Source organism: Nicotiana sylvestris, chromosome 12, assembly GCF_000393655.2.
Source record: "Nicotiana sylvestris chromosome 12, ASM39365v2, whole genome shotgun sequence".
Taxonomy (NCBI): domain Eukaryota; kingdom Viridiplantae; phylum Streptophyta; class Magnoliopsida; order Solanales; family Solanaceae; genus Nicotiana; species Nicotiana sylvestris.
In genome coordinates this window covers 39,491,562-39,563,650 of record NC_091068.1, presented here as the reverse complement: position 1 = coordinate 39,563,650, position 72,089 = coordinate 39,491,562, and the positions used below count along the sequence as shown (strand labels likewise).

At 38.9% G+C, this 72,089-nt stretch overlaps 3 protein-coding genes across 3 annotated transcripts; all 3 read right to left on the bottom strand.

Moving 5' to 3' along the window:
• Positions 1-25,765: 25,765 nt before the first annotated feature.
• Positions 25,766-26,455, bottom strand: LOC138884286 (uncharacterized; the record flags this gene model as incomplete). Its single annotated transcript, XM_070165384.1, has 1 exon — positions 25,766-26,455. A coding segment is annotated over exon 1 (690 nt), but the record flags the coding sequence as incomplete, so codon positions are not given.
• Positions 26,456-50,779: 24,324 nt separating this feature from the next.
• On the bottom strand, positions 50,780-51,439 carry LOC138882933 (uncharacterized). The gene has a single exon (XM_070163579.1). The coding sequence runs from the start codon at positions 51,437-51,439 to the stop codon at positions 50,780-50,782; it is 660 nt and encodes a 219-aa protein (XP_070019680.1).
• A 7,544-nt stretch (positions 51,440-58,983) lies between these two features.
• Positions 58,984-66,013, bottom strand: LOC104213330 (uncharacterized). Its single transcript, XM_070163578.1, has 6 exons — positions 65,451-66,013; positions 63,548-63,881; positions 63,357-63,437; positions 63,088-63,180; positions 62,899-62,985; positions 58,984-62,819 (listed from the first exon to the last, which is right to left on the bottom strand). Exons 1-6 carry the CDS (start codon positions 66,011-66,013, stop codon positions 62,802-62,804), a joined length of 1,176 nt encoding a protein of 391 aa, XP_070019679.1. The 3' UTR covers positions 58,984-62,801.
• Positions 66,014-72,089: the final 6,076 nt, after the last annotated feature.

The window sequence follows — 72,089 nt, the reverse complement described above, 5'->3', positions numbered from 1 at the left end:
AAGGATAACCCGCTCTGATACCAAGTGATGCTTTAAGCATAAATACAACACAAGAGGAGGGTGAGTTGTGTGGTACCCAATTTTCGCTTAACTTAACTATGGAAGGACCTGGTCCTTCTAGGTGTTCCAACTACTACTGTTTGCGAAATAATAAATACAGAAAATAAAGAACACAGATAATTTTACGTGGAAAACACCTGGCTCAAAAGGTGAAAAAACCACGACCTACTACTCAGTAGGATTTTCCCAAACTTCCACTAAAATCACCGAGCCAAAATAGCATTTACAAAAACTCTTTGTAAACCTAAGGATTAACTCTAATCCCGTTGTGGCACACAGCTTCAACTATTGCGACAACTTCAAGTTAACTCTAACTTGAACACTCTAGCTACCTAATACAATTGCTTCTATGAAAGTTGAAAGGTACAATGTAAAATCACCTACTACAATTGAACTAGAATAAAAGATAGACACATGGAACTGGTTCTTCTATCTCGTTCAAGTAGGTTCAGGATTGCACACTCAAATCACACATAAATTGCTTGCAAAATCGCCTTGCTCTTTTGCTCTCAATTTAAGTTTAACTTCTGCTTATGTGCATTGCCTGTAAAAGAGAACAACACTAATATTTAATAGGTTAGTAATCAGAGTTTGAGTGGGATTCAATTGCTACTCTTCTATCGTAGAAGAGTTCATGATGATCTCAAACTCTAACACTATCTTCATCCTAAACTGTGTTCTCTTCATCTAACGAGTCTTTCTCTCCTTATCCAATATCCAACCTTTTCGATCAAATCAGGAGATATTGATGCTTGATCAGTTAGACTTATCTCCTTCACATGCATCTCACATGTACATGTTGATCATGAATGTGCTTCACAAGATGGACCTGGTCCATGTATGAGTTTTTTTGGCAATCTTCAAAACTTCACCTGTTCTTGGGCCAACACTTGTTTATATAAGATCATGTAAACATGTTTCTATTCATGCATTACAAAGAGTATTACTATGAAATTAAATTACAATTTCTGAGCCAGCTTTTTTAGTTGGTCTTGTTAAGTTTATGTTTGACAAATTAGTTGATAAGGGAAACAAAATAACAGAGGTGCAAAAGAAAGTTGCTAATTAAAACAAACCATTTCAGGTGCAGAACAAAATTGCTTAGGAAAACAAATCAGCTCAGGAGCTGAATAAAGTTGTTAAGGAGAACACATAACCTTAACTGCGTGCAGTCCAAGTTATTAGCTAAGTAGAATGGAAAAGGAAGTTCCAATGAAGACTCTGTATATGGGTAAAACCGAGCTCATGGTACATCTCGGTTTTTGATGAAGTAAACGGAGCAAGAAACATAAAGGCAAGGAACCAGAATCAAGGTAAGGAGCCCCTCGATCCGGGCTACGGTTAAAATGACTGCCCTCGGGAATATTGGGGCCATGGACTCCAGGTCCGGTTCGAACCCCAAAGTCCTCAAAGAACATTACCTGACGATCGTGTACGACCAATAGAAGGCCATGATATCCGCGGCCGGCCGGGTATCACGGTGTGAGTCTCAGCATATTATTACTTTTTATTGAATTGTACTTAGGGTAAATCTCCCCTATTATATAAAAGGGAATCTAATTATTCATTGATAACATTGTAACACACACATACCAAGGCAATACACTATTACTTTCTCTGTTATTCAAAGCTCTTGTTCTTGTTCATCAATACTTGGTCATTGTGAGTCCGTGATCGAGGGGTGATATTTCATTAAGGCTGTTATTAAGTCTGGAATCCTTCTCCACAAGTGGTTTGATAGTTTACTGCATCTTTTATTTGTTTATTACAACACAATTTATCGTTTGTATCGAATTAATCCGTGTATCATTAAAACCACTTACAAATTTAATTGTTATCCATTCTTTAGGGTAAACAGTTTGGCGCCCATCGTGGGGCTAAGGATAATATTGGCTATTTGCTATAAATTTCCACATCATACTCTGCTTTATTCCTGTTCTTTGAGATCTTAATTTAAGGAAAGCTTAAAGATGTCAAATTCTCAGTCTGCTCATCTAAATGTTAATGATGGATCTGGTCACCACAGCGAGAACAACAATATAGTTCCCAGCGATGAGGTTCACCCTGTTGACCCCAACAGGGTCCCAATCGTAGATCTGATCGATGCCAACACCCATGTGGCCATCGATGCTAAATTACCTACTGACCAGGAAAACAACGTTCGCGAGGGAGACAGGTTGGTAGCCAGGGATACGCACGGTGGTGAAGGCCATGGGATCAACTTGCGGATGATCTTCAAAATGCTATAGGCTCAACAGGAAGTGATAGCCCAGTTGCAAAACCAAAGCCGCGTTCCCAGTAAAGTTAGGCCCGAACCATCCCTGGAAATCACCCACAAAAATGAACCATCACAAAAAGGTCGAGTGAAACTGAAGACCAACCCCGAGATAATAAAGATGCTCGATGATTAACGAAACAGGTAGAATCAGGAGAAAAGAAATTGAAGCTAACAATAAAAAGGTGGAAACCTACAACTCCAGGGTCGACCAAATCCCTTGGGCACCATCCATACTGAAACGCCTGGATTCCAAGAAGTTTGTCCGAAAGCCTTACCCCAAGAGCAGCTCCGAAGTCGATCCATAAGAAGATCCATATGTCCGAAATTCTGAAGTATAATGGAACGAATGATCCAAATGAACAGTGATCTCGTACACATATGCCATCAAGGGGAACGACTTGGAGGATGATGAAATCAAATCTATTCTGCTGAAGAAATTCGGAGAGACCTTGTCAAAGGTAGCCATAATATGGTATCACAACTTACCCTTAATTCTATTGACTCATTTGCTATACTTGCAGATGCCTTTGTAAAAGAGAACGCCGGAGCCATGAAGGTTGAAACCTGGAAGTCGAACTTTTTCACAGTGAAGTAGAGAGATAATGAGATGCTCAGTTTCTCGATTTCAAATGGAACAAATGGACCTGCCCCCAGTCGCGAACGATTGGGCCATTCAGGCCTTCACCCAAGGACTCAATACTCGAAGCTCGTTGGCTTCACAGCAGTTGAAGAAAAATTTGATAGAATATCAGGAAGTAACTTGGGCCAACGTCCATAATCGGTACCAATCAAAAACCAGGGTCGAAGATGATCAGCTTGGGGCCCCTTCCGGGTTCGTTTAGCCCGTCAGAGTTAGTGACAGATCCAAAAGAGACATTGATCGCGAACCAAGATCAAATTGAGATCGGTATCAACCATATAATGGAGACCGAAGTGGTAATAGGTTTGGACGAAACCCTGTGAGAAATGAAAGGAGAAGCGATCAGGGTCAAAATAATAGGGGACTTGTCACGACCCAAAACCCCAACCCGGTCGTGACGGCGCCTCTCGTGAGGACAAGGCCAGCCAATCAACAAAACAGTACATCTCTTTATAATTACTTAGCAGGAATAAGTCTAAATCATGGGCAATATAATCTTAAATGCGAAATAAACGTGATAGAACAAGGAAAATCCTCCCAACTCAGCCCGAAATCGGGGTGTCACAAGTCATGAGCTACTACAGAGTTTACTAATATTTTACAAAGTCTGGAATTATCATAAATAACAAAGATAAGGGAGAAAACGTGGCTACGGACGTCAACAGCTACCTCGTTACTCCTAGTCACCGCCTGGTCTGGAAAGAATCAACGCTCAGGAGCGAACTCAGCTCTGCCTGTATCTGCACACATGGTACAGGGAGTAATGTGAGTACTCCGACCTAGTGAGTAATAAAAATAAATAACGATTGAAAACATGAAATTTCATAACGGCACAATATAGCGCTATCCCAAGCAGTAAAATCAGTTATACAGTAAAATAGAGAGTATCGGATAATTCTTCTTTTAAAACAGTAAAGACAAATAATTTCCACAGTAAGGATAAATCAAAAGCTTTCCCCTCGGGCTCAATATGTAAATCTCAGTATAGTATCAGCCCCTCGGGCTCACTCCCAACTCACCAGCACACAACCTCAGCCCCTCGGGCTCACTCCCAACTCACCACACACAAGCAACGGCCTCTTGGGCCCACTCCCAACTCACCTAGCTACCCTGCATTCACTGGGGTGTGTACAGACTCTGGAGGGGCTCCTACAGCCCAAGCGCAATATCAATAGGCCTGAAAGCCTTCACACATCACTCGCGAGGCCTGAAATCCTCCTCATATAACACTCGAGGCCTGAAAGCCTCCTCACATCACTCAACATATCCTCACGTATGGCCCTCAGCCTCAATCAGTCTAGAAAATAATAATAAGCCTCTTGGGCATCAGTAAAACAATAGTGCTCAACTCAAAATCATTATAAATATCATTAAATCTCGAGTTGAGTATAAATGTAGCTGAGTTCACAAAATAATATAATTCAATTGGACTGAGTTCAAATAATATTTCAATTTGTGAGGAAAATAGTGATGTAAATTCACAAAAGATTTCAGATAATTGGCACGAAGCCCAAATATGACAATAAGCCCAATCATAGTGAAAAACAATAAATCTTTATCAATTACGCGGTAAAAATATCAACTGGGATGGACCAAGTCACAATCCCCAATAGTAAATGACCCCGCGCTCGTCATACAACGCGTGTCTCATCTCAACATAGCAGTATGTTGTGCAATCCGGGGTTTCAAACCCTCAGTGCATCATTTAAAATCATTACTCACCTCAAGACGGTCCAATGTCTACTCCGCTATGCCCTTGCCTCTCGAATTTACCTCTTCGCACGTCGAATCTAGTCAAAACCATAACGAATACATTACAATAGGCCAAGGGAATATAACCCAATCGAAAAGACTCAAAAAATATCGAAATTCACGAAATTCGCAAAACCCGAGCCCCGGGCCCACTTCTCGAAAAATTACGAAAGTCACATCACCGGATTCCTCGTCTCGCCACGAGTCCATACATATAAAATTTACCAAAATTGGAGTTCAAATGACCCCTCAAATCTTCAAATCTTATTTTCAAATCTCTATGCCTAAATCTTCAATTTACTCCTCAAAAACATGTAATCTAGTCGGATTATTCGATGATAATTCAATATTATGGAGTAGAAATAATCATAAGTGACTTACCTCAAGATTTCCCAAGATTTCTTGCTAAAAATCGCCAAATCCGAGCTTGGAAGTAAAAAAAATGACCAAACTCGGACTGCTGGACATTAAATCTGTCCAGAAATTTTCGGTACTGCTCACGCGGGGGCGCTGTTCATGCGCGTGAGGTCACTGTTCACTGTTCACGCGCGGTTACTACTCACGCGCGGGTACTGTTCACTGCTGCAGAAAATACAGCAGCTTTTAAGAAATATGCAGCACATCCATTTTTCACTAAAATGGCTCTAACTCCATCATACGAACTCGGAATTAGACGATTCTTGTTCCTATGAGTCACAAATAATAATACGAACACAACCCTTCAATCGAAACTCAATTCGGCGCTCTTTTGCCCAGTTCAATACCCATTTCGCTCGTTAAACAATTAACTCACATTTCACGTCAAAAACCCAATCGCGACTTGATGAAATTAAACCAAAATTTCTAGATCAGTCCTATAATTCATGATTTAAATTCTGGAAGTCTCGAAATCAAATTTGGATCTCTATAACTAAAAATGAACCTTTAGATCATTACATTTATGCTCAAAACGGCAAAAATCTTCCGAAAATGACCCGTTGGGCATCCGAAACACACCCGAGGCCCCCGAGACCCCGACCAATAATACCAACCAGTCCCAAAATAGATTACGGACTTGCTCGAGGCCTCAAATCACATCAAACAATGCTAAAATCATGAATCAACCTCCAATCCAAGTTTTATGAACTTTAGAATTTCCAACTTCTATTTCCGATGCCGAAACCTATCAAATCACGTCCGATTGACTTCAAATTGTGCACACAAGTCCAAAATGACATAACAAAGCTACAGAAATTCTCGGAATTCCATTCCGACCGTCGGATCAAAATTTCACCTATCAACCGGAAATCGCCATAATACTAACTTCGCCAAAATGAGCTAATTTCTTCACCAGACCTCCAAAATTAATTCCGATTGCGCTCCTAGGCCTTAAATCATCCCCCGAAACTAACCGAATCATCGGAATTCAATTCCGAGCCCTCTAACTCACAAGTCAACATCCGGTTGACTTTTCCAAACTAATTCTTCCTTAAAGAGACTAATTGTCCCATTTCATACCAAACTCGATCCGAATTGACTCAAATTCACCAAGTACACATATTGAAACATGAATAAGCATTTAACGGGGAATACGGGACGAAAATACAGGAAACGACGGTTCGGGTCGTTACATTCTCCCCAACTAAAACAAACGCTCGTCCTCGAGCGAGTTAAGAAACATACCTGGAGTTTCAAATAGGTGCGGGTACCTGCTCCGCATCTCCTGCTCGGTCTCCCAAGTAGCCTCCTCCACGGGCCGACCTCTCCACTGTACTTTCACTGATGCTATATCTTTTGATCTCAATTTTTGAACCTGTCGACTCAAAATAGCCACTGGCTCCACATTATAAGTCAAATTTTCATCTAACTGTACTGTACTGAAATCTAAAATATGAGACGGGTCCCCAATGTACTTCTGGAGCATGGACACATGGAATACCGGATGAACACCCGACAATCTAGGCGGCAAAGCAAGCTCGTAAGCCACCTCTCCAATCCTCCTAAGTACCTCAAATGGTCCAATAAACCGCAGACTCAACTTCCCTTTCTTTCCGAACCTCATAACACCCTTCATCGGCGAAACCTTCAACAAAACCTTCTCGCCCTCCATAAATGACACATCCCGGATCTTCCGGTCCACATAACTCTTCTAACGTGACTGAGTTGTACGAAGTCTTTTCTGAATCACCTTCACCTTTTCTAAGGCATCCTGGAACAAATCTGGTCCCAACAACCTAGCCTCACCGGGCTCAAACCAACCCACTGGAGTTCTACACCACCTCCCATATAAGGCCTCATACGGTGCCATCTGAATACTGGACTAATAGCTGTTGTTGTAGGCAAACTCTGCAAGTGGTAAAAATTCAACCCAAGAACCTCCAAAATCAATCACGCAGGCACGCAACATATCCTCTAATATCTGAATAGTACGCTCGGACTGTCCGTCCGTCTGAGGATGAAATGCTGAACTCAACTCCACCTGAGTGCCCAACTTGTGCTGAAAAGTCCTCCAAAACTGAGAAGTGAACTGAGTACCTCTATCCGAAATAATAGTAACTGGAACACCATGCAAGCGCACAATCTCCTGAATAAAGATCCTAGCCAGCTGCTCCACAGAATATGTGGTACACACCGGAATGAAATGTGCTGACTTGGTTAGCCTATCCACAACGACCCAAATCGAATCAAAATTCTTCAAAGTCCGAGGAAGGCCACTCACGAAATCCATAGTAACTCTCTCCCATTTCCACTCAGGAATAATCATCTGCTGAAGCAAACCGCCCGGTCTCTGATGCTCATATTTCACCTGCTGACCGTTGAGACACCGAGCAACATATCCCACAATGTCTTTCCTCATTCTCCTCCACCAGTAATGCTGTCTCAAGTCCTGATACATCTTCGCAGCACCCGGATGGATGGAATACCGCGAACTGTGGGCCTCCTCAAGAATCAAATCTCTAATCCCATCAACATCGGACACACAAATACGGCCCTGCATCCTCAATACGCCATCATCACCTATAGTCACATCTTTGGCGTTATCATGCTGAACTCTGTCCTTAAGGACAAGCAAATGCGGATCATCATACTGGTGCTCTCTGATGCGATCATATAAGGAAGATCGAGAAACCACACTAGCCAATACCCGGCTAGGCTCAGAAATATCTAACCGCACCAACTGATTGGCCAAGGTCTGAACATCAACTGCAAGAGGCCTCTCCCCAACTGGGATGTAAGCCAAACTCCCCATACTGACTGCCTTTCGGCTCAACACATCGGCCACTACATTGGCCTTTCCCGGATGATATAGAATGGTAATATCATAGTCTTTAAGTAACTCAAGCCATTTCCGCTGCCTCAAATTAAGATCTTTTTGTTTAAATAAATGCTAAAGACTACGATGATCAGTGAATACCTCACAAGATACGCCATATAAATAGTGCCTCCAAATTTTTAAGGCATGAACTATAGCAGCCAACTCCAAATCATGAACAGGGTAGTTCTTCTCATGGGGCTTCAACTGACGAGAAGCATAAGCAATAACTCTACCCTCCTGCATTAGCACACAACCAATCCCAACTCTGGAAGCATCACAATATACCGTGTATGAACCTGTAGCTGATGGTAACACCAACATTGGAGTTGTGGTCAGAAGTGACTTGAGCTTCTGAAAGCTCTCCTCACACTCGCCGGACCATACAAATGGGGCACCTTTCTGAGTCAACTTGGTCAAAGGTGTCACACCTCCTTCTTCCGCCCCCGCGAAGGGTGAAGGAGTTTTCTCCAATTAAAGGACAGTCGAAACGGGATTTGTTTATTTATTCCAAATCGAGGAGAATATGACTCTGTTTATCATTCTGCGAACCAGAAATCCGAGTAAGGAATTCTGTTAATTCGGGAGAAGGTGTTAGGCATTCCCGAATTCCGTAGTTCTAGCACGGTCGCTTAACCATTTTTTATACTTGGCTTAATTATCTTGATTTACTAAATACATTTTTTCTTGTTGCCTGATTTTATTACCGCTTTTGTTTAGATTGTTTACAATTATAGACCTTCCTTGAAACGAATCACGCGTACGTATATTCGGATTATATATTTTTTATAAATGTAAAGAATCGTGTCACGCATACGTGTACACAATAAGATTGATAATATTATTTTTTATATATTTTTATTATAAAAAGACTTATGTTCGAAATTGTGCTTAAAATAAAATTAAGAACGTTCGTCGCTCTTGTATGATTAAATAGTGAACTGCACATCTCGGGTTATATAAAATTAATTTAATATCCTCCGAAGAACCCCCTTTTAAACAAAATTTTGCTCGAATTTGCGCGAACGCATAATCCGAATTGCCTTTAGAAATATAATCAGGTCACGCGAACGTATCCCTAATTACACAAAATATTCTTGATGGTAGTATAAATTCTCTACAAATTGTTTATTACATCCATCTATTTTTAATGTGAAAGTCATGGGAAATCACTATTTGGGATGCCTCTAAATTTCTTGAAAAGAATCCAAAATTTATTAGGTGTTGACCACGGGTTATATTTTAAACGTATGAATTATATACCTCAAAACTATCTAAAGTTAAAGAATTAATGATATGAAAAATAAATAACGTGCGACTAAATTTACCATTTTATCGTGAATACGGTATATACACTTTCAATACTTGATAATTATATGCACAAATTATTTATTATTTTTTATAAGCTTAAGACTAAATGTATACGTTTGACAATTTACCAAAAACGAATTATGTGTAAAAACTAGGAAAATCTAATTAGTAAGCAAACTAATAATTTTTCGAAGAGATTCCCTTATTCTATTTGGAGCGAACGCTATTTTATACATTTTTTGACTTAAAATGTTACAATTTATAAATCCAACCTCCTTCTTATCTACTTGTTTTTAGTCCAAAGTTATAATTATTTGGTTAGTTTACTTACAATGATTGAATTCGGGATAGATAAAATTAAACCAATTTTCTTTCTCAACCTATGCAAACTATTTACAAACACTAAATCTATACTTTGTAAAAATCATTGACATTATTTTTTTATACTATTTTTAAGAAATTAGTTAGACGCATTCTCAAATAAATGGCCCATTTGTTGCTTGGAAAGAGAACTAATCTACAAGATGATTTAATAAAATGATATTATATGTAACGTAGTTATACATCTGAACCATTCGCAATATTCCAACATCATAAACGTAACATATTATATCAATTCACCTCTCACCCATGGTTATACACATAACCGTTACCACGCAATGTACGAACAAAATACAACTTTCATCATCTAGCTTTAAACAAAATCGAATATTGGACGAGATATGCTAGTAATGTAGTTTCTTGATATTTCCATACTATCCTATACTTAGCCAACAATATCACAAAATTTAATTAATGGCCAACTTTCTGCCATGTTCCCTATCTCAACAATTCAAACAATAAATGTCATCACTAAACTTCAAAATAAATAAGATTATCGTAGAATTTACTACTTCAGAAGGTCAATTGGCTAATAGTTTATCATGTCAAGTATAATACTATATTAACCAACTAAAACTAAACTGAAACTTAAACTAATAGATTTAAATGAGTAGAAGACATAATTGTAATTCCAAACTTCATTTACTTGCAATGTTGAAGCTTTTCATGACATGAGTTTACAGATATGTACCTGGAAATGAGGGTAAAAGAGGTAAAGTTCAGCAGTAGCAGCAGTAACAAAAACCAGCCAAAAAAAATGCCAATGATTCAACAGATTTGAGCAAAACAGCAAGACTCGTGAAACCTAGACGCACAGTGGCAAGAATCTTAGGAAATTTCAGATTTAAACCAAACAATATCAACAAACAAATCCGGACAGATTCAAGGAAAACAATATTTCTGATATTTAAGACTTAGGCAAAGGCTAACTGAAAACTCTCAAATCCCCAAAAAATCAACCTTAACACTAGCTTCTAATGTAGAATTCTGTTTTTACTGTTTCTGATTTTCTTTCTTTCTATCTTCTTCTTCCTTTTCCTTCTCTGTCTATTTCTCTCAGTCCTCTCTCTCTGGGGTTTTTTTCCAGATCAGTTCTCCTCTCTTGTTCTTCTCCCTTTCTTTTTTTTTCTCTTCCTCAACTCAGTCCCAACACCCCCTCTTTATACAATTAAACTCTCTTTCTTCAGCCTGCTATCCGGACCCCTTTCTCCCTTTTAAAATTAGAAATTTCCCACTCAAATAACACTAAAACTGCTTTTCTAATTAATCAACCACTAAGGACACCTTTTTCCTTAATTTCAGCCCCCCCATCTTCTTTTGTTCCCCAGTATTCTTTAAACAAACACATTATTGAACCCTACCATTAGTTGTCTATTATCTTTACACAAACCCACTTAGGAATGTCTCAAATCAGTCCAATAACAAGTTTGAATACTCAGCAGCCCTTAAACAAGTATTCATGTAGTTTATTTTCCCCAAACTAACCCTTAACTACTTCTGAAAAGTCTCAAAATACTGCCCCTAATACAAAAAATCAGAATCCAATACAAAATAGATTTTATAATCTGTTCAAACTTAATTGCCAACACTAGTTTCTGATTGAACAGCTATAACCAAATCCTAAGGTTTTAATGCAGAAAAACATTAGATTTCTAATTCAGAACAATATTTACAGAATTTTAACTAATCGGGTAATTAACAATCAGAATTAAAACAAAACAGAATGTTGAATGATTCAGTCTATACAGACAGACTAATTAATGAAGCTTAATCGAATGATTGCATATTATAGCTGACATTGATCAGCAAACAATGAAAACAAGCAATTCAAATAATTTCAGGATTTATTGCCAGAATCAAGGATTTAACGGAAACTAATTAATCGACATCACTTGTTAATCGACTGCACATTACAATTGACACTTAAACAAATTAGTAACAAAGCAACTATCAAACAGTGTTATTGGCGAATTTATAGACTAACAGGGAATTAAGTAAGCGACGCAATTTAGGACTCGATTTCACCATTTATAACACATACAGTTAAGACGACTATAAATAACAGACAAAATTGGACCAAATAAAAGGTCCTTTGAAAATAAATAGAGTTAGTGTGACTTAACAACAACCAAAATCAACATAGTAAATAAACAGGTACGTATATGAATAATGAAAACAAACACGAAGGAAAGAATAAAAATACCTCCTAATAACATAATCAATACGGATCCAGTCCTTGAAACTCTGATTCGGACATTTTGAAATCAAACAGACCTTAGTCGAAGTATTCTCAACTGAAAATACTTCGATTAAAGTCGATTAGACCCCAACATTCTATTCAATTTGGGCAGATTCCAAAATTTGGGATTTTAGGGTTCTTGAAGGTCTGATTTAGGGCTCAACCATTTCTGGTCAGATTCGAACCAAACCAAGTTTGGTTTGGTTACGAGTGAGGTTAGGAGAGTGACTGGTGTGAGTTTGGGGTACATTGGGGTACGTTTAGGTTATGCTCGAATCTTCTCGAAGATTCGAGATGCTGTAAGGTGATTCGAGGTGAACGAACAACAGATCCGTAACGAGGTCGGTTAGGGGGTGCTATGGTGTTAATTAGGGACTGGTTGGTTTGGAACTGAGTTTGGCTTGAATCTTCAAATGAAGATTCGAGAAACTCCAGGAAGATTCGAGCTCAGTGGTTACCAGATTCGGATAGAGGATGGTCAGGGGGTTCAGGGGTGTTAAGGTGGTGACCGGCAGCGTCATTGCCACCGGGTTTCAGGCGAGGGGGAGTTAGGGCGGCTAGGGTAAGGGGTATCGTCTCAAAGACGATGATGAACAGGAGAGGGAGGGGGGTGTTTGGTTTGGGGGTGGGGCAAGGATTTGGGGCTTATATAGGGGAGGGGTGGTTTGATCTCGTCCGTTGGATCAGGTAAGATATACGGTTGGGATCAATTCATTTAAGTAAACGGTGTCGTTTGGTTTAGTGTTGGGGTCGGGCTGAACTGGACAATGGGTCGGGTAGGGGGTTACGGGTAAGGGTATGGAATCTCAACCGTTGGATTGATTTAATCCAACGACCTTGATGAAAAATGACCAAACGACGTCGTTTGGTTTACCCCTGAGTCGGACTGGATTGGGGCGGGTATGAGCTGTGATTTTGGGCCTGATTTTTGTTTAAAATTTCTTGGCCCAGATCCGTTTTCCCTATTTTTCAACCCTTTTCATTTTCTATTTTTTTCATTTTACACAATTCTTAATTAAATTGTAAAATCAATTAACATTTTGACATACAAATTAAAACAAATAGTTAAAAATCCTAATCACTCAAAAGTATACTTAAATGACAAAAATTACAACAAATATATATATTTTTTGTGATTTTCCTTCTTTCAAAACCAAACTATGGTTTATAATATTTCCTAAATATTATTTTTTATTGTTATCCTTTTATACAAACCAATGATTAATTAATGAAATATTAATTCCGGAATGCATACGCATCTACATTACCCTTTTTTTTATTTTTTCCTTAATTAGAATAAAAATGATCATGCACAAATAAAATGCTACGAAAAATCAAAATTATTTGTGATTTCTTTTGGAGTAATGCTGTGAAGCAAAAATCACGTGCTCACAGCTGCCCCTCTTTGTCCGAAAATTCGAAGAGTTTTCGTGGAAAGATAAAGTGAGCGGATACGAGCGACTTTTGCCTGTTTGAATACTCTGTGAGAAGCATTTTTTGAAAGATTTGACCGAACCTCTGCTTCAAAGGTTTCCTACATATCCTTGGCTATAAAGGAATCAGGTCAATGTAGTTCGGGAAGTTTTGGTAGCTGGGACTACCATGGGACTGTGATGTTACTGCTGTTGCGTGCTGCTTTTACTGCTTGCTGACCTCCTTATTACACCCTGTTTAAAGAAAAACAAAAATCTAGACTAGACCATGGTATATGAATTACAAAATCTTATCTAGATCATGCCCTTGCGTTTCTTGTTGCTTTGATATCTTGGTGACTCTTTGGTATCCTTTGCTTCTGGTTTGTCTCGTATTCTCCTTTGACCACCGATCTCAAACTGCTTTTTCCTTTCGCATTGTTTTTTTTTCATTGTGTCTTGTACTTCCTTCCTCTGTTTGGGACTCTTGTTGTTTCCCGATGGGGATTCGGTTGGATTCCTCTGCTTTATTGACTCTAGGTGTACTTCTCTATTATATGGGCGGGATCTTGACTCCAACCAGCAATGTCAAAAATAAATTTCCATTATGTTCTTCAGGGGGGCTCCTGATCACTTAAAATTTGAATTGTATTCCCTTATTCTCTAGGTGGGCTCCTGATTGCTGATACTTCAATTGTATTCCCTTATTCTCCAAGTGGGCTCCAGATTGCTGATACTTCAACTGTATTCCCTTATTCTCCAGGTGGGCGCCTGATTGCTAATACTTCTATCGCTCTTCCTTGTTCTCCAGGTGGACGCCTGATTGCTAATACTTCCATTGCTCTTCCTTGTTCTCCAGGTGGACGCCTGATTGCTAATACTTCCATTGCTCTTCCTTGTTCTCCAGGTGGACGCCTGATTGCTAATACTTCCATTGCTCTTCCTTGTTCTCCAGGTGGACGCCTGATTGCTAATACTTCCATTGCTCTTCCTTGTTCTCCAGGTGGACGCCTGATTGCTAATACTTCCATTGCTTTTCCTTGTTCTCCAGGTGGACGCCTGATTGATAATACTTCCATTGCCCTTCCTTGTTCTCTAGGTGGACGCCTGATTGTTAATACTTCCATTGCTCTTCCTTGTTCTCCAGGTGGACGCCTGATTCCTAATACTTCCATTGCTCTTCCTTGTTCTCCAGGTGGACGCCTGATTGTTAATACTTCCATTGCTCTTCCTTGTTCTCCAGATGGACGCCTGATTGCTAATACCTCCATTGCTCTTCCTTGTTCTCCAGGTGGACGCCTGATTGCTAATACTTCCATTGCTCTTCCTTGTTCTCCAGGTGGATGCCTGATTGCTAATACTTCCATTGCTCTTCCTTGTTCTCCAGGTGGACGCCTGATTGCTAATACTTCCATTGTTCTTCCTTGTTCTCCAGGTGGATGCCTGATTGCTAATACTTCCATTGCTCTTCCTTGTTCTCCAGGTGGACGCCTAATTGCTAATACCTCCATTGCTCTTCCTTGTTCTCCAGGTGGACGCCTGATTGCTAATACTTCCATTGCTCTTCCTTGTTCTCCAGGTGGATGCCTGATTGCTAATACTTCCATTGCTCTTCCTTGTTCTCCAGGTGGACGCCTGATTGCTAATACTTCCATTGTTCTTCCTTGTTCTCCAGGTGGATGCCTGATTGCTAATACTTCCATTGCTCTTCCTTGTTCTCCAGGTGGACGCCTGATTGCTAATACTTCCATTGCTTTTCCTTGTTCTCCAGGTGGATGCCTGATTTCTAATACTTCCATTGCTCTTCCTTGTTCTCCAGGTTGACGCCTGATTGCTAATACTTCCATTGCTCTTCCTTGTTCTCCAGGTTGATGCCTGACTGCTAATACTTCCTTTGTTCTTCCTTGTTCTCCAAGTGGACGCCTGATTTCTCCCCTCACCGGGTGTTTCCTGAAACAAATATTGTTTTTGCCCCTGTTTCAACTCAAATAAAACTTTGTTAGTTTAAGGCATTGTGGTTAGTTGTGGCATTCTTGCTGAGGGTGGGGTTTCTCTTTGTCCTGTTTTACTGCCTTGGAGTGGTTGAAAAGACTGTTTTGTCCTTGTAATTGATCCTTAACCGTAGGATCCCCAACTGTTGTTTTCACTTCAAACCCTTTCAATTGTAATCATATGTCTCTCCTGACATTACTGAACCACTTTTCTGATTCAACTTTTCTCACACCCATATCTTATTTTCATCCTATTACTTCCCGCCTATCGTGGCCGTATTTTGCATTATGCAATCTTGAATCTTGGTAGTATACCTTGACATTCCTTTTTATTTGTTTGGAATGAAACTTACCTCAAAAAGCTTTAGAAGAATAAGATTATTAGTGATGAAACATGACGATTTTGACAATTAAGAATGAAAAGAAAAATCCAAATTTGGATGACTGTTGGAGAAAGAATAAGGAACTTATCTGATTGGAGTTACTGGCACCAATGATCAGGGTATGCATTTTGGATTAATCAGCCCAGTCTATATAACCAATCTCCTTTTCAATCTTTCCAAAATTTCCACAACCCAATTTTACTTTTTGCCAACTTACAGACCTTGTTCGAATTGCAGTATCTTAAAGAGTTTTCACCGACAAACCTTCCTCATTTATTTATTTCGTAATTCCTTTTCGCCTTATGGTGCCTGCGAAGGTTTTCACCAATAAGACTCTCTCATTTTACTTTCTCTCAGCTTCCGTCATCTCATGGTGCCCGTGCGGGTTTTCACCTATAAGACTCTCTCATTTTTCTTTCTCTTAGCTTCCATCATCTCATGGTGCCCGTACGGGTTTTCACCTATAAGATTCTCTCATCTTCATTGCTTTTTCTTGTTTGGACTAGAGTGTTATGAATCATCTTCATTTGCTTGACTCGGCATTTTTCTAAGATTGATCGAAAGGTCTTTTTGGTATGTGGTTGGAATGAAAGGGTATCAAAAGTTAAACAATTTTGATAGGGGTTTAAAAATTACAACTCTTGGAATCATTTTTTTTATTGCTAACACAATTCCTGCCCCAGTTTCTTGATTGGGGGTCTCTTGATGTTTCCTTTTATGCACATTATGCATATTATGCACCATATGACCGAGCCGTGAGGTACCTACGTATCCTCTTTGAGGAATCAGGTCAAATGTAGTTCACTCCAATAATAATGATAATTTTTTTTTTCATTGATTCCAAAAGAGGGTAGGAAAGAAACAAATGTGGCTCAAAGGGGGAACAAAGGGTACAGTGTTTAGATAGCAGAATGAATTGCCTTTGTCATTCAAATCTTCGAAATAATGCCAAATACAAACATTCAATAATTACACCAGAGAAAAATCACGCATAATATCTTTTTACCGCATCAAAATTGATAGCCATGTCTATGTATTTTCCTTCAATATCTGTTAAACATAATGCACCATTGGACAATACTCTGGTCACAATGAACGGTCCTTGCCAATTTGGGGCAAACTTGCCCTTTGCTTCAACCTGATGTGGAAAAATACGTTTGAGCACATGCTGACCCACTTCAAACTTTTGGGGACGCACCTTTTTGTTGTGTGCTCTTACTATTCTTCTTTGATACAATTGTCCATGACATACTGCTGCCAATCGTTTTTCATCAATCAAGTTTAACTATTCCAAACGGGTATTGACTCATTCATCATCATCAATCTTAGCTTCGGCGACGATCCGAAGGGAAGGAATTTCAACTTCTGTCGGAATTACCGCCTCAGTGCCATATACCAACAAATAAGGAGTTGCTCCTACTGAAGTGCGAACAGTAGTGCGATATCCCAACAACGCAAATGGTAATTTTTTGTGCCATTGTCTTGAACCTTCTACCATTTTCCGAAGTATCTTCTTTATGTTTTTTGTTGGCTGCTTCGACTGCTCCATTCGCCTTGGGCCGATATGGGGTGGAATTGCGATGTACAATCTTAAACTGTTGACATACCTCTCTCATTAAGCTACTATTAAGATTAGCACCGTTATCTATGATGATCACCTTTGGGATTCCGAATCGACATATGATATTTGAGTGAACAAAATTGACCACAGCTTTCTTGGTCACTGATTTGAATGTTTTAGCCTCAACCCATTTGGTGAAATAATCAATGGCTACCAGAATGAACCTGTGCCCATTGGATGTTGCCGGCTCAATTGGTCCAATAACATCCATGCCCCAAGCGACGAAGGGCCATGGTGCCGACATTGTGTGCAACTCGGATGGCGGAGAATGAATCAAATCCCCGTGTATCTGGCATTGATGACATTTGCGCACAAAACTGATACAATCTCGCTCCATGGTAAGCCAATAGTAACCAGCTCGGAGAATTTTCTTTGCCAACACATATCCGCTCATGTGGGTTCCGCAAACTCCCGAATGTACTTCAGACATGATAGCCGTAGCTTGTCTAGCATCTATGCATCTTAATAATCTAAGGTCTGGTGTTATTTTATACAAAACTCCTCCGCTTAAGAAAAATCCATTTGCCAATCGCCTAATGGTTCTCTTTTGATCCCCTGTGGCTTGTGCTGGATATCCCCATTCTGATATACTCCTTGATGTCGTGGAACCATGGTTCACCATCAAATTCCTCTTCAACCATGTTGCAGTAAGCGTGCTGATCATGGACTTGAATATGCAGTGGATCCACATAAGCTTTGCCCGGATGGTGCAACATTGATGCCATGGTAGCCAACGCATTGGCAACCTCATTATGGATCCTTGGAATATGCCTGAACTCCACTGATCGAAACCACTGACAAAGATCATGTAAACATTGTCGGTATGGTATGAGCTTCAAGTCTCGTGTTTCCCATTCTCCTTGAATTTGATGTACCAGAAGATCTGAATCTCCCAAGACCAAGATTTCCTGGATGCCCATGTCTGCGGCTAGTCTTAACCCCAAAATATAAGCTTCATACTCAGCCATATTATTGGTGCAATAAAATCGAAGTTGAGCCGTAACAGGATAGTGATGCCCGGTTTCAGAAATAATTACAGCTCCTATCTCGACTCCTTTCATGTTAGCGGCCCCATCAAAGAAAAGTTTCCAGCCAAGTTTTTCAATTTGCTCCATCTCACCGATATGCATTATTTCTTCATCGGGAAAATAGGTTCTCAATGGCTCGTACTCCTCGTCGATCGGGTTTTCGGCTAAATGATCGGCCAATGCTTGGGCTTTCATTGCAGTCCGAGTCACATAGATGATGTCAAATTCTGTGAGCAATATCTGCCACTTTGCAAGTCTCCCCGTTGGCATAGGCTTTTGAAAAATATATTTCAACGGATCCAGACGCGAAATGAGGTAAGTAGTGTAGGATGACAAATAGTGTTTCAATTTCTGAGCTACCCAAGTTAGGGCGCAATATGTCCTTTCCAGATGAGTGTATTTAACCTCATAAGCTGTGAATTTCTTGCTAAGGTAGTAGATGGCCTGTTCTTTTCTGCCGGTGAGGTCATGTTGCCCCAATACACAACCAAATGAATTTTCCAAGACTGTCAAGTAAAGAATCAAAGATCTTCCTGGCTCTGGCGGGACCAGCACGGGTGGGTTTGACAAGTATCCTTTTATCTTATCAAATGCTTCTTGACACTCATTAGTCCATTTGACCGCAGCATCCTTCTTCAACAATTTGAAAATAGGCTCACAGGTTGTCGTGAGCTGAGCAATAAACCTGCTGATGTAATTCAACCTCCCTACCAAACTCATTACTTCAGTTTTGTTCCTTGGAGGTGGCAATCTTGGATGGCTTTGATCTTTGATGGGTCTAGCTCGATGCCTCGCCGACTGACTAAAAATCCCAACAGCTTTCCAGATGGAACACCAAATGCGCACTTGGCAGGGTTAAGCTTGAGGTTGTACCTGCGAAGTCTCAAGAAGAATTTCCTCAAATCCCCAACGTGGTCGGCCTGATGCTTTGATTTTATGATCACATCGTCCACGTATACCTCAATCTCCTTATGTATCATATTATGAAACACCGTGGTCATTGCTCTCATGTAAGTTGCCCTGGCGTTCTTTAAACCAAATGGCATTACCCGGTAGCAATAAGTTCCTCATGGTGTGATGAATGCCGTCTTTTCTGCATCTTCTTCATCCATTAGAATTTGATGATACCCGACATAACAATCCACAAAAGATCCTATCTCATGCTTGGCACAATTATCGATCAAAATATGGATATTGGGTAATGGGAAGTTATCCTTCGGACTTGCCTTGTTGAGATTGCGGTAATCAACGCATACTCTAATCTTGCCGTCTTTCTTTGGCACATGAATGACATTAGCCAACCAAACAGGATATCGAGCGACCCGAATGACTTTTGCATCCAACTGTTTGGTGATCTCTTCTTTAATTTTCACACTTATATCAGTCTTGAACTTCCTCAGCTTTTGCTTGACAGGAGGCACCATTGGATCAGTGGGCAATTTGTGAACCACTAAATCAGTGCTCAAGCCTGGCATGTCGTCATATGACCATGCAAAAACATCTTTGAATTCTATGAGTGCTTTAATTAACTCTTCTCGGATCTTTGGTTCGAGGTGGACACTTATTTTAGTTTCTCGAATATTATTTGTGTCTCCTAGATTGATGTCTTCGGTATCGCTCAGATTAGGTTTGGTTTTTTCTTCAAAATGAATTAACTCTTTACTAATCTCTTCGAAAGCCTCATCCTCATCATATTCTGATTCATAATCACAATATATTTCTTGAATTATTATTTCGGAACCAGATTGATTTTTAAGACTGGGCTGAGGATTCCTCATGCATGCCATATCACTAGAGCCAGCGTAAAAAGAACTGTACAGAAAAAAGAAGAAAAAGAAAAGAAAACTATCAGGAATGATAATGAAAAGGAGACTGTATTTTCATTGGATGATGAAAGATAACAAGGTTTGCACACTTCAAACAAACTGTAAGATAAACATTGGGATTACAACCCTGAAGTAACCCAAACAAACTGAAGGAAAATCAAAATAAACTACCAAGACTCCTTTCGAATGGGGAGAGGAGTGGCTTTCCAATTATTAAGCTTTGTCTCTGGCCCAACGAATTGAACTTCCGCGTTGCTAGAACCTTCATCGTTTTCCACCATGTTCACATCGTCAAACAGCTTTTCAAATCTTTCAATTAATTCCTCCTCCGGATTAATCATGGATTTTGGAATTGTTGTTATCGGGTAATTTCTGGTACCGAACTTGACAAAAGACTTTGATAGATGTGGGACTGGTTTTGGAAGAACCCATGCCTTTTGTTTCAGCTTTCTGGCCTTTCTCACGTCTGTGACAGTGGGCATGAATCCCAAACCAAATGTTCCCCAGTTCTCGGGGAGAGATACTAGTTGTATAATGCCTTGCAAAGACGAGCCCAAACCTTTGCCGGGTAAAAAACCATTCTTTAAAATTTCATAGGCTATCATGACTGATGCAGAGGTTATCTTTGGATTCGGAATGTATTTCCCCTCTGGAATTTTCTCTACCAACATTGTGTCGGAAACCTGGTAAACCCATGGTCCCTGGTCATTTTCTATTCCCTTGACCGGTACAATGGCACCGCTGTGAGCATTTAAACTGTCTTCCCCATGCACAACTATTTCATGTTTATCCCATTCAAACTTGACCACCTGGTGTAGTGTTGACGGGACTGCTTTAGCAGCATGGATCAATGGTCGACCCAATAACAAATTATAGGAAACAGCTATATCCAACACTTGAAATTCCATTGTGAATTCAACTGGCCCTATTGTCAGCTCCAGCACTATGTCGCCAAATGAATCTCTGCTTCCACCGTCAAACCCCCGTATGCAAATACTATTCTTCTGGATCCTCTCCTCTTTGATTTTCAACTTGCTTAGAGTGGAGAGAGGGCAAATGTTTGCGCTTGACCCGTTGTCAACCAACACCCGGGTCACTATGGAGCTTTCACATTTCAAGGTGAGGTAAAGAGCTCTGTTGTGCTCAGTACCTTCCACAGACAATTCATCATCAGAAAATGTGATTCTGTTTGCCTCAAAGATTTTGCTGGCTATTTTTTCCAAATGATTCACGGAGATCTTGTCAGGAACGTGTGCCTCATTTAGGATCTTCATTAAAGCTTGACGGTGCTCGTCAGAATGGATCAGCAATGACAATAATGAAATTTGAGCGGGTGTCTTTTTCAATTGTTCCACGGTAGAATAGTCGTGGAGCTTCATCTTTCTCAAGAATTATTCCGCTTTTTCTTCCGTCACAGCTTTCTTCATTGGCGTTGGATTTTTAGTTTTTCTTAACTCTTCGGGAGTAAAACATCTTCCCGAGCGAGTCAAGCCTTGCACCTAACAGACTTCTTCCTTGACTTCTTTTCCTTTGTACATTACTGTCACCCGTTCGTAGTTCCATGGAATGGCCTTGTTGTTGATCACCGGTAACTGGGTTACTGGTTTGATAATAACCCGGTCTACACGGGCTCCTTCCACGACTATGATGGGTTTTCTGGCGACCCCTGGTACAATCACTTTTGATCATACCTGCCTCGTAGCAACTTTGCTCGAAGATCCCTTCTCAACTACCACAGATGCCTCATCACCATTTTTGTTCTGCTTAGGTACCGACTTCTCCTCTGCTAACTGTTCATCTGGCTTGGCTTCATGAGACCGAATCATCATGACGGTTTGTGACGGCTTCTTTGTTTCCCCATCAGCCCGTACTATTTCTATCATATTAGCCTCCTGATGGGCTGGCATTGGATTTCTGTTGATATTGGGAGCTTCGGGGGTTTTGAACTTCAATTTTATTAGTATCAATCAGCTCTTGTATTGCATTCTTTAAATGCCAGCACTTTTCTATATTATGGCCTGGTGTACCTGAACAATACTCACAGCTAACGGTGTAGTCCAGATTCTTTGGAGGAGGATTGGGCAGCTTGGATTGTATCGGCCTTAGCATGTCTAGCTGTCTCAACCTGTGGAACAGACTAGTGTAGGATTCTCCCAATGGAGTGAAGATTTTCTTTTTCTGTCCCCTTTCACCCCTGAATGCTTGATTAGACCTGAAACCTGGTCCGGGATGGGTTCGCGGATAAGGGTAGGTACTTGGTGAGACAGGAGCATGCCAATGAGCGTGGGCAGGTGGCTGATTGTATGTTTGCGCATGGTTAACGGAAAAATGAGGTTTCGACGGGTGATAGTAGTGTTGGGGTGAATTGTGGTGATAAGTTGGTTGGTGGGGTTGATGTTGACTGTAGTACTGAGGTAAACCTCTGGATCCCGACCAAGTTCCTGAATCAACCATTGCCGCTTCCTCTCTTTTCTTCTTTCTAATCCCTCCTACTCCGCCTTGAATAGCTTGAGTAGTTGCCTTAATAGTCGAATAACTCATGATTTTATTCGTCTTGAGGCCTTCTTCCACCATACCTCCCATCTTCACTACTTCGTTGAATGATTTTCCTATCGCTGAAACCAAATGGGCATAGTAAGTTGGCTCCAAGGCTTGTAGGAAGTAGTCTACCATTTCACTTTCCTTCATAGGAGGATCCACCCTTGCTGCCTGTTCCCTCCACCGGAAACCATACTCTCTAAAGCTTTCATTGTGCTTTTTCTCAAATTTTGTCTGGGATAGTCGATTTGGGATGATTTCCAGATTATATTGGAAGTGACAAGGAAATGCCAATGCCAGGTCATCCCAGGTATACCATCTCCCATGGTCCTGGCAGGTATACCACTCTAGAGCTGATCCGCTCAAACTTTGGCTGAAGTAAGCCATTAATAATTCATCTCTTCCCCCAGCTCCTCGCATCTTGCTGCAGAAACCCCTCAAGTGGGCCACTGGATCGTCGTGCCCATTGTATAGGTCAAATTTGGGCATCTTGAAACCAACTGGTAATTGTACATTTGGGAACAAGCATAAGTCCTTGTAGGCCACACTGACCTGCCCTCCTAACCCTCGCATGTCTCGGAATGATTGTTCTAGGCTTTTGACCTTCCTGAACATCTCTTCTTGCTCAGCATTTTTGACTGGCTTGTCAATTTCGGTTGGGAGGTCAAAACGGGGAGTAAATGAATGGATTTCGGAGGCTTTGAAAGTGGGCTCCGGGGGGTAGTATTGGTTGTCCTGGGCCTGGAATATAGGCTCACTAGGAGATTTGTGGAATGTAGCAGTGGGAGGTGCCACGAAGACAGGAGTTACTGGTGGAGGAGGGTATGGAACTGGTTTAGGAGGTGCAGACTGCGGTGTATGAGAGGTGGTGCCTCGGTAATGCTGGTAGATGGGGAAACTCGGGGATAGTTCAGTGGTAGGATTATCCTGAGTTTGGGCTAGTGATGGGGTGGAGGCGGGGTTAGCTGGGTAAGATGGGGGTGATTGCCCTGTAGACCAGGCCCGGTACATCTCAGCCATTTGTTGCTTAAGTTTAAGCGTCTCTTCTTTCATTTTACCGACGTCCATCTCCTCTATCTCAATACCTGTGTCGACATCCGGGATAGACATGCTTTCGGGTATCGGTCCTTTTGATCTGGTGTAATAATGATAATATGCCAGTATACTCCTAGAAAAACTAACTGCTTGAATTCTGGAAATGAACAAACTTGTTAGTCTTGAGAGTTTAACACATATATAATTACACGTTGAGATGCAATGTTCCTAGACAAATAACCCTTTTCTATCATGCATTTGCTCGGCTTCTTGTGTCATCCCAGCTTTTCTTGACCTTTTTATTGTTACTCACTCTTCTTTTTTTTGAATGTGGTCGAATCTTATAGAGATTGCCTACGTATCATGCCCCCGCATGAATCAGACCTTGCGTAGTTCGGACGTAAAGCAATTGTCAACACTTTTATTTATTCTTGAAATAATACAAAGATGGAACAGACATTACATTTGGAAAACATTATAAGAAAATGGTTTTAAAAACTCGACACAAACCTAAATCAAACAAAAGACATAACTCTCAACAGTTGTGAACATGCTCCACTCCCCACTTTTGTTTTTTAATCCTTGGATCATCTGCTCACGGTGGGGCTTGACCCGGATGACCTCCCAGCGTACGATACATTCTTTCTAACTCCATTGCCAGATGACGGGCAAAAATAGGTGCATGCTCTATAAACCTTTCATAATCCATCCCTTGGCAGTTTACATAACTTTGAGAGGTGTAAACTGCTAAATCATGGATTTAGGCCCTGAAGTCTTGGAGACGTTGGTCTTGGTTTTGCAGTTGCTGTTGGCGAGTGGTGGCTATATCTCTTATACGGTCTTCGCGATCTAGAGCTGACTCTAATTGAGCTCGGAGTCTGGCCTGATCGAGTCTTGCTTGTGCTCTTTCTCTATCGATGTCCTCGTGCTAATGTTCCCTATTGTATCTTCTTGCTTCTTCCAATTATGCATGAAGTTGGGCTTCTGAATGCATCCAACGGTCTTTCTCTTTCTTGAATTGTGCCCTGTCTTCTTCGGATTGCCTTACTTGGCGTTCCTTATTAGATCTGGCCTCCTCGTTTAATTGTTGGATTCTTTCTTTAGCTTTGCTCAACGCCTTTTCGGTTTTTGCCAAAATGGAATCATAATCTTGCATTTTTTCTAAAAGATTGGCGATGATTTTTTGATCTTTCCAACTCCTCATTGGTATTTCAGAAGCTTTCTTCATTTTTTGAAATTGAGCATGAAGATTTTTATTCTCACGAGCTAGACTCTTCTTCTCGCCTTCTGCTTCTTGTGCTTGTAAGTCTTTCTCCAAATTGAGGTTCCTCAGATTTTCCTTTAAGGCATGGATAGTCGCTTTGTATCCCTTTTCCTTTTCTCCCCAAATCAATCGCTCTTGGATTTTATCGTTAAAGGTTTGAACATGGGGTCTTTTTATTGGTCTTCTTAGATCGAGTTCTGGTGCATCATCCACGTGGGATCGTTTCTCAAACCATCTTGCATATCCGGGATTTATCTCGCCTTTTGTTGTGTCTGGAACTTGAGTATCATCTTTCAAGTATTGACATCCATTCCACATCTGCTGAATTAAAGCCTCGGGAAGAGTGGCTTCGGAATGTAACTCGATTACTTGCATACTCAAATCCTCATCATCAGGCACCACTTGGTATCTCCCTAGTTGTCTTAGAACTCGCTGTGGTGCATATGGCTGTATGCTTCTCAATCCCAATAGCAGCAAATAATTATTAAAGGTTGACATGTATATCACTTCCCTTACCGGGAGCCATCCCAAAGTCCACTCAATTTGATTTGCCGTTAAAGATCTTAGATGGGATACCCAGGCTTCCACCCCTTCTGGAGACTTATAATCTTTTATTCTTTCTTCATAACTCTCAATGAAATTATCATTGCTTGGACCATACTGCATGAACTTGGGCTGATGTTGGAGATGTTCAATCATCCACATTTGCAACAAAATTTTGCACCCTTCGAAGACCTTTGCCCCTGATTTACATAAAGTCAACGCCCGATAAATGTCAGAGAGAATGATCGGGGCAAGGGTGTGATTTTCCTTGGTAGTGAGGACCTGTACGACTTTCGCCGTGCGAATATCAATTGTTCGTTCTTTGTTTGGGAAGACCATGATTCCCAGAAAAGCCACCATGAAAGCGAAGCGTCGGTGAATCTGCCATGTGTCTTTGTTCTGTTTGTTAGTAAGACCCTTTTCATGAATTTCAAATCCGTCCGGCTTTCCGAACCTTGAATATAGGAAGTTGAAAGAACAACACCCATTGACAACATTGCTTTTTCTGATTTGATTACTGATGATCAGGAGCCCAAAGAATCGATGCACTGAGGGAGCTTTTGGGAATATAAGATTTTGGTTTCTTAAATCTCCGTCGAAACCGGCATATCCAGATATCTCTTCTAATGTAGGAGTAAGCTCGAAATCAGAGAAGCGAAAGACATTGTGAATCGGGTCCCAAAAAGTTACTAACGCCGCAATCAAATCATCACGTGGTTTAACTTTCATAATATCTGTGAGAGTTCCCAAATGCTTAATGACCCATTTCTGACCATCTTCTCCTAACTCATGCCACCACATCTGAAGCCGAAATAGAAACTCATCTACATCTGCGAATGGTGGGTTTTGGGTGGTGCTCATTTTGTATCTGCGATTAATTTTAAAAAAAAATCAAAACTCATTTTGAAAACAGATACTCAGAAAAATCATTTTTTTTATTTAACACTTCTTCTTTTTTTTAAAAAAAAAAATTAAAATTATTTTGGAAATTTTCTAAAACAACCCATTTTATTTCTCGGCTCTCACAATGATTTTTTTTTCAATTAAGCCGGTCAACAAGCAAATCTGAGGCAAATGAATGCACAAGTAGCAAGTAGGATGCATCAGGATGGTCTTTTCATTTCAGGTTCACCTGTCCTAGACAGACCCAACCCCTGTGTTGAGTCTCCAAGGTCAAATGTACATGATGCAAATAGAAGTTCCTACTAGGGATCCGGCATGAAGCTGAGTTATTCTAAGTGAAAAACCTGAGGCATATTGTTCTAGACCTGGCTTACCCAAGTGGACAGCTTGAGCCGAAGTGGGGGCAACGTACCGGGAGCACAAAAGTCTACCCGGCCTAGTTAATTGTCCCAACTTCGTCTTATTTGGTATGACTTTTAACAGAAAGGTGGGTCACGCACACGTATGCACCATAAATTCAGAAGACTCAGAAAGAAGGAGGGTTTCGTAGCAGTTTTATATACATAACTCAGATAATATTAAAGCGGTAAAAGCATCATTTAGCACATTAGGCATATATCATGTAAAAATCAGATAATAAATAAAGCCAACTATAACAGTTATTTTAAGCTCGAATTCTTGAACCTTGAACCAGTGGTTCTGGTTCATCACACTTTTATCCCCAGCAGAGTCGCCAGAGCTGTCACACCTCCTTCTTCCGCCCCCGCGAGGGGTGAAGGAGTTTTCTCCAATTAAAGGACAGTCGAAACGGGATTTGTTTATTTATTTCAGAGTCGCCACCTGGGAATTTTATGGCGTCCCAAGTCACCGGTTTTAATCCCGAATCGAGGAGAATATGACTCTGTTTATCATTCTGCGAACCAGAAATCCGAGTAAGGAATTCTATTAATTCGGGAGAAGGTGTTAGGCATTCCCGAATTTCGTGGTTCTAGCACGGTCGCTTAACCATTTTTTATACTTGGCTTAATTATCTTGATTTACTAAATACATTTTTTCTTGTTGCCTGATTTTATTACCGCTTTTGTTTAGATTGTTTGCAATTATAGACCTTCCTTGAAACGAATCACGCGTACGTATATTCGGATTATATATTTTTTATAAATGTAAAGAATCGTGTCACGCATACGTGTACACAATAAGATTGATAATATTATTTTTTATATATTTTTATTATAAAAAGACTTATGTTCGAAATTGTGCTTAAAATAAAATTAAGAACGTTCGTCGCTCTTGTATGATTAAATAGTGAACTGCACATCTCGGGTTATATGAAATTAATTTAATATCCTCCGAAGAACCCCCTTTTAAACAAAATTTTGCTCGAATTTGCGCGAACGCATAATCCGAATTGCCTTTAGAAATATAATCAGGTCACGCGAACGTATCCCTAATTACACAAAATATTCTTGATGGTAGTATAAATTCTCTACAAATTGTTTATTACATCCATCTATTTTTAATGTGAAAGTCATGGGAAATCACTATTTGGGACGCCTCTAAATTTCTTGAAAAGAATTCAAAATTTATTAGGTGTTGATCATGGGTTATATTTTAAACGTATGAATTATATACCTCAAAACTATCTAAAGTTAAAGAATTAATGATATGAAAAATAAATAACGTGCGACTAAATTTACCATTTTATTGTGAATACGGTATATACACTTTCAATACTTGATAATTATATGCACAAATTATTTATTATTTTTTATAAGCTTAAGACTAAATGTATACGTTTGAAAATTTACCAAAAACGAATTATGTGTAAAAACTAGGAAAGTCTAATTAGTAAGCAAACTAATAATTTTTCGAAGAGTTTCCCTTATTCTATTTGGAGCGAACGCTATGTTATACATTTTTTGACTTAAAATGTTACAATTTATAAATCCAACCTCCTTCTTATCTACTTGTTTTTAGTCCAAAGTTATAATTATTTGGTTAGTTTACTTACAATGATTGAATTCGGGATAGATAAAATTAAACCAATTTTCTTTCTCAGCCTATGCAAACTATTTACAAACACTAAATCTACACTTTGTAAAAATCATTGACATTATTTTTTTTTTTATACTATTTTTAAGAAATTAGTTAGACGCATTCTCAAATAAATGGCCCATTTGTTGCTTGGAAAGAGAACTAATCTACAAGATGATTTAATAAAATTACATTATATGTAACGTAGTTATACATCTGAACCATTCGCAATATTCCAACATCATAAACGTAACGGATTATATCAATTCACCTCTCATCCATGGTTATACACATAACCGTTACCACGCAATGTACGAACAAAATACAACTTTCATCATCTAGCTTTAAACAAAATCGAATATTGGACGAGATATGCTAGTAATGTAGTTTTTTGATATTTCCATACTATCCTATACTTAGCCAACAATATCACAAAATTTAATTAATGGCCAACTTTCTGCCATGTTCCCTATCTCAACAATTCAAACAATAAATGTCATCACTAAACTTCAAAATAAATAAGATTATCGTAGAATTTACTACTTCAGAAGGTCAATTGGCTAATAGTTTATCATGTCAAGTATAATACTATATTAACCAACTAAAACAAAACTGAAACTTAAACTAATAGATTTAAATGAGTAGAAGACATAATTGTAATTCCAAACTTCATTTACTTGCAATGTTGAAGCTTTTTCATGACATGAGTTTACAGATATGTACCTGGAAATGAGGGTAAAAGAGGTAAAGTTCAGCAGTAGCAGCAGTAACAAAAACCAGCCAAAAAAAATGCCAATGATTCAACAGATTTGAGAAAAACAGCAAGACTCGTGAAACCCAGATGCACAGTGGCAGGAATCTTAGGAAATTTCAGATTTAAACCAAACAATATCAACAAACAAATCCGGACAGATTCAAGGAAAACAGTATTTCTGATTTTTAAGACTTAGGAAAAGGCTAACTGAAAACTCTCAAATCCCCAAAAAATCAACCTTAACACTAGCTTCTAATGTAGAATTCTGTTTTTACTGTTTCTGATTTTCTTTCTATCTATCTTCTTCTTCCTTTTCCTTCTCTGTCTATTTCTCTCAGTCCTCTCTCTCTGGGTTTTTTTCAGATCAATTCTCCTCTCTTGTTCTTCTCCCTTTCTTTTTTTTTTCTCTTCTTCAACTCAGTCCCAACACCTCCTCTTTATACAATTAAACTCTCTTTCTTCAGCCTGCTGTCCGGACCCCTTTCTCCCTTTTAAAATCAGAAATTTCCCACTCAAATAACACTAAAACTGCTTTTCTAATTAATCAACCACTAAGGACACATTTTTCCTTAATTTCAGCCCCCCCCCCCATCTTCTTTTGTTCCCCAGTATTCTTTAAACAAACACATTATTGAACCCTACCATTAGTTGTCTATTATCTTTACACAAACTCACTTAGGAATGTCTCAAATCAGTCCAATAACAAGTTTTAATACTCATCAGCCCTTAAACAAGTATTCATGTAGTTTATTTTCCCCAAACTAACCCTTAACTACTTCTGAAAAATCTCAAAATACTGCCCTTAATACAAAAAATCAGAATCCAATACAAAACAGATTTTACAATCTGTTCAAACTTAATTACCAACACTAGTTTCTGATTGAACAGCTATAACCAAATTCTAAGGTTTTAATGCAGAAAAACATTAGATTTCCAATTCAGAACAATATTTACAGAATTTTAACTAATCGGGTAATTAACAATCAGAATTAAAACAAAACAGAATGTTGAATGATTCAGTCTATACAGACAGACTAATTAATGAAGCTTAATTGAATGATTGCATATTATAGCTGACATTGATCAGCAAACAATGAAAACAAGCAATTCAAATAATTTCAGGATTTATTGCCAGAATCAAGGATTTAACGGAAACTAATTAATCGATATCACTTGTTAATCGACTGCACATTACAATTGACACTTAAACAAATTAGTAACAAAGCAACTGTCAAACAGTGTTATTGACGAATTTATAGACTAACAGGGAATTAAGTAAGCGACGCAATTTAGGACTCGATTTCACCATTTATAACACGTACAGTTAAGACGACTATAAATAACAGACAAAATTGGACCAAATAAAAGGTCCTTTGAAAATAAATAGAGTTAGTGTGACTTAACAACAACCAAAATCAACATAGTAAATAAACAGGTACGTATATGAATAATGAAAACAAACACGAAGGAAAGAATAAAAATACCTCCTAATAACATAATCAATACGGATCCAGTCCTTGAAACTCTGATTCGGACATTTTGAAATCAAACAGACCTTAGTCGAAGTATTCTCAACTGAAAATACTTCGATTAAAGTCGATTAGACCCCAACCTTCTATTCAATTTGGGCAGATTCCAAAATTTGGGATTTTAGGGTTCTTGAAGGTCTGATTTAGGGCTCAACCATTTCTGGTCAGATTCGAACCAAACCAAGTTTGGTTTGGTTACGAGTGAGGTTAGGAGAGTGACTGGTGTGAGTTTGGGGTACATTGGGGTACGTTTAGGTTATGCTCGAATCTTCTCGAAGATTCGAGATGCTGTAAGGTGATTCGAGGTGAACGAACAACAGATCCGTAACGAGGCCGGTTAGGGGGTGCTATAGTGTTAATTAGGGACTGGTTGGTTTGGAACTGAGTTTGGCTTGAATCTTCAAATGAAGATTCGAGAAACTCCAGGAAGATTCGAGCTCAGTGGTTACCAGATTCGGATAGAGGATGGTCAGGGGGTTCAGGGGTGTTAAGGTGGTGACCGGCGGCGTCGTTGCCACCGGGTTTCAGGCGAGGGGGAGTTAGGGCGGCTAGGGTAAGGGGTATCGTCTCAAAGACGATGATGAACAGGAGAGGGAGGGGGGTGTTTGGTTTGGGGGTGGGGCAAGGATTTGGGGCTTATATAGGGGAGGGGTGGTTTGATCTCGTCCGTTGGATCAGGTAAGATATACGGTTGGGATCAATTCATTTAACTAAACGGTGTCATTTGGTTTAGTGTTGGGGTCGGGCTGAACCCGGCAATGGGTCGGGTAAGGGTATGGAATCTCAACCGTTGGATTGATTTAATCCAACGGCCTTGATGAAAAATGACCAAACGACGTCGTTTGGTTTACCCCTGAGTCGGACTGGATTGGGGCGGGTATGGGCTGTGATTTTGGGCCTGATTTTTGTTTAAAATTTCTTGGCCCAGATCCGTTTTGCCTATTTTTCAACCCTTTTCATTTTCTATTTTTTTTTTCATTTTACACAATTCTTAATTAAATTGTAAAATCAATTAACATTTTGACATACAAATTAAAACAAGTAGTTAAACATCCTAATCACTCAAAGGTATACTTAAATGACAAAAATTACAACAAATATATATATTTTTTGTGATTTTCCTTCTTTCAAAACCAAACTATGGTTTATAATTTCCTAAATATTATTTTTTATTATTATCCTTTTATACAAACCGATGATTAATTAATGAAATATTAATTCCGGAATGCATACTCATCTACATTACCCTTTTTTATTTTTTCCTTAATTAGAATAAAAATGATCATGCACAAATAAAATGCTACAAAAAATTCAAAATTGCATACAAAGAAAAATTATTTGTGATTTCTTTTGGAGTAATGCTGTGAGGCAAAAATCACGTGCTCACAAAAGGCGATGTAATAGAAGAAAACCCCTGAACAAATCGGCGATAATAGCCTGCTAGCCCAAGAAAACTCCGAATCTCTGTGACTGAGGACGGTCTAGACCAACTCTGCACTGCTTCTATCTTCCTTGGATCAACCTATATACCCTCGTGGGACACTATGTGTCCCAAAAATGCCACAGAACTTAGCCAAAATTCACATTTGGAGAATTTTGCATAAAGCATCTCCTCTCTCAATCTCTGCAACACTACACGCAAATGATGGGCATGCTCCTCCTGGCTATGCGATTACACCAGGATATCATCAATGAATACAATAACAAATGCATCCAGATAAGGCTGAAATACAATGTTCATCAAATGCATGAACGCTGCTGGGGCATTGGTCAGCCCGAAAGACATAACCAAAAATTCATAGTGACCATATCTAGTCCTAAAGGCAGTCTTGGGAATATCCGACTCCCTGATTTTCAACTGGTGATAGCCCAAACGGAGTTCGCTCGTTAAACAATTAACTCACATTTCACGTCAAAAACCCAATCGCGACTTGATGAAATTAAACCAAAATTTCCAGATCAGTCCTATAATTCATGATTTAAATTCTGGAAGTCTCGAAATCAAATTTGGATCTCTAGAACTAAAAATGAACCTTTAGATCATTACATTTATGCTCAAAACGGCAAAAATCTTCCAAAAATGACCCGTTGGGCATCCGAAACACACCCGAGGCCCCCGGGACCCCGACCAATAATACCAACCAGTCCCAAAATACATTACGGACTTGCTCGAGGCCTCAAATCACATCAAACAACGCTAAAATCATGAATCAACCTCCAATCCAAGTTTTATGAACTTTAGAATTTCCAACTTCTATTTCCGATGCCGAAACCTATCAAATCACGTCCGATTGACTTCAAATTTTGCACACAAGTCCAAAATGACATAAAGAAGCTATAGAAATTCTCAGAATTCCATTCCAACCGCCGGATCAAAATTTGACCTATCAACCGGAAATCGCCATAATACTAACTTCGCCAAAATGAGCTAATTTCTTCACCGGACCTCCAAAATTAATTCTGATTGCGCTCCTAGGCCTTAAATCATCCCCCGAAACTAACCGAGTCATCGGAATTCAATTACGATCCCTCTAACTCACAAGTCAATGTCCGGTTGACTTTTCCAAACTACTTCTTCCTTAAAGAGACTAATTGTCCCATTTCATACCAAACTCGATCCGAATTGACTCAAATTCACCAAGTACACATATTGAAACATGAATAAGCATTTAACGGGGAATACAGGATGAAAATATAGGAAACGACGGTTCGGGTCGTTACAGTACTCATGAGCAAAAACGGTTTTGATAGGCTTGATAGCGCCAAGGTTATCGGAATACAACTTTAACGTTGATGCTACAGCCATCGGACGCATCAAAGACACCAAGTGGCCTCGACCTTTACAATTCGATCCTTCCTAAAGGGACCCCAGCCTAATGTGTAAATATCATGGCACTCACGGACACGGAACTGAAGACTGTCAACAACTAGAGAAGAAGTAGTCTGGTTATTCAACAATGGGCACCTTCTAGATATTCTGAGTGATCGGGCCAAAAATCACTTTAGGAATAGGGACACCAACAAACATATTGAGAAAGAGGAACCTCAGCACGTCATTAACATGATCATTGGTGGAGCTGACATCCCCAAGGACCGATGCTTAAATGCACTAAAGTATCTATCACAAGGGAAAAACGGACTTGAGACTATGTACCGGAGGGAATCATATCTTTCAGCGATGAGGACGCTGAAGGCGTCGTGCAACCACACAATGATGTACTGGCAATATATGTACTCATAAATAATTTCGAGTTAAGTGTGTGTTAATTGATCCAGGTAGCGTGGCCAATATCATTAGATTGAGGGTCGTGGAATAGTTGGATCTGCAAGACCAAATAGTGCCTGCAGTCTGAGTGTTAAACGGATTCAACATGGCTTGCGAGACCACTAAAGGGGAGATAACCCTACTGGTAAACACAACTAAGACCGTTCAGGACACAAAGATCTATGCGATCAAAGGAGATATGAGGTACAATTCTTTATTCAGGAGGCCAAGGATTCACAACATAAGGGCAGTACCCTTGATGCTATATCAGGCATTAAAATTTCCTACACAAGGAGGGATCAAAATAGTTTACGGAGAACAACTGGCTGCAAAACAAATGTTCGCGTTCGATGAGGTGGTCCCTATATCCACACATTCGACATCGAAGAGTTCAAATTCAGTGACTATGGGAGAAACCAAATAGCTATCACCGACGCCGGCCTTAACCGAACCAGAGAAGCAGGAGACAGGCGAGTACGACCACTACGGGGTCCCTAGGTCTTTTATAGCCCCCGACAATTTTGATGCCACAAAGTCAACGGTTGAGGAGTTAGAGCAAATCAGGTTGATCGAGCATTTGCCCGATTGAAAGGTATACCTGGGCACGGGAGTAACTCTCGAGCTCAGGAAAAAGGTCATTGAATTCCTTATAGCTAACATAGATTGCTTTGCTTGGTCCTATCTTGACATGACAGGGATACCACCGGAGATAACTACCCACAAGCTGAGCTTGGATCTAAAGTTGCACTGGTTAAATAGAAGAGGAGACCTCAGCCCGACATCAAGCATACATTCACCAAATATGAGGTATCCAAACATCTTAAAATAGGATCCATTCTGGAAGTTAAACACCCGGATTGGTTAGCAAACATAGTGGTAATGCCTAAAAAGGGAAATAAATTGAGAATTCACGTAGACTATAAAGACTTAAACAAGGCATGCCCCAAACACTCTTTCCTTTTGCCTAACATTGATCACATGATCGATGTAATGACCGGCCACGAGATACACAACTTTCTCGACGCCTACTCCGGGTACAACCAAATCCGGATGGACCCGGACGACCAAGAAAAAATTTCCCTCATCACTAAATATGGCACCTATTGTTATAACGTAATGCCATTCGGACTCATAAACGTCGATGCCACTTACCAATACCAAGTAAATTGGATATTCGAAGAACAAATAGGAAAATCAATGGAGATTTACATTAAAGACATGTTAGTTAAGTCCCTGCGAGCAGAGGACCATTTAAAACATTTGCAGGAAACTTTCAGCATGTTGAAGAAATATAATATGAAGCTGAACCCAGAGAAATGCGCATTTGGAGTCGGGTCCGGAAAGTTCCACGAATTCATGGTGTCCAACCGAGGAATCAAGATCAATCTCGATAAGATCAAGGCCATTAAGGACATCACCGTGATGGACAATGTCAAGGGCATTCAAAGGCTAACCGGGCACATAGCCGCCTTAGGTCGATTCATTTCAAGGTCCTCCGATAATAGCCACCGGTTCTTCTTGTTATTGAAGAAATAACTTCTCATGGACCTTGGAGTGCCAACAAGCCTTGGAAGAACTCATGCGGTACCTTTTGAGCCCGCATTTGCTTCATACTCCAAAGGCAGATGAGTAGTTGTACTTGTACTTAGCATTGTTTGAGATAGTGGTAAGTGGAGTCTTGGTCCGGAAAGAGGAAGGTACGCAATTTCCTATCTAGTATGTTAGCAGGACTCTAGGTGAGGTCGAAACTAGGTATCCTCACCTGGAAAAATGGGCGCTCGCTTTGCTAAGTGCCTCTAGAAAGTTAAAGTCATACTTTCATTGCCATCCCATATGTGTCGTAACTGCCTACCCTTTGAGAAACATAATGCATAAACTCGAGCTCTTAGGACGATTGGCCAAATGGGGTGTGGAAATCAGCGGTTACGATATCGAATATCGACCCCGAACCGCCATCAAATCCAAATTTAGGCAGACTTCGTTGCTGACTTCACGCCAGCCCTAGTACCCGGAGTTGAAAGGGAATTGTTGTTAAACTCGGGGTCCTCGGGGATCCGGACCCTCTTTACGGACAATGCCTCGAACACAAAAAGGGTCCGGACTTGGCATTGTGTTAAAGCCACCAACGGGTAATGTAGTTAGGCAATATATTAGAACTGTAAAATTGACTAACAATGAGGCTGAGTATGAGGCCATGATCGAAGGTCTCGAAGTGGTTAAAAACTTGGGGGTCAAAGTGATCAAAGTTAAGTGCGATTCACTCCTGGTGGTGAATCAGGTCAATGGGACGTTCTAAGTGAAAGAGGAACAAATGCGAAGATACCAGGATAAACTGCAGCTAACATTGCATCGATTCAAGGAGTGGACCCTGCAACTTATACCCCAAGATCAAAACAATGAGGCCGATGTTATAGCTAGCTTGGGATAGTAGGTTGATGATGATAAATTCAGCTTGGGAATGGCCGTACAACTCATGAAATTGATAGTAGAAGAGGGCCTAGCCAAGATAAACTCAACAAGCATAACCTGGGATTGGAGAAACAAGTATATAGATTACATGAAGACCGGGAAGTTGACCTCGGACCCTAAATAATCAAGAGCTCTACGCACGAAGACGGCAAGGTTCAACATGTTTTAAGATAACACCTTATTCAGGAGAACGTTCAATGGACCACTCGCCATATGTCTGAGACCGGGAGATACCAAATATGTCTTGAGGGAAGTTCACGAGGGCACCTGCGGGAATCATTCGGGTGCTGAATCGCTAGTTTGTAAGATCATCAGAGCCGACTACTACTGGATCGAGAAAGATGTAAAGGAGTTCGTACTAAAGTGCTACAAATGTCAGAGGCATGCATCGATGATCCACCAGCCCGGGGAGTTACTACATTCGGTCTTGTCACCTTTAGCCATTCATGAAAAGGAGAATGGACATTGTCGGCCCCAGCCATGGGCACTCGGTAAGGCTCAAATTATATTATTTATGACTGACTATTTTTATAAATGGGTTGAAACCCAGCCATTTGAGAAAGTCGGGGAGAAAGAAGTTATTTATTTTATTTGGGACGACATAATATACCGATTCGGAATGCCGGCCGAGATTGTATGCGACAACGGGAAGCAATTCATCGGCAGTACGGAAGGGCAATAAGATTAATAGTATCCTCTCAACACCCTATCACCCTAGTAGGAAGGGCAAGCGGAGTCTAGTAACAAGATATACTCCAAAATCTCAAGAAGAAATTGACCGACACCAAAGGAAAATGGAAGGAAATTTTGCTCGAAGTACTATGGGCATATCGTACAACCTCAAAATCTAGTACTGGGGCCACCCCATTCTCGTTGGTCAATGGTGCCAAAGTTCTAATACCGGTCGAGGTAGGAGAACCGAGTTTTAGGTTGAGATACAATCGAAGACTCAAACGGTGAGGTCATGGACACAAGCCTGGAACTGTTGGATGAAAGGCGTGATGCCACCCTCGTAGGGATGGCCGCCCAGAAGCAATGGATCGAAAGGTATTACAACCAGAGAGCCAACCTCTGTCACTTCAATGTCAGGGACTTAGTGTTAAGAAAGGTGACACAGAACACTAGGAACCAAAACAAAGGGAGATGGGATAGAATTGGGAAGGTCTTTATCGAATTATAGAGATTACCGGTAAATGTTCGTACAAACTCGAAGTAGGAAACAGGGAGTGACTACCAAACAACTGGAACTTAACTCACATAAAATGATACTACTGCTAAGGTACATCCCCATTCATTCTTTTCTTTATATATCATACGAATTGGACTAACACTTGCAGGCAACGTCCAAAGAATGATGCAGCTATTACGCCTGAAAGCACATATTGCACTCTTTTTTCCTTGGACCGATTTTGTCCCAGATGGGTTTTCTGGCGAGATTTTTAAAGAAACAACAATAGATCATGCTAACTTAGAATCGAAGATTGGTTGTGAACTGGAATAGAGGGTCACATCAATAGTATTTGATCCCTCTCGATGATCGAACTCAAATACTGGGGTCCATCAACCTCGGATAATGATTTTAGCAAGGAAGGAAGCTTGGCTCTTAAACAATCTAGGCTCAGTGGATAGGATTTACTGTAAGGGCCAAATAGTCAAATGAATCGTGCCTGAATAGACCACCTAAGCCACAATACGAAGCTTGCACACAGTTACAATCTTGTATATTGCGCATAGAAATAAAAGAGAGTTTCTACCTTGCAGATACATATTTTGTCTCTTAAGACTTTTACATCTTGTTCCTTAAATATATCGTGCCCAAGGGCTACCTCTATCCGAATCCAATAAATCACCCTCACTCGGGGACTGTCGTCCAAAATAATCTCGGACGGCTTGTGTTATTGAAGCCCGAAGGCACAGAGCCTATTAGGTAGCGCTCGAACTTGAAAAGGTACGGCCATCCCCACTTGGGGACTATCGTCCAAGGCAAGTTCGGACGGCTCGGGTATCGAAGTCCTAAGGTACAAAGCCTATTAGGTAGTACATTAACTTAAAAGGCTACGACCATTCTAGAAATGGATCAGAGATATCCAAAGCCCGTAATCAAAACATAAGGCCTTCAAAAATTCTAAATTGGTTCAAAGGCTACCCTCGGCAAAACTATAATTTAAAAAAATCTAAACAAGTACTTCGGGGAAAGCTTTCGGTCATACGGAGCCCCCACGAGGTTTAAACAAAAGTTACATCGAGAATGAATCTTGATTTTTTGAACCTCCAAACAAGACCTTGGTACTACATTTTATTCCATGCTAAGGCATTTAAAATCTTTGCAATCATAAAGTGGAAGTCAAAAGAAACGAACTCAAAAATTGCAGAGAGAAAAAGGCCTTATATACATTAAAATAAAGATCTTTACAAAGGCCAAACGACCTTAACAAAATAAAGAAAAATACAAAAATAAAAGAAAAATCTATAAGACACCTAAGCATGGTCTCCACCGGAGCCCGCCTCGTCACCAGGGGCGTCAGGGTCTTCTCCGTTATCGGATTCGTCGGAGTCCTCAGAACCTTCTTCATCCTCGGGGTCAGCCAACTTCTTTGCCTCAGCTTCGAGCCTTTTAACATGTTCGATCTCGGCTGTCAGATCGAAACCCCGGGCATGGACCTTCTCGAGAGCCTCCCTTCGGGACTGCCACTTCACGTACTCGGCAGTAACTTTCAGGCGGTCCTAGGCTACCCCGACATTAGCCTTTTACTGCACCACCATCTCTTCAGCATTGGCCCTAGTTATTTCGAAATAAACCGCATTGATTCAAACTCTTTGCCAAGAGCATCCTGTTCAGCAATGGCCGAACCTAGTTGAAACTGAGGTTTTTGATTTGTTGAGCCCGAGTTTGGCTTTTTCAGAGATTGACCTCCACCGATGCCGGCTGCTCTCGAGCAGTCTCCTTCTCTGATGCCAATCAATCTATTTTTCCTTTTCATCTGTTGGCCATAGCATTGACCTCGTTAATCTCGACTTAGAGTTGGTCGATCCTGTCAACCATTTGCTGAACCTGCGAGGTTTGGTCGTTAATCGCCATGTCTAACTCATCATCACTAACTTCAAAAATCTTTACCTTTTCCACCAGGTCAGCATGCTCCTCCTAAGCTGCGTCTAACTAAGCTCGAAGACGCTTGACAGCTTCTTCACGTTGCTCTCTAAGAAGCTTATATGTGTCCCTCTTCTCAGAAAGCTCCTTGACCTCGGCCTCGAGCTAGTTAGCCTCAGCCCGTTACCAAAGAAACTTTCATGATGAAGTACCGAGGCTTGAAAAAATATGAAAAAGAAAAGTCGTGAGAGATATCAAAAGCCTTAAATCTGAAGATGAAAAAAATTTAATGACACATTACCCGGTTCGTTGAACAAGCACAGTGTGTCCACCTCGTTCATTTTTGGCTAGTCGTCTTCGGTTACCAGGCACCAAAGGTAGTTAGCCACTCTAACAGAGGTGGAAAGAACCCCAGCATCCTCTGGGACAGTGATGATTATTGACCTCTTTCGGCCGGGATCAATGCTTGGAACAGAGAACCGATTGACTAATTTCGGACTCGAGCTCGGCCTACCGACCTCCGTAGATGGGTCCTTCCTTGGCACTACCAAATCACCCAACCCAGATAAGTCCTCTACGGCGGTTGAATCCACACCTTCAAAAAAGCAACGGAGGGGGTCGTCCACACCATGGGCCCCTTCGTTAGATCGCTCCTTTGTCGCTTGGGCTTTGTCGAACATGGACTTGGTGAATGAAGGCAATCCCGAAATTTTTATGACACCGGGCAGAGAGGAACTGACATCATGAGAAGCCTCAGCCTTCATTTATACATTGGCCTCCTGAACTTGAGAAAGACCGGCCTCCATTTTCTACTCCTCGGCTATTGCCCGCTCTTCGGTGAAGGTCAGTTTGCAGATTGCAAAAAGGTCATCCTCCTCGGGCTCATCCCTGATTCGGTAGGTGAGTCCGAGTCTGGAGCTCGAGAACTGGCTCTCCTTTGGCTTACAGTCCAATCGTCTCTTTGGTTTTTTCTTCTCTGAGCTCTGGGAACCCAAAGCCTTTATTTTCTTCTTCTTCTCCCCTGTTGCAGCCTGATCTACCCCGAAGTAGAGGAATCAACGGGCAATCCTAGTCCCCAACCAAAGGCCTAAGCTCGACGGTCTTAGGTAAATCTGTGAAAAGGAAATAAGAATGTAATGCTAAAAGAAGAAGCCTAATGTAACTTATTCGGGAAAGAAATCTTATCGTGGGAATGAGCCTCCCAACGGCCCTTCGAGAATTTTGCTCCACGAGCACTCGGAGTAAGGCATCTGTGAGACAATAACCTTGATCCAATCCTAAGCTGAGGGATATCATTTGGGACTCAAGCTACAGCTGCACCACCACAAATACTGAAGAAGAAAAAGGAGATGAACATAAAATCAATATTCAAAGGAAAGTTGCATTTACGTGATATATTCCACCTCTAGGGAAATGGCCTATACTCTATAGGGATCTGGTCAGATGACCTCACCTGGACAAAGCACCCATGCCAGCCTCGATCCTGGTCCTCATCGATGCTTGAGAATGTGGCTTTGCTAGATCGAGCACGAGCTTTATCAGTCCCCCTCGGAAGATTCGGGGACTGTACAGGTAGAGTAGATGATCTATGGTGAGCAGACAGGAGTCGATCTTGTTCATAAAAAATTGGAAGAGGATTATGATCCTCCACAGCAATTGGTAGATTTGACCGAGGCATACTTCGTACCTCTTGCAAAAGACTATAATGACTGGGTCCACTGAGCCAAGTGTGAAGTTATAAGTGTAAACACTTAGATATCCCTCGACATGGGTAGTAATGGCCTTCTCAGGGTTAGGGACCACTATGTCCTTATCTGCCCAGTTATAGTCCTTTTGGACCTCAGGGAGGACATCTTAGGTGATCGAGCATATATATCTCAATACCTCCTCACACCGACCCTACCCTAAAGAGGGCTTCTCAACCTTAAAGTCTTCAGCAACCGAAAACCCCTGGGAACGAACATTTTCAAGGGAGGTTCGACGGCCGGCTCTTCAGTAGCCATGTCAGTAGCGGACCTCTCCATGTCGACCACATCAGGAGTGGTTTCATCAATTTCAGCAGTTGGTTGAGAGGAAGAAGCAACTTTTTGGTGAACATATTTGGAAGTTTTTGTCATTTTTATCTAGAAAAGGCTTGAGAAAAGATGACGAAAGATGAAGGGTCAAGTGCGTCTGTTTGGACAAAAGATGTGTAAAAGTTTGAAACCTACTGAAAATTCTTGAAAACGGAGGTAAAAACGCTAGATTATGAAGAAGGGTAGAAGACTCGAGGGTAGAAGCTTGACATAAAGTAAAAAATGAATGAAAGAGGGGAATATTTATAGAGGCTTCACGACGTTTCAAGTTTAGAGATGGCCAACTGGTGATTGACTCGCGTTTAAGGTCATAATGACATAACGGACATGACATTTCTGGATCTTTGTCATTTTTGTCACGGCATATTGAAGAAGGAATCGAGGACCTCATATCGTTTCTCTTTAACTTACCCTTTAAGAAACAAGAGGCTATTTGTATGCAGGTAAAATTGAGCTCATGGTACGTCTCGATTTCTGATGAAGTAAACGGAGCAAGAAACGTAAAGGCAAGAACCGGAATCGAGGCAAGGAGCCCTCGATCCTAGGTCCAAGTGAAATAACTTCTGATGTTCTAAACGTCAATACCACACAAGAGGGGGGTAATTTGTGTGGTACCCAATTTTTCGATCTAGAAGAACTTGGTTCTTCTAGGTGTTCTAACTGCTACTATTGCGGAATTAAAAGTACAGAAAATAAATAACACAGAGATTTTTACGTGGAAAATACCTGGCTCAAAAGGTGAAAAAACCACGACCTACTACTCAGTAGGATTTTCCCAAACATCCACTAAAATCACTGAGCCAAAACACCATTTACAAAACTATTTGTAAACCTAAGGATTAACTCTAATCCCTGTGTAGCACATAGCATCAATTGTTACGACACCTTCAAGTTAGCCTATAACTTGAATACTCAAAGTACCTATTACAAATTCTTCTATGAAAGCTGAAAAGGTATAACTTTAAACCACCTACTACAATTGAACTAGAATAAGAATAAACACAATGGAACAGGTTCTTCAATCTCGTTCAAATAGCTTTAGGTTTGCACACTTGAATTACACTCGAACTGCTTGCAAAAAATGTTGCTACTTTGCTCCCTATTCATGTTAAACTTCTGCGTATGTGCAACACCTATAAAAGAGAACAATCACTATTATTTAATGAGTTAGTAATCAGAGTTTGATTGAGACTCAATTGCTGATCTTCCATCGAAGTTGAGTCCTTGTTCAATACAAACTCCAACCCTATCATTTATCCGGATTGTGTGATTGTGTCCTCTTCCCATAAGGATACTTTCTCTCCTCATCCAATACGCAACCTTTTTGATCAGTTCAGGAGATATTGCTGCTTGATTACTGAGACTTATCTCATTCACGTGTATCTCACATGTCTAGGTTGATAAATATTATGCCTCACATGATGAACCTGGTCCATGACTGAGTTTATTTGCCATTCTTCAAAACTTCACCTGAACTTGGGCCAACAAATTCCCCCTTTTTGATGATGACAAACTCTGTACTTTTACTAATCAAAGAACCTGTAGGAACTCAGCTTGACCAACAACACATTAACTTAGAATTTTAACTTATCATCAAGGACCAGATTTAATTAGGTTTTAAATATCACATTATTCAGAATAAAGAGTAAAGCACAATATCTCTTTCCTCTTTTGGAATCATCGAAAAGTTTCATGCATTGTGAATCCCAGAATTTAGTAATTACTCATGGACACTTGAGCAACTGCAAGTGAAAACATGGATGAAATCATCAATAATCAACAAACATATTCAAACTATTAAGAGCAAAATCTTCATAGAAAAAGAGAAACAACAGTTGTCATTGATAAGATATGTTTCCACCAACAAACCACAAAAAGAAAGAAAAGCTTCCGAAGAATAAGCAAAAAAATGAAAACGTCCCTAATCTGGGTCACTAAGGGTACTAGATTGGTTCAGAAGACAACAACTGGACTTCCTAAGGCTTGGAGGAACTAGAGGGCTGGGTTTGGAGAAGGTTTAGCATATTCTGAAGCATCCCATCACTCTTCTCCTTTTCTTTTGCTAACTCAGTTCTAAGGCCATCTCTTTCAGTTTCCAGTTCAGCTACACGAGCTTGGAGCTGAGTAATTTCAGCATCCTTAGATCCACACTCTTGAACCAAAGCCCTAACCTTGTTGTTCACAAGTGTCTTTAGGGATGAACCAGGTTCAACTGGGTGGCATTGACTGGATAGTCACAAGCCAGAAGAGTCTTGACGCCAAAGTGTTCCTTGCTTGATGTCATCTCCCATTTCTTCAAAGGCACATTCAGCCTATCCAGAACAGTAGTCAATATGAACCCATATGGGGTGGCATGAGCCTTGGAGCCATTTATGACCCTATCCAGTAATTTGACAATAAAGGCAGGCCAATTGATCTGCATTCCTCTTGCAAGGCACTCCATAAGAACCAGGTCCATGTAGTTGGCAGTGTGCCTCTTCTCCTGTCTAGGTAGAATGCACTTGTTAACAAATTCAAACAAGACCTTGTGCTCAGGCCTCATCTCCCTTTTATGCACAAACATGGCTTCAGGCACATCTTCAGCAGTTGCGGCATCACAAAAATTCCTAGTGACTTGAAGAGCAGTAGGGAGAGAATCTAGACATGGCCACATTTGCCTTGTATAATCATCATACCGCTCACTAGGTATGTCTAGAATCTTACCCAATTTGAGTGCATCAAACTGCACCCTTACTCCTTTCACTATACTGGTGACTACCCCATTCTTCACTGTGGCATTAGCCATAAACTCAATCAATTCTTTCCTAGCCAGCCTCCCATCCATTTCAAGGACCATGTCCTTCCAACCTTTTGCAGCTAGGGAATCCACCAGTCTTCTTATTCCTGGCTCATCCAGGTCTCTCAACAGTCTTCCTTTCAAAATATTTCTTCTGCCAAAGATGGCAAACCTATCTTGTTCCTTTTCAAATTCCTCTTCTTCTTCTTCTTCTCCACTCCATTCTTCTTCTTCCTTAGTAATTTTTACCTTCTTACCTTCCACTGTAGATCTGGTTCTTTTGGCTAAAGAGGGTTCATCAGATACAATTTCAGAGGAAGACTTCTTGGAAGAAGCCTTGGCCCTTTTTGGTTTGGGTGTAGGAACCTCCACAATTGTTCTCCTTTCTTGATGGACCAGTTCCATCTCCTCTTCTTCTTCTGCAACCTCGGAACTCTCCACAGCCTTTGTTTTTCCCTTCTTCTTCTTTTTCTTCTTGCTTTCTTCCAGAGCGTTTTGTAGCTCAGCTTCACTTTGTCTGACCCTGCTTCTAGTGGATCTTCCCTTAGGTACTGAAGGTACAGTAGGTTTTGGGGATGACATTTTGCTTTTCTTTGTTGGCTTGGAAGAAGTTGGAGCCTTTTGTGTGGATGTTTTATGCTTCTTTGGATCATAACTGGCCCCAACCCTCTTCAGAAGATCAGCCAGTATTTCCTCAATAGATAAACCAGGTTCATCTTGTTGCTTGCTTAGATACACAAGCCCTTCAGCCGCCTCCCCAGAACCACTTCCCCCTAACTTGTTGCCACCTTCTTCAACACCTCCACAGATAGTTAGAACGTTTTCTTTCCATTTCCTCTCTCATCACCACTTGCTCCATCTCTCTGTTTTTCTTTCTTTTTACCTCCACTTCTACTAGATTCAGCCCCCTTTATATCTTTGACAGGACCAACCAAGACAAACCTATTTTCTACATTTTCAACCATAGTAGAGAGTACCACACAAGAACTTACCTCACCAGGGGTTTCTTGAATTTTGGTAGTGTTAGAAGACCCATGTTCTCCTCCTTTCCTGGCAGAAATAAAAGCTTCAGACTCAGATCTTGAGTCAGATTCTTGAGTAGGACTTTCCTTCCTCTGGCTAGCCTTCAATTTCTCATTTAGAACTTTTCTTAGAGCTCCAGAAGCTATAGTTTTTCTGGCCAACATTTTCTACCTACGAAACCTAGGTTTTGGGGTTTCACTAGGGGATGTAGATGAGGATGTATTCGAATGGGATACTGGTGGGGGAGTGCTAGGATTATCTTGGGTGTTAGTCATGGTGGATTATTTCTTAAGAAAAATTTGGGAATTTTGGAGAGAAGAAGGGTGATCGGAACTTGAGAAGAATTTTGACGGTTATGGACTAATGAAGAAGAGGTGTGGCATGTATTTAAAGATGATTAGACTTAAATTCAGTAGCGACAGCTTTTTCAGAGGCCAATTAGAAGTCTAATCAAGATGTAATTCCGGTCTCTTAGTGATTATTAGGCATTGCTAGATTTTAGGCAAAAATCCTGGTTTTTAGAGTTCTAGGGGAACGAAACTGGTTCAATGCTCAATGGATAGAATTTATGGGAATTTGATGAATGTAGGACTTCTGCTCATGATTGGAAAAATAATCTTTCTAATTGTGCAGAGTATAGAAAACATACCTGAGCTTTTCATATGAACACGTACTGATGAACCAGGTTCGTTATATAGAACTCTCTTGAACATGCCTCAAATGCCAAAATAGAAGAAACTTTATAAGAGATCAGTGAGTCATACACATGTCACAGGAGTATACTAATTAAAGTATGAAACTGAGTAAGAATTGATCTAGATATTTACACAAAGTTAGAACTCCTAACCAAAAAATATTTTTTTTTCTTGTGCATTCTGAACTGGACCTATTAGGTGATCTTAATCATCCCTAACTCCAACCTGTTCCTCTCAAAGTTTTCTCTACTCAGTGCTTTAGTGAAGATGTCAGCTATTTGTTTATCAGCAGCACAGAATTCTATTGAAATCAATCCTTTCTCATAGTTATCTCTTAAGAAGTGGTGTCTAACATCTATGTGCTTAGTCCTCTTATGATGAACACGGTTCTTTGTCATACTTATGGCACTAGTGTTATCACAGAATATTGGAATACATCCCACATCAATTCGAAAATCTACCAGCTCTTGTTTGATCCATAGCAATTGAGCACAACAGGAAGCAACAACAACATACTCAGCTTCAGCAGTAGATAGGGCCACATAATTTTGCTTTTTGGTAGCCCATGACACAGGAGATGAACCAAGGAAGTGTGCCATACCTGAGGTGTTTTTCATGTCCACTAAGAAACCTGCATAATCAGCATTAGTATATCCAACTAGATCAAAATTACTACCTTTAGGATACCAGAGACACATATCAGTGGTGCCTTTCAGATATCTCAGTATCCTCTTTACCGCAGTCAAGTGGGACTCTTTTGAATTTGCCTGAAAATGAGCACAAAGCCCTATACTGAAAACGATGTCAGGTATGTTTGCAGTAAGATACAAGAGTGAACCAATCATACCCTTATACAACTTTTGATCGACTAATGAACCAGGTTCATCAATATCTAATTTGGTGGCAGTTGCAATGGGTGTGTCTATTTCTTTAGATTCCTCCATTTTAAACTTTTTGATTAGCTCTTTTGTATACTTCTGCTGATTGATCATGGTTCCATTTGGACTTTGTTTGATCTGCAAGCCTAAAAAGAAGTTAAGCTCACCCATCATGCTCATTTCAAACTCACTGCCCATTAGTTTTGCAAAGTCCTTACTTAGCCTATCAGTGGTAGCCCCAAATATGATGTCATCCACATATATTTGCATAACAAGGAGATCTTTACCTTTTTTCCTTAAATATAAGGTACTGTCAATTTTACCTCTTTTGTAACCATGCTCCAGTAGGAATTTGGATAGTCGTTCATACCAAGCTCTTGGGGCCTGCTTGAGCCCATAGAGAGCCTTGTCTAACTTGTACACATGCTCATGACATTCCTTGCTCTCAAACCCTGGAGGTTGTTTCACAAACACTTTTTCATTTAGGTAGCCATTCAGGAAGGCACTTTTGACATCCATCTGATGAAGAGTGAATTCCATGTGTGCTGCAAAGTCTATGAGGAGTCTGATTGCCTCTAGTCTTGCAACTGGAGAAAATATCTCATCATAGGATATGCCCTCCTCTTGGTTGTATCCTTGTACCACCAGTCTTGCTTTGTTTCTTGTAACTGTTCCATCTTCATCAAGTTTGTTTCTAAAGACCCATTTTGTACCAATGAATGATCTGTCCTTGGGTCTCGGAACTAGATGCCAAACTTGACTTCTTTCAAATTGGTTGAGTTCATTTTGCATTGCATTCACCCAATCTACATCTTGCAAAGCCTCAACAACATTTTTAGGTTCAATAAGAGATAGGAAAGCATCAAAAGCACACAGATTCTTTAGCTGTGATCTAGTTTTGACTCTAGATGTTGGATCAGTAATAATGTTCTCAATAGGATGAGAACTTTGATACTTGTGAGATTTCACAACCAACTGATTTCTGCTAAATGTTTCTCACATGCTCTGTTGCTGAGGAACAGGGTCATAAACAGGTTCTTTTAGGGGATTGGTTTCAATTTCTCTTTGATCAGTTCCCCCTATCAGGTTGCCCTGGATGGAGGAACCTGTTCCATCACATGTTCCTTCTTTTGATGCCACTTTACTTGTGCTAAAACTTCAGTCAAATCCTTTACCAACCCAATAGCTTCATCTTCATGTTCTTGTCTCTCAGAAAGAATGTTAGTTTCATCAAACACTACATGCACACTTTCTTCTACACACAGAGTTCTTTTATTAAACACTTTATATGCTTTGCTATATGAAGAATATCCCAAGAATACTCCCTCATCACTTCTAGGATCAAACTTACCTAAGGAGTCTTTTCCATTATTATACACATAGCACTTGCAACCAAATGCCCTAAGATGGGATATGTTTGGTTTTCTCCCTTTAAGTAACTCATAGGGAGTCTTCTCTACCAGAGGTCTGGTCATGCATCTATTGATTATGTAACATGCAGTGTTTACGGCCTCTGCCCAGAAGCTGTGGGGCAATTTACTAGAAAGCAGCATGGTTCTAGCCATGTCCTCCAGAGTTCTATTCTTTCTTTCAACTACTCCATTTTGTTGAGGGGTCCTAGGGGCAGAGAAATTATGATCTATACCATTTTCATCACAGAATTCATCAAACTTGGAATTTTCAAATTTAGTTCCATGATCAGACCTAATGGATGCAAGTTGATTTCCTAATTGTTTCTGAGTTTTTCTAATAAATGCAATAAACATGTCGAATGCTTCATCTTTGGAGGTTAGAAATAGAACCCAGGTAAATCTAGAATAATCATCGACAAGCATCATTCCATATTTCTTTCCACCTCTGCTCATGGTTCTCATTGGACCACATAGATCCATATGGACCAGTTCCAACGACTTGGTTGTACTTACCATTTTCTTGCTTTTGAAGGATGATCTTACATGCTTCCCCATTGCACATGCCTCACAAACTTTATCTTCCTTGAACTTGATATTAGGTAACCCTATCACCAAGTATTTAGAGACTAATTTGTTTAGATGATTTAGACTTCCATGACCAAGTCTTTTGTGCCATAGGAGGGGATCATTAACCAACATATTTAAGCAAGTGACTTCATTTTTTGAGAGAGTAGACAAATCTACAATGTAAATATTGTTAACTCTTTTTCCCTGCAAAACAATCTTGCCAGTGGTAAGGTTAATCACAAAGCATTTGGTAGAGGTAAAAGCTACAATATTACCTCTGTCACACAATTGTGACACACTTATTAGGCTATATTTCAAGTCATCTATCAGGTAGACATTCTCTATGGAATGAGAATCTGTTTTGCCTACCTTTCCAACCCCAATGATCTCACCTTTCTTTCCATTTCCAAAGGAGACATTACCTCCTTTTAAGTCCTCAAGTGAAAGGAACTGGTCCTTGTTCCCAGTCATATGTTTTGAGCAACCACTATCCATATACCATATTTGGCTCCTCCCTTTCACTTGGACCTGCAAAACGAAATCAGGGGTTAGTCTTAGGAACCCAAACTAGTTTGGGTCCCTTTCTATAGGCAAAAGGATGAATCAGATTCCTTCTTGCCCACCCATGCAACTTGTTTTTCTCTTGAACAAAGACTTTGTTCTTTTTGACTGGCCTTTTCTTTTGCATTACATTCATTTTTGTAATGGCCAGCCTTGCCACAGTGTGTGCAGATTTTATTTTCAGGAAGAGTGAGGTACTTGCTTCTAGAGTCCCATTTTGGAGTTTGAGTCCCATAGCCAAGTCCTCTTTTGTTGCTACTATGATGCTCTTGCAGCCAAAAGAGTGCATCAGAAGCCTTGTTCCACTTGCAAGTTCTGTCTAGTTCATGTTTCACCTTTCCTAGATCTTCCTTCAGGACTTTGATGAGTTCATCTTTCTTATACAATTCATCTTTCATTTTTTCCAAGTTTTCTTCTAGAGTGAGATATGTGTGATTAGCTTTCTTCTTTCCTGTTTCTAGTTTCCGCTTTAAGTTTTCAAACCTAAGTTCTAGGACACTGTCATCAAGTTCAAGAACTTGATTCTTCAACTCAGCATTTGTGTTATCACTCTCATTAGCACTAGACTCTAGACTTTTGCATTTTGCTTTTAGGATCACACATTACCTAGACAGAACTTCTTTCTCATTGTTAATTATCTCAGACTCATCAATGAAGTCTAGTAGTAGCTCAACCAATTTTTCTTTAGACAAAAATTTAATCTTATTTTTGAGATGAAGGATACTTACCTCTTGTTCATCATCTAATTCCCCGATGACCATCAGTGCTTGCTCTTCTTCAGCTTCATCTTCCGAATCTTCATCTGAAGTTTTTCCTCAAGCAGCAACCATAGCCTTGGTTGAACCTTTGTTCCTTTTTGGTTGAACATGTTCCTTCTTCCTGTTCCTTCGTTCAGCCCTTTATTTCTTCCACTCAATTTCCCATTGAGGGCAGTTCTTGATCATGTGATCAGTCTTACCACACTTGTAGCGACCCTCATTTATTTGTTTCTCAAGAGCTCTTGACTTTTTGAAAGTTGTACCTCTTGAAGGACCCTTTCCTCTCATCAGGTACTTTTTGAATTCTCTAGTGATCATAGCCATCTCATCATCTTCCAGATCTGAACCTTCAGCAATTCTGAAGGCTAGGCTTCTCTCCTTCTTGGGTGTATCCATCTTCATGGTTGCCTTCTCAGTTCATAACTAGTAAGATTTCCAATCAGTTCATCCAGTCTGAGAGTAGCAATATTCTTGGATTCCTGAATGACCGTGATTTTGCTTTCCCATGAGACTGGCAGAACCTTTGTTAGGATTTTCTCAACCTTGTCTTCTTCAAGAATAATCCTTCCAAGGGATTTAAGTTCATTTGTCAGTGTAGTTAACCTAGTATACATCTCTTGGGTAGTTTCTCCTTCCTTCATAGTAAAGTTCTTATATTGAGAATACAGCAGTATTCCTATAGATCTTTTCACTTGAGGTGTTCCTTTATGAGCCACTTGCAAAGTGTCCCATATCTCCTTGGCAGTAGTACAGCTTTGGATCCTACTGTACTCATCTGTACCTAGTCCACACACAAGCCATTTCTTGGCCTTAGCATTTTTCTCCCACTTTTTTAGGTCTTCAGCAGTGTAGTCAGCCCTTGTCTTTGGCACAACCACTCCTTCCTTATTTTTCATTGTAGTTGCCAAAGGACCATTAGTGACTATGTCCCAGAGTTTATAGTCTTCTCCTATGATGTGATCCTTCATCCTGTTCTTCCACCAAGAGTAGTACTGTCCATTGAACACTGGAGGCCTAGCACTAGCTTGCCCTTCCCAGTTCCCAGGTGGTGTACTCATGTTAATCTTTTCTTAAGGTGTTAGCCTCTTCAAGGATAACCCGCTCTGATACCAATTGATGTTCTAAATATCAATACCACACAAGAGGGGAGTGATTTGTATGGTACCTAATTTTTCAATCTAGAAGAACCTGGTTTTCTAGGTGTTCTAACTGCTACTGTTGCAGAATTAAAAGTACAGAAAATAAAGAACACAGAGATTTTTACGTGAAAAATACCTGGCTCAAAAGGTGAAAAAACCACGATATACTACTCAGTAGGATTTTCCCAAACATCCACTAAAATCACTGAGCCAAAACAGTATTTATAAAACTCTTTGTAAACCTAAGGATTAACTCTAATCCCTGTGTAATACACAGCCTCAATTGTTGCGACACCTTCAAGTTAGCCTATAACTTGAACACTCAAAGTACCTATTACAAATGCTTCTATGAAAGCTGAAAAGGTATAACTTTAAACCACCTACTACAATTGAACTAGAATAAGAATAAACACAATGGAACTAGTTCTTCAATCTCGTTCAAGTAGCTTCAAGTTTGCACACTTGAATTACACACGAACTGCTTGCAAAAAGCGTTGCTATTTTGCTCCCTATTCACGTTTAACTTCTGCGTATGTGCAACACCTGTAAAAGAGAACAATCACTATTATTTAATGAGTTAGTAATCAGAGTTTGATTGAGACTCAATTTCTTATCTTCCATCGAAGTTGAGTCCTTGTTCAATACAAACTCCAACCCTATCATTTATCTGGATTGTGTGATTGTGTCCTCTTCCCATAAGGAGACTTTCTCTCCTCATCTAATATGCAACCTTTTCGATCAGTTCAGGAGATATTGTTGCTTGATTACTGAGAATTATCTCCTTCACGTGTATCTCACATGTCTAGGTTGATAAATATTATGACTCACATGATGAACCTGGTCCATGACTGAGTTCATTTGTCATTTTTCAAAACTTCACCTGAACTTGGGCCAACAACTTCCCTAGGGAATATCGGGGCCATGGCCCCCGGGTCCGGTTCAAACCCTAAAGGCCTAGAAGAACATTACTAAATGATTGGGTACGACCAACAGAAGGCCGTGATATCCGCGACTGGCCGGGTATCACTGCGTGAGTCTCAGCACGTATCAATAGAGAACCGATAATTAGTTAAGTAGAAGATTATTATCTTTTATAGAATTTTACTTAGGGTCAAACTCCCTTATTATATAAAGGGAAATCTGAATATTCATTAACAACATTGTAACACACACATAGCAAGGCAATACACTATTATTTTCTCTATTATTTAAAGTTCTTGTTCTTGTTCATCAGTGCTTGGTCATTGTGAGTCAGGGATCGAGGGCGGATATTTTACTAAGGCTGTTATTAAGTTTGGAATCCTCCTCCACAAGTGGTTTGATATACTGCATCTTTTATTTTTTTTAATCTAACACAATTTATCGTTTATTTTGAATTAATCTGTGTATCCTTAAAGTCACTTATAAATTTAATTGTTATCCATTTTTTAGGGTAAGTAAACTCAACTAGGGAAAACTCAAGCCTACAGATAACAAGACTAAAACAAACAAAAGTGGGACCAACAAAAAGAGAAAGCAAAAATTAGGACAGTGAGACAAAATGATGAGAAGCATGGTCCAGACTTATTACAAGATCAAGACAGTGTGACATTAATTAACAGAAAAATAAGAGGAGGAGAAAATTAACAATGGACTCTTCTGATGAAGAAGTCTAGTCTCAACCAGTTGATGGATAATGACGCATACAAGAAATTAGAAGATCCAAATCCAGTTGCAAAAGAGAAATAAATTGGAATTGTCTACAAGAACAAGAAGATAGCCAAGGTAGGTCCTACTGAAAGCTCACAAAATTAACCCTCACCATCTTAGTTTTTTAATGATTTAAGGTTATTAGATATAGTAGAATATAAAAGGGATGAAGTCCAAATGAGCAATATTAATTAAGATTAATGAGATTAGTCAACACGCATAAGATTGAATTTTTGGGAGCAGACAAGATTTGAAGATATAGAATGGCTTTAGGTTTTGATCATGTTGTTAGGAATAAACCCACCACAATAATAACATTCACGGTAATAGTAGCGGAATAATAAAATAATACCGAGATACGGTAATTAACAAAAAGAACAATAAGAACACAAAGATTTTAATATGAAAAACCCTTCTGAATAAGGGAAAAAATCACGAGTCCGAGAAGAGCAAAGTAATCCACTATAATAAAGAATTTTACGCTCCGTAGTCCCGAATAAATTACTCTAGGGATCACTACACACTCAAAAAGAATAATCCTCTTTTGAGATTCCTACCTCAATACAATATTGTCCACACTTTTTATTTTCTCTCACATGCTACACCGTCTGTTAATACCTCACACTGCTTTTTATGCTCTCTGATATATGTTTCTCTGAGAATTGATGTGTAGAAATGAGAGCCGAAGCTCTCCTTATATAGGCGATAACACCCAATCTTCCACCAATCAAAACGATTGATTATTGCAATTTGCAATTGCAAATTTCGTTGTCTGACACCTACTATTTTTGCAAACTTGACAATTTGAAGATATGCAAATCAAATCCAAAACAAGTTATAACCCTTCTCAGGGCATTATCAGATTCATTTGCATGGAGGATCGAAATGATATATTGTTCTTAGGGTCTTATACAATCAACAATAAACCTACCCCAACTTTAACTTTGATGAAGAGGTATTAAAAATTATACTCTTGTGGATTAAACTCCCCAAATTGCTATTGAATTGCTGGAGTATGAACTCTCTAAATCGAATAGGAAGTGGATTAGGGAATCCTTTGTATGCAGATGATTGCACAACAAAGATAGAGAGGGTTTCCTATGCAAGGATGCTAATTAATATTGATGTCACTCGACCATTGCCAAAAAGTGTAAAAGTAGAATATCTTAACGAGGAAGTCTTTGAACATGAGATCATTTTCGACTCGAAACCCATGTACTACCTTACATGCTTGCAAGTGGGACATTGCTTCCAACAGAATAAAAAATTAAAGCAGCATCAGGTTCTAAAATATCAGGACCGACAACAAAGGAATCAGAAGAAAATAACTAAGAAGGTCTGGATGAAAGCAGGCCAAATTAAAACATTGATACAAGGTGAGGCCACAAATGACAAGGAAGTTCCAGAAAACAAGGGGAACGCCAAAGAAGGAGAGGTTGGTTGGACAGAAGTTAGAGGTAGATCAACTGGGAAGCTAACTAAAACAACAAACGTAGAGGGTGCACAATAACTTATCAGTACAAATGGATTCAATTCTAAATGAAGAAGCTTATTATCAGAGAATAAAATTCCAGTATCCACAATATGAAGAAGGGGGAGGTAGTGGTATAGAGGCAGAGGAAATGAATCAATTTTTTTTCATACCAAGATGAAGATAATCACTTGGAATGTTAGAGGGGTGAATAAGTTGTATAAACAAAAGGAGATGAGGGACTTTATTAAAGAAAATAATATTATTCTAGCAATAATAGAGCATTGAGTTGATCAAGAGAACAAAGTTGGTCATATATTAAATAAAATTACACCTGGTTGGGGATGGATCACAAATGCATCTACTACACACAAAGGAAGAATATGGCTAATTTGGAACCTAAATCATGTAGTGGTAAATGAATTGAGTGTTCAACCTCAGTTCATATATGTCTCAATCAGGGGTACATCTACAAATGTTGAGTGCCATTTTGCTGATGTATATAGTCTACATAGTATTAAGGACAGACTGGAGTTCTGGGCCCAATTGGAGAAATTAAAATCATAGCATCAACAACCCTGGCAAATAATGGGGGACTTCAATGCCATCTTGAGTGTGGAGGACATGCTTCATGGTGTTGAGATAAGAGTCTTCCGGAAATTCATGATTGAAGCTGGAATGACAACATTGCAGACAATAGGAAGAATATATACTTGGAGTAATAACCACACATACAATAGGATTGACAGAACTATAGTAAATTCAGTATGGATGAATAAAATACCACCTACACCAGTGCAAGTGATGGATCCAATCTTTTCAGACCATTCACCACTTAGCATTGAACTGGGCAGATCAGGAACTACATGAAGAAGACTTTCAAGTTCATGAGTTGTATAGCAGAGCATCCAGACTTCACCAATGTGGTAGAAGGAAGTTGGATCCAAACCAATATTTCATAATATATGGAGGGTATATGGGATAAACTTAAACATGTCAAGACTACTATAAAAAATTTGAATGTTAATGAATTTGCTGGGGCGTCAAAGTAAATGAAGGACATCAGAGATAAACTGAAAGTTGTGCAGGAGGATATGAGAAATCCAAATCACCCACAAGAGCTCTTTGAAACAGAGAAGGAATTAAGGATGCAACTTGAAAAGTGAGACCTAACAGGGGAAAAATATATAAGCAGAAGTTCAGGATTCGGTGGTGGAAACTTGGTGATTCATACTCTGCTTATTTCTTTACTAGCATGAAGAATAGGATAACACAAAACCATATCAAGGCACTAGGGTCTAGTACAGGAGTTATGCTACAATTAGATAAAGGGATAGAAGAAGAGATACTTCAGTTTTATAAGCAACTGCTAGGGACTGCTAATGCATCAATGCATGCTATACAACCCAATATAATGACTAAATGTCTTATACTTACAAGAAGCTAGCAACAAGCACTTAGCAGAGCATCCACCAAAGAAGAAGTCTACCAGGCATTACAAGGGATTGATGATTCAAAAGCCCCAAGAGGTGACGAATTTAATTTATGTTTTTTCAAAAGGGCATGGGCTACTATTGGGGATGAGGTAACTAATGTAGTCCTTAACATCTTCGAGACTAATGTCATGTATGAACTAATTAATTGCACTGTTGTCACATTAGTCCCAAAACTTAAGAACCCCTCCTCTGTGAAAGAGTTTAGGCCTATATCCTGTTGCACCATAATGTATACAATTACATCTAAAATTCTCTCAAATAGGCTTTAGGGGGTCATGAATGAACTGATTAATAAAGGCCAAGCTGCCTTTCTGCATGGTCAGGTGATCATTAATGATAATATTATCCTCAGTCATGAATTAGTAAAGGGGTATGGGAGAAAAGAAATTTCACCAAGATGCATGCTCAAGATAGATATGCAAAAATCCTATGACTCCTTAGAGTGGGTGTTCCTAGAGCAAGTCCTCATTGGGTTGAATTTTCCTGAGAACTTTGTGAAGTGGATTATGATATGTGTCAAAACAATCTCCTACTCTATTATAGTTAATTGTAAGGCAACTACACCATTTGCTACAAAAAGAAGAGTGAGACAGGGTTATCCCCTATCACCATATCTCTTTGTGATAGCATTGGAATACTTTACTAGACTACTGAAGGCTTTGAAGGATAAACCAAACTTCAATTATCATCCTAGGTGTGTCAAGCTGAATATAGTACAACTAGAATTTTCAGATGACCTACTGCTATTTTACAGAGGAGATGTGATCTCCGCTAAGATGCTTTTTGAATGCTTTAAGAATTTCTCTAAGGCATCTGGATTAGTTGCAATTCAAGGGAAAACTCTATCTACTTTGGAGGGGTCTAACCATCTATTCAACAGGAATTAACTCAAACATTGGTCTTCAAAGTTGTCACTTTATCATTCAGATACCTAGGAGTATCTCTAAGCTCAAAAAGGCTATCAATAGAACAATGTCCACCACTACTGGACAAGATGATAGGAAGGCACCTCATGGACTGCAAGATTCCTATCTTATGCAGGTAGGTTGTACCTAATTAAAGTGCGCTCACATACTGCTTATAAAGATCATCCAGCTTATTGAAACAATATGTAGAATATACCTCTGGACAGGAGCTGCAGAATGTTCAAAAAAGGCTCTGATTGCCTAGGATAAACTATGTCTACCTAAAGTAGCAGAAGGCATAAATGTAACAAATATTGCCTTATGGAATAGTATGGATCAGGTAGGTTCATACATATTATATAAAGGGGAATACAATAAGAGGAGTGAATCCAAAGCAAGTCTCCTGGGTTGTGCAAAAGATTCTCAAAGCAGGATAATACCTTGAGGATGCTGGCTTAACAGTAGAAGAGATCATGAACATGGACAACATCTCAATAAGGGCAATGTATAATAAGATGAAGAGTGACTACCCCAAAACTCATTGGAGGAGGCTAATATGCAATAACCAAAGCAATCCAAGATGGTCATTCATTCTATACATGGCAGTGCAAAACAGGTTGTACACGAGAGATAGACTAATCAAATGGCAATCCAAAGTAGTCCAATATGCCCTCTGTGTGAGCAAGACCAAGAAACCACTCAACACCTATTCTTTGAGTGCAATGTGGCAGCTAAGATATGGCAGCAAATTCTAAAATGGAAAAGTATTAAAAGAGTTGTATTGGAATGGAATGAGGGGATATCATAGGCAGTACGCAATGCAAATGATAAATGTGGGAAAGCTGAAATCTATATGATGGCTTTCTCTGAGAGCATTTACTACGTTTGGCGGGAAAGGAACCTAAAATTGTTCCAAAACAAGAGAAGACCAGCGGATGTGATTACAATGATGATCATACAAGATGTACACTGCAGAGGGAGTAAACTGCCAAGGCTAACCAAGCATATTGCAGTGAATTTCTATCCATGATGTAGAAGTGAGAACTTCTAACCAGGTGCAACTAGTTGGTATTTTCTAAATACTATAGGAATTTGTGTGTATTAGATAAAGTCGAAGAAGTTCTTGATGTACGATAAAGTTGAGGTTGCATGTCTAACTTTAGGGGAAATTGTTATAATTGTACATTGTTCTCAAATAATAGAAAATATATTTACCACCAAAAAAAAAAATTAGAGCACAATGCTTCATATAAGTGTTTGCTCAATGTAGAGATGGTTCTTATTTAAAGCTCGTAAGGCCTTCCTATAGACTCATATCTTGAGTAGATTTACTTCAACAATTAATGTGGGACAAAATCCACTAGAAGACAAAAGAAAGGTAAACTGTTGCGTTACACGCTGCTTCATTGTTGACAAGCTGCTACATAATTAATTGACAAGCTCCTGCATAAGGCTGTATTCTGGGCCGGATTCGGGCCTAAATGGGCTAAATTGCCCGGGCCAAACGGTCCCGGGCTTTGGCGGTTTCGGGCCAAACGGTCCGGATGGGTGGAACCGGCCCACTATGGGACTAAGCCCACATGATCCAGGGCTAAATGGGTCGGGCCCACGGGCCTAAACGAGCCTAAGTGTTCCGGGCTATTTTTTTTGAATTTTTTTTATCTAAGACAATTTCTTGTAAACTATATATATATTGCCTTATATATATTATATGTATTTAGATATATATATATATATATATATATATATATATATATATATATATATATATATATATGCCAAAGAATAAATTGCATTATATATATATTATATATATAATATATATTATATCAAATTTAAACACAAAATAAATTGTAAAGAAATATTCAAGGGAATGTCTAATAATTTTTATTATTAGGACATTAACAAAAAATGACAATATCTTTCTTAGTCTTCCTCTCCCCAATGGAATGAGCACAACAAGGCACTAATACCACCATTAAAAGGGGGAAAAACTAAGGAAGATGTGTCAAAGTACAAGCTACATATTAGTCTATGTATTATCTCTAACAAATCTCATAAATCCTTCAAGGTCCGGAGGAATTTCCATTGGTGGTGGTGGAAAAGAAGCTTGTTCATCACCGCTTCCAGGCGAAGCAGCATCCTGTGCAAGTTCCGCAGCATTTCTTCATAAGCTTCATCTATCTCCGCTTGTGATTCTGCAAGTCCAAAGTTTCTTCTTTTCGAACGGATCCAATCTCTGTAGAGTACTGATTTTTCCAAGATCTCCCTCATAGACGCTCTATGATCACCAATTTGAAGCCTCGCTTGACTGAAAGCGCTCTTCGATGTCACTGTTGAAGCTTGGACACTTAAAATATCTCGAGTCATCCTTGAAAGAACCGGATAGTATTTTTGTTTCTCCTTCCACTATTCCAAAACATCGAAGGAGCCGTCGGGATTCTCTGATTCAAGTCCCTGCAACAAATAAACTTGAAGCTCATTTAGTTGTGAACTATCACCAATATTATCACCTTGAGAACTCCTGAACTCCGTCCAAGAACTAAGGGCTTTTAGGCCCGCAGTTCTTTTAGATGATTGCGAACTAGACGAAGTAGGAGTTGGAACATTTGTTCTAGCATGATCTAAGGCAAGTTGATAAGCATTATAAATTGTTTGAGCATTTATTTTAATTGAGGCTTTTGCATCTCCAAGTGTAGCAAATTCCTCAGCTGAAAGTGATAAAGCGTTATAAATTTTTGTGTACCAAAAATGAGGATCTCCTAATCTCGATGACGGGTTTTCTAATCTCATATCCAACTGGTTCGATGGAACCCGGGGTCGGTATTAATTCATTACATTTTAATCCCAATTTGTCATGCAATAAATGAGCCCGATTTCGATCGTACACAAAAGTGTTACTTGCAAGATTCAAAGCTAAATATTTGTTGGAGTGTGGGAACATGAAATCTCTCATTGATAGCTGGCAAAAAAAAACACTAAAAGTGAAAAGATGTTTTAAAACCACTAGCACGTATAATTAGTCCATAACCCCCTCAGTTCTCTTTAACTTCATAATATACATAATACATATGATGACTTCTAATTGAGTTTCCTTCATCTCAAACCATGTTCTCATGTCGAGAGAGAGCGAAAGAGTTCCTAAGGAGTGACAAAAGAGAAGGTAGATTGAAAAAGAAGGTCTCCAACAACCAACTCACCTGATTTTTGTTGGTTAGAGGTGAAAGTCATGGCTTCAGTGTCACTTCAATATTTACTTCGAACAAAAGGAACCCTTGTTGACAAAACATGAGAGTGGAAGAGGTATAAATACATAGTCCATCCGTTTTAATTTATATGACACATTTCGCTTATCGAAAGTTAAATTGTAATATTTTTTAAAAAAAAATTGATCATATTGACATGAGAAAAATTACAATTTATAGTACTTTTCGTATTATTTGTGAATATCCAAATTTCAATTTTGAAATATTGAGTTGAACTAATCTAGTTTAGCCTCAAAATTTAATCAAATTAATTATCGATAAGCAAAATGTGTCGTCACAATTGAAATTGAGGGAGGACCTTTTTAAACCTAAACTATAGCGGAATACGAACAATTTAATGATACCGATAAAAGTCTTCCACGTACAATAATTGTGAGTTTGATTCTAACTATATATTTCCTTTCTCCTATGATCCTCATGTAATAGAAATTCTATTTAACCAGTTTTATACGAATTTAAACTACCACGTCCTATAAAATCCAATTAAGTCAAACAAATTTGTAACTCTATTGGATTGTGATGTACTCAATCTATTGTGCAAAATGATGATCTATTCTGGTTAAATATTTTCTTTTAATATAAGAAAAAATGATAGGGGTCTCATAAATACCCTCATGGCACCTCGAAAGTTACTAGTTTTATATTGGGATCGAAATAACATAACGCATGCAAAAGCTAACAATGCAAAGTTGATGGACAATAAATCAAACAAGTAAAAAATATACTAAAGAATATGACATTATAATGGGATTTGGTAAATTGACCTACATATAAAATTAGTATAAAAATATAAAAATTATTGAGAGAAAAATCTCTCCTAAACAAGACTCTTTAATGACTACATTGTGAATTGTTGTTATTCTTGTTGTGAGGAAAAAATGTCAATTTATAGAAGTACAAAAATTTTCCAACAAAAGGATAAGACATATGAAAGATATTTATTCATTTTAGGAGTTTTTTTTCATTCCTTCAAAAAATAGAGTCCTAATAGATAAAAATATTCAGGGCAAAATCCTAACAATTCTCCCCTTCACCTAAATTTTCTTGACGAATTTTGATTCACCTTCTTTCTTCATCACTGTTGCTTGTCATTATTAAAAACAGGTATGAGTTAAAATTGGAGCCACGTGCATTAAAAGTGACCACGGGTTTAAAAAAACTTTTGGTTTTAAAGACCCAGCAATAAGAATGTTGAAAATATATGGTTGAAAGTCTTCATGTAGTATTTCAAAATGATTTTTTTTGGGATGAAAATCTTCATTATCGTCAAATTGATTGTTACTTGATTTGAACCCGCTGCTACGGTCTCCAGAATATTTGTGAGCCATTAAAGACCCACAAGTTTTACACTTAACCTTATTTTATTCTCTTAGTTGAGTAAAAAGTGCCAAACAAGAGATGTTTCAGGCCGTTTAGAAGGTTGTCTATTAAAAGTAGGGGGTTACTACAGGAAGGTCAAGCGGGGCATCATTTGGATTATTATCAGCTGAGTTATTAACAGGACTAGTAGGTGTATCATCTAAATCTGGTTGCGTTTCATCTAAATCATCATTTTCCTCATCATTTTCAAAGATAGTTTGATTAGGATAAAAAACATTCATAATTTCATCATTTAATTGTTGACCTGGTGCAACATCATGACAAAATTGACTATCGAAAAATTGAAAACAAGGGTTATCACTATCAAGAATAACAGGTGGAGGAGGACGGATAACAGGTGGAGGAGGACGGATAACAGGTGGAGGAGGACGGATAACAGGTCTGGGTCGGGGAGCCGGGGGAAGAGTAGTAGCTTGGCGACTAGATTCACCAATTTTAGATTTTCCCTTACCCTTACCACCAAATATTTTTTTCAAAGAAAAGTCCATATTAATTATAATTATACTAACTAAACAAACAAAACTATAATATTAAAATTTAAGAGTTGAAACGAGTTTACCGAAGTGACGAACAACTTCTTGAAAATTGAATATCGTTGAAGAATTGAATACTTCAATTCACCAACTTCACAATTTTTCACGAAATTGCAATAATAAAGTAAACAATTATAGAAGAAAATTAGAGAGATTGATGAATTTGTGAGTAAAAATGAAAGAATGAGGAGGTATTTATAGTTGAGAATAGGGAAAAGTGTAATTATAAAAAGTTTGGGGTTAAAACAAAGTTTGGGGGTCAAATGACTATTTTTGAAAATGCCAAACGGCTAAAATTGAAGGTCAATGGCTACTTTTTAAATTTCAGGCCATTGCCCTTTTTTATTTTTTTTATTTTTTTTTGAAAAAGTGTAATTATAGCTGTTTAACCTGGTTGAACCGATCCAAGCCCGCCTGCTGATCCCGGTCTCGCGAGCTATTTGGTGAGGACCAGTCCACTGTGGGCTTTTAGGACCGGTAGGGTTTGGCCCGTTTGCAAACGTTCACGGGCTGGCCCCGGCCCACAACACAGTCTTACTCCTCAGTAGGTGACAAGATCCTGAATCAGTAATCTATGATGGACGGTGTATCCTTTGCATCTACTAATTAACTTCTAATTAAACAAAATAACACAAAACCTGATGGAGGCTACTTTCATGGGAAAATCCATTAGCTCCAACAATGGCCTTATGTGCCTGCACCTCAAGCCCACTGTACTCTTCTACCTACAAATATAATAAAATTGGTCAATAGAAAAGCACCCAAAAAAAAAAGCATCTTTAAAACTGGTAAAATATCTCTAGCTAAGAGTAGAGGTACAGTAGTACCATTTTGCTTGTCTCGATTATATGCTTTGAATTAATCCCAGTGCAGAGACCACCGAGTACTTGCTCTCCACGACATTTTAGTGTCATCACAATCTATTTCAGTAAAGGGAAAGTTAAAAGATGAATTAAGCGAAATGGACCATATATAAGTAGTGAAAAGTGCAAAAGAATCCCCATATATTTTTCAACTATGCCATTACTTCTCTTAAGTCTATGGACCTCAAATAATATTGAAGTTTATTTGTACAAAAGTTAAAACACAAACTGACCTCCTCTAGAGAACCATTTCCAGCTCTTTCACCAATGCCGTTGACAGTCACATCTACTAATCTTGCCCCTGCACACACTCCCTGAAATTCAACACGTGTAAACTTCAATGGAGTATTTTATTAGGCAATTTAGTCTTTACAGTCAGTGTATGCGCTACTATTAGACATAAAATTAGGAATTGAACACATACAGCTAAGGTGTTGGCAGTAGCAAGGCCAAGATCGTCGTGACAGTGTGTTGAAATGATTACATCTTCGACTCCTGGAGTATTGGCTTTTATGTCAGCAATTAATTGTCCAAATTCACTGGGCAAATTGCATCCAAGAGTATCACCGATGCAAAAGCCTGTTGCGCCAGCTTTGATAACTTCTCCGATAACATGATAAATGAACTCTCTATCAGATCCGATACCAATAAACCAAAAAGGAGAAAGAAAACTAAGACTCACAAAAAGACAAAGATGCAAAAATGTTGAGAATCGAGGGGTTACTGTATATCCAGATAATATGGCAACAAAATATACGCTTTTGAAAATTGTACAAGAAATATGTAAAACAAATCAAATTTTTAGGCTTAAAGGACTGCAGAAATTTTTCATACATCTTACTGTACTTCTTATCAACTAATAGCCTATTTGGAATTTCTAAAATCACCTTATTTTGATAAATGTTCTTTTTTAAAAGAATTTTTTCAAATGTACTTTTGGTGTTTGACTAATCAATTCGAAAAATATTTTTGAGCATCAATTAGTACTCGGTCAAACTTTTAAAAAATGCTTCAAGATTTATTTTCTCACAAGTGTTCTTGTTTAAAAAAAAGTACTTTTGAACAAAACTTACTTTTTCTTCTTCTCAAAAATAAATTCTTGTTCTACTCAAAAACACTGATTTTTTCCAAAAACTTGTATTTAGAAGAAAATGAATACTTTTGGCCAAATAGGCTAGAAATCTTCATGACAGTTAAGTGGCGCTTATTTGTCTAAAAAGGAATTTGAAGTCTAGAGAAAAGTTTTTGTAAAAACATATTTTTCTAATTTTCTTTACAACGTTACTTTTTAAGAAGGAAATTTTGCACAAAATACAGTCTGAACTGTATTGCACTTCTGTAGTCATGTTTTTAAGTTTTTGTCTGTATAGCCAACATTCTTTTTGCAATAATGTACGTACATTTATACATTATTATACACTTATTATAATTAATGTATCAATCTTGTTTAAAAGTATATATTACTAGTATAGAAGAGATATTTATACATATTTTATATTGTTATAGACTATTATACAAATTTATAAATAGATTGGGTTTCGTTTCCTTGGTACTCAGCTCACGAAGCTCCATACAAAATAGGTCAAAAAACATCACCAAATGAATCTCAAACTCTAGTACGAGCTTCACCCAAACAATTTCACAAATATTAATCAATACCCTTTTGATTTCCTTCAATAAATTTTTAGATCTGGAATACAAGTTCTTAAAGAATTCCAAATCTGAAAAGGTTTGAACTCATTATGGCTGTCCAACGGGACGAGACGGGACGACATTTAAGCGAGATGGAGGCGGGACGAGACGAAACGGGACGGGACAAACGGGACGAAACGTTCGTCCCATCCCGTCCCGCTAACAAACGGGATAGGACGGGACGGGACGGGACGGGTTCGTGGGCCTTAAGTGTAATTTTTTTTTTTAAAAATGTCTAGTTTTTGAAATTTACTATGTTTTTAAAGTTTGCAACGGCTAGATTTTTGACTTATTTAATAAACTTAAATGTTACTATGTTAAAATGAAAATTAGAAAACTAAGTAAAGAATTATAAAATATTAAAACAAAAGACTTGTAATGAAATATTCTAGTAATTATAAATTTATAATAGAGTTATAATTTATTTAATATAATTTCAAAGTATTAACTATTAAGTAACTAAGACAATTCATAAATAAAATTCAACGCTTAGAGCCTTTTATTTTATTAATAAAACTTTCAAATCTCAAATACAAATATAATTCTTTTGAAGAGCACCTAATCTACGCAGCCACCTTCTAGGAAGGGTTCTGTTTGAACTAGGCCTCTTAGTAGCCAATTACAAATTATCATACTAATATTTGTAAGCTGCTATATAGCTTCTTTGTAACTTATCAATAATATCTCTCGGACATTCTGCTGGAATTGGCAATGTTGATTGATGTTCCATGAGCTTCGTGTCGTCATCGCTCCCAGTGGTTAGTATCTCATTGTATTCTTCTTCTTCCCTAGTAGTTAATTTTTCAAAACCAAGATTTCTTCTTTCTGCATTAATCCAATCTCTGAATAATACGGAAATCTCTAGACTGTCCTCCGCTAATGAATGTCTATGATCTCCAATTTGAAATCTTGCCGCGCTAAAAGCGCTCTCCGATGCTACTGATGATGCTTGAATAGCCAGGATATCTCGGACCATAATTGAAAGTGTTGGAAAAGCCTTGCCACGCTCCCTCCACCATGACAAAAGTTGTTCCTTGCCTTCTTCGTCTTTAATATTTTCCAATCCTTGATTAAGATAAGAATCAAGTTCATCATCAATAGAGGAATCAAAACCTGTTATATCATCCATATCTTCCCATAAAACTTCTGCTCTAGACTTAGAAGTAGAAGGAGTAGTTCCACAACCAGTTGTATCCATAGATTTATATTTATCAAACATTGATCTAACATAAGAATATATGCTAACTTGGCAGTTTTCGAGAGATGGTTGTTCATTTTCTTGAATTTCTAAATTCTCATAAATTTTACGAACAAGTCCCTTTGCACCTCTTAGTTTTAAAGATGAGTTAAGTACAGTAGAAATTAAATAAACTTCGGGAATAGGGAAAAAATACTTTTTAAATTTTAAAATCATTTCTTTAATGACCGGTGCATAAGTTGGATTTTTTTATACTTACCAAATACAACAGAAATTCCACAAATATACCACAATATTTGTGTAATAGTAGGATAATATATACCAGAAAATTATTTTGTAGCATAATAAAAATTTTCTAAAAATTTAGTAAGCTCTCTGATCTTATCCCAATCAGAATCAATAATTTGATCAACAGGGTGAGCATTATGCATATTAAATACTTTTTGGATAGGCACCCGATAATTATAAGCAACTTTAAGCATTTCATAAGTAGAATTTCACCTAGTACAAACATCTTTTGGAACTTTTCTAAATGGAAGGTTAGCACTAGCACATTGTTGAGCAAATTCACGAATTCTACTTTGTTTATGAGCACGAAAAATATAGCCACAAGCATGTTGTATTTTACTACAAGCATCAGAAAATAAATTAAGACCATCTTTTACAACCAAGTTAAAAATATGACATGCACATCTAACATGAAAAATTGTTGGATTAATTGGACAAAGTCTAGATTTTAAGCTATTTGCTGCGGTTGTGTTAGAGGAAGCATTATCTAAGGTGATAGTTAAAACTTTATTAATGAGTCCATAAAAATCAAGTATTTGTAGAACAGTAGTTGCAATATATGCTCCAGTATGTTTTGAATCAACAAATTTATAACCAATAATACGTTTTTGCAAGTTCCACTGATGATCAACCCAATGACATGTAATAGTTAAATAATCACAACCATTAGGACTACGACCTATATCAGATGTGATAGACACTTTACAATCTAAGTGAAAAAATACACAACGAATATACTGAAGATATTCGGTTTGAAATTTAAAAACATCATTTCTAACCGTGGACTTAGGAAAACCTTGAAAAGCAGCGTTATAAGTTTCTTGTATATAATGCACAAAAGCAGGGTGAGAAGGGAAAGTAAAAGGTAAGCCACAGACAGCCACCATTTTTGCTAAGTTCTCACGATCTCTATCTTTGTTATATTTGCGTAAAACATGACCAGAAGCAGGGTCAAGTTGTTGTTGAATTTGATTAGAACCAGATCCGCTAGGAGTGTCAGTACTGATAGTAGGATCTATAATTTTTTCGGCTTCTATGTTAGCTTGTATCCATAAAGATTTGTGATCCCTTATTAAGTGTCTACTTAAACCCCCCGTCCCACCACTTGTTGTGTGTGCAAATACTTGCTTACATTTTTCACATATAGCACGATGATTGACTTTATCATGTTTAAAAAATTTCCATACAAGTGATGTTTTGGGACGTTCAGCCTTAGGCTTACCCCTTACAGGGGTAAAGCTCCAGACTGAGATTGACTCTGAGTTGGAGCTTGTGTTGCGGGACTAGTGGGTGTTTCTTCTAATTCTTCTTCCTCATTTTCTTCATCCTAAAAAAAAATATCATTGCCAAATTGTCTTTGTAAAGTTTCATGATCTAATTGTTCTCCGACATGAACATCATAAAATGTGGGGGGTTGGGAAAATGAAGTTTCATCAACATGAGTCATTTCATCAATATGCTTTCTAATTCTAGGTCTAGGAGAAGGGTTAGGATTAGGATTACTACTACTTTCACCTTTACTATTTTTTTTACTGCTTTTTTTAAAAATACCAAATACATTTTTAGGTGTCATAATTTAAATACGAAATTATATTAAAAAAACTAACACAAATATTAAACACACAAAGAAAATACGAAAATTAACACGTAAAGTAAACACAAAAATTAAGCACTAAAATGATACGCAAAAATTATATATTAAAATTAGGAGATGGAACGAGTGCACCGTGATTAAATATTGAAGAAATTGCCCAAAATATTGCTCCAAATACTTGACGAATTAATTTGAAGCTTGAAAGTTGCTCCAAAAAATTTGCCCAAATACTTGAAAGTTATCACTTGATACTTGATAGTTGATAGTTGATACTTGATAGTAACAAAATTGAGAGAATAATATAGAATATAGATAGAATATTAGAATGTAAGAGATTTGAGAGAGAAGAATGATTTTTTGTGGGAAAAAATGAAGAAGAATGGGGGTATTTATAGTAGAAAATAGGGCCAAAGTGTAATTTAATAAACTTAGGGGTTATATTAAAAGTTTGGGGGGTTAGGGGGTGTTTCGGGGGGTAGTCAGGGGGTAGGGGCTGTTTGGACCGTTGGCAACGACTATTTTTGCAATTTAAGCCGTTGCCCAACGGCTAGTTTTTTTTAAAAAAAACTGGCGGGACGGGACGGGACGGGACGGGACGCGGGACAGGACGGGACGGGACAAACGGGACGAAATGGTCGTCCCGTCCCATCCCGTGTCCCGTTTAACATTGGCCCATCCCATTTAACTTGAAGCGGGACGGGACGGGACGTCCCGTTGGACAGCCATAGAACTCATCAACGGCGGAAAACTTTTAGATACTAGGGTGTGTTTGGTATGACGGACAATATTTTTTGAAAAATATTTTTCAATTTTTCTATGTTTAGTTGGCTTAAATATTTTAGAAAATATTTTTCTCACGAACTCATTTTCTCCGATTGGAGAAAAATGTTTTCCCTATCAAGATAAGGGAAAACGTTTTTCAAACTCTTTTTCAACCTTCTCCACGCTATTTCCCATCCCACCAACCCCACACACCCCTACCCCACCACTACCCCCACCACCCACCCACACCCTACCACCGACCCCAACCTAAATAGAAATATTATTAAGAGTACTTTCTTTTCATATTGTAGATATAGTACTTTCTTTTCATTTCAGCAAAATAAGTATTTTTTTGTCATAATGTAGAAAAAGTATTTTATTTCATTTCAACAAAAAAATACTTTTTTTCATAATGTAGAGAGCACAGAAACATGGGAATTTTGGGAAAGGGGGTGAGGAGAGTAATTAAAAATTATTTTCCTAAAAAAGTATTTTTTAATTTTTTTATACACACCAATCAAACAAGAAAAAATAAGTGATAAAATCACTTATTTTTTCAAAAAAATATTTTTCCATACGAAACACACCACTAAAGCTTAAACTTTTTCCTCGGCAAGGTTGCCACTTGCACAACACAGGAGTTCACGCTGGCCCAGGACTCAGGAGCTACAGTACCATTAACACGAATTCCTTTAGCAACAAGTTGAAGAGCTAGTCCTCTACTGAGGTTTTTCTTATAAAAAAGTGGTTTTATCATATTTTTCAAAAATAGTTCTTCAACCTATAAATCTTCAGTAGAACTATAACTATCCAAATATATTTTCTTATTAAGATTATTCCAACCTAGACAGTCCCCTAAATCAGGGGCAAAGCTACATATCCCAAAGGGTGGCCAACTGATCATCCTTTCTCGAAAAATTTACACTACACGTATAAGTAAAATATTAGATTTTAGAGGTATATAACATATATTGAACACTCTTTATCGAAAAATATTTTATTTCTTTAAGTTTGAATACCATTAAGGAAATTTCTGACTTCGCCATTACCCTAAACAATCAACCAAACCACTCAAAAGTGTAGGAGCCAATAAAGGGTTTGACTTATATTCCTCTTAGTGGAATGAAAATGTAATACATTTCACTTGAATATCATGTACCTCCAGAAGCGGACCTACGTATATGGTAGGGAGGTCATCAGACCTCGTATATCTCGGGAAAAATTATATATATATAATTGTGCATCCTAAAGCACAAAAGCCCGTTTGGGGCATTAGTAACAACAACAATAACATACCCAGTAAAATCCCGTTAGTAAAATCTGCTATTTACCTCTTCTATGGTGTGGGATGTCCTGGGTTTGATTCCCTGCTCCCTCACCTTTAGTAATTTTTCCTTTTTAGCTGAAATATTAACTGTAGCCTAGATTATTTGTTTATGTCTTGCCTTTTCACCATAGGTTTCATTCCTCCCCCTCCGCCCCCCTCCCCCCCAAAAAATACCTTTTTTCTTTTAATATTTCTTTTCAACTCTTTTTTGTTTTGATTAAACCTCTGCCTTAAACGCTTTAAACGCTCCAAATCATTTCTCTCTTCTTTTTTTTCCAAATCCCATACCCAACTTCACCTCCTCACTCACTCATACATGTCAGTCATCATCGAAATTTTGTCGGCATTGGAGGGACCCAATAACTATCGGTAGAGTTTTTCACTCCATCTATATTAAAGATAATAGCGCCCCCGTCATTTTTCAATTTTAGGTCCGCCTCTGTGTACCTCTAATTATATTTTAAATGACCTAATCTATATATATATTATTATAAAAGTAGGAAGCTCTAAATTTGAAAGTTGGATTATCAAAATACACTTTCAAATAATTTAAATACCTTAAATATTATTCAATAAAAATACTTATACTTATTAAGAAAAAAATTAATTTGAAGTGTCTTTTCAGAAAAGTTGTATCCTTTTAGTAAGTAACTAAATATGTTCATTGATAGGTTCAGAAGAGGAAGATTAATATAGCGTGTGTCCAGGAGACTAGGTGGGTTGGATCGAGGGCGAAAAACGTCGATGGGTATAAGTTATGGTACTTTGGAGTCCTGAGGGGTAAGAATGGAGTAGGTATCCTGGTAGATAACCATCTTAGAGATTCGGTGGTAGCGGTCAGGTGGGTGAATGATAGACTAATGACTATTAAATTGGTGGTGGGTGAGTGTACTTTAAATGTCATTAGCGCGTACGCGCCGTAAGTAGGCTTGGATGAGGAGATTAAAAGGCATTTTTGGGAGGGGTTGGATGACATCATTCATAGTATTCCGCCTTCGGAGAGGTTATTCATAGGAGGAGATTTCAATGGTCATATTGGGTCGTCTGCAGTTGGTTATACTGAGGTGCATGGTGGCTTTGGTGTCGGTGAGCGGAACAGAGGGGGCACTTCGCTGTTGGACTTTACCAAGGCATTCGATCTAGTGATTGCGAACTCAAGTTTTCCGAAGCGGGATGAGCATCTGGTTACTTACAAAAGTTCGGTGGCGAAGACTTAGATTGACTATCTCCTCCTTAGGAGATGCGATAGAAGGTTGTGCGAGGATTGCAAAGTTATACCAGGTGAAACCCTAGCAACGCAACATAGGCTTTTGGTGATGGACATTGGTATTAGGATAAGGAGGAAGAAGAGGTCAGTACGAAGCCGTCCGAGGATTAGGTGGGGCGCCTTGACTAAGGATAAAACTCAGGAGTTGGAAGGAAGGTTATCGGTAATGGGAGCTTGGAGAAGTAGTGGGGACGCAAACACTATGTGGTCGACGACTGCTGATTGTATAAGGAAGGCGGCGAGAGAGGTATTAGGGATATCTTCGGGCCGCACCGGTGGCCACAAAGGAGACTGGCGGTGGAATGCAATTGTCCAAGATAAAGTGGAAGCGAAGAAGGCGGCGTACCTGCAGTTCGTAGGGAGCTTTGGATAGGAGGAGAAGAGGGCGAACAATGAGAGATATAAGGTAGCTAGGAAGGAGGCGAAGATGGCAGTAACGGAGGCTAAGACGACAGCTTTTGCTCATTTGTATGAGGAACTAGGGAACAAAGAAGGGGAGAAGAAGTTATTCTGACTCGCTAAGGTTAGAGAGAGGACGGCTCGGGATCTGGACCAAGTGAGGTGCATAAAAGATGATGACGACAAAGTTTTGATGGGGGATGACCAGATTAAGAGGAGATGACAGACCTACTTTCATAAACTTCTAAATGAAGAAGGGGATCAGGATATTGTGCTAGGTGAATTGAGGAATGCCAACAGCCCCCATAAATTAAGTTATTGTAGGGACATTGAGGTCGATGAGGTCATGGAGGCAATGTGTAAGATGAGGAGGGGCATAGCTACGGGGCCAGACGAAATTCCGGTTGAACTTTGGAGGTGTGTGGATAGAGCAGGCTTG

Excerpts from the sequence above, each read along its gene's own strand:
- LOC104213330 (XM_070163578.1), bottom strand. The coding sequence starts at position 66,013 with ATGGATACAACTGGTTGTGGAACTACTCCTTCTACTTCTAAGTCTAGA. Across the intron at positions 63,882-65,450 it reads ATAGCAGCTTACAAATATTA|CGTATATTTTGTTGCCATAT; the intron begins GTATGATAATTT and ends AATTTTCAAAAG. Across the intron at positions 63,438-63,547 it reads CTACTGCCAACACCTTAGCT|GGAGTGTGTGCAGGGGCAAG; the intron begins GTATGTGTTCAA and ends GTTGAATTTCAG.
- LOC138882933 (XM_070163579.1), bottom strand. The coding sequence starts at position 51,439 with ATGAGTACACCACCTGGGAACTGGGAAGGGCAAGCTAGTGCTAGGCCT.